This window comes from Silurus aristotelis (genome assembly GCF_946808225.1).
Source record: "Silurus aristotelis genome assembly, chromosome: 2".
Taxonomy (NCBI): Eukaryota; Metazoa; Chordata; class Actinopteri; order Siluriformes; family Siluridae; genus Silurus; species Silurus aristotelis.
Window position 1 is genome coordinate 18,775,019 of NC_139575.1, and position 72,089 is coordinate 18,847,107.

General features: G+C 36.1%; 1 protein-coding gene and 1 long non-coding RNA gene across 2 annotated transcripts; one reads left to right on the plus strand and one right to left on the minus strand.

Moving 5' to 3' along the window:
* Positions 1 to 18,437: 18,437 nt before the first annotated feature.
* LOC310715348 lies at positions 18,438 to 24,551 on the minus strand. The gene is made up of 3 exons (XR_014530303.1): positions 24,405 to 24,551; positions 19,511 to 19,584; positions 18,438 to 18,573 (listed from the first exon to the last, which is right to left on the minus strand). It is a non-coding gene; the product is annotated as an uncharacterized lncRNA (long non-coding RNA).
* A 54-nt stretch (positions 24,552 to 24,605) lies between these two features.
* On the plus strand, positions 24,606 to 40,980 carry vstm2lb (V-set and transmembrane domain containing 2 like b). Its single transcript, XM_083521505.1, has 4 exons — positions 24,606 to 24,987; positions 33,734 to 33,903; positions 36,139 to 36,183; positions 37,763 to 40,980. The coding sequence occupies exons 1-4, from the start codon at positions 24,888 to 24,890 to the stop codon at positions 38,342 to 38,344; spliced, it is 897 nt and encodes a 298-aa protein (XP_083377631.1). The 5' UTR covers positions 24,606 to 24,887; the 3' UTR covers positions 38,345 to 40,980.
* The last annotated feature ends 31,109 nt before the right edge of the window (positions 40,981 to 72,089 follow it).

The following is a 72,089-nucleotide window of genomic DNA, read 5'->3' on the forward strand; positions in this document are numbered from 1 at the left end:
CACACACACACACACACACACACACACACACACACACACACACACACACACACTTTTTGCACTGCACCTGTCTGACCTGCATCACATACGCAATCTCACAGCTCTATTGATCACCTTTCAAACTCACACTCAGGTGCTGAGGCAAGGCGCTGAGCAAGTTCTCTCACTTCCTTTCTCTCTCTCACTATCACTCAGCTAAAGCAAGGAGGAGAGAAAACAACAAAGAGACTGCAGTAGAACAAAACATGCTATTTTGATTTTAATATCACTTAAAAAAAAAAAGCCCTCGAGCTAGATATAAATATTGTAGAACACAGAAAATAGACATAAAATGTTCAGCTTCTGTATGTAAATCAGGTTGCAATCCTCAGATGAGTATCTTACTTTGTTACCATATTTCCATTTGTTCATGGAACAATATAATATAATTTCTTTGTTGTTGCAAATGCTCCTTTATTGCCCATTGTATTGATAATTACATTGGAAACTGCAGTGTTCAATAACGATCCATTTCCAAGGTTGGGTTACAGTGATTTAGCCAGGACTGTAAATCTTAATGATCTGGATCGAACATGCTGCCTTTCTCACTCCACTGCACATTCAAAGTTATTTTGTGCAGACCATCTGTTTAGGATGGAGGGTTACACTATTCTCTTCCAAACTAGACAGCTCATATAATAACACACTGGGCTCTATTTTTGAGACCAATAATAAAGCATAAATTCAGCACACTACATATTTTGGGTATCTTTATGAGCATCAGTGCAGGGTGGCATCAATGTTAAAAGGAGCCAGGTTAGAGCAAATATATATCAGGAGGTGTGATTAAGTGTGCTTCTGGTATATAAAAAAAAATCAGCTCTTTAAAATCTAAAGTGTGCATAAATGTTTAATTCTAATTTTATCAATAGAACTGAATGCTAATAAGTCTCCACCAGGCCTACTTATTACATGTCAATGCACTACAAGCAAACACATGTTGTTTAATGGGTTGGCAATGTGTTTCTTTTCCAAATCTCAGCCAAGTCCCATTAATGCTCTGTGCCCAGGAGCTTTATCTAGATCACTTTCACATCTTTATCAGGGGAAAAACTATTTTACACTGTTTGATAGGCATGCGGTATTTACATGTTACAAATTGCAGTCAGAAACGGTGGCAACTGCAGTTGAGTCAATTTTAGAAATAGACAATTCCAAATTGTAATGCAAAAGTTTAACAAAAAAAAAAAAAAAAAACCCTGGCCAATGCACACAAAATAAAAATTGGATGATGTTGAGATAATCTTTCCAGAAAGGAATCAGGAAAGCATCAAAAGAAGGGCATGTGAGAGGAAAAAGTGCAGAAAAAAAAGTAAAAAATTGATTGATGCTAATGGTACTCTAAGAGCTTTCTGGGTCAGGTGGGGCCCTGGAGCCTATCCCAGTGGACTTGGGAATACCCTGGATGGAGTGCAAATCCATTACACACTACAGACAATTTGCAAATGGCAGTCAGTCTGTAACTCATGTCTTTGGACTAGGAGAGGAAACAAGAGTTACTGAAGAAAACTCCAGATGCACAAGGAAAACATGCAGACTTGGTGCACAAAAAACATAAGCAGGAATAAAACCCCTACCCAGGTGCAGCAAAGCTAATGTACTAACGCCTATGACATTTTGAATAGTTCTTTTGCAGTTTACACTAAACCTACAGTGCATGCATATCAAAACAATTAGCAGATGGTAACACACAGGCATTTTTTTAAACAAACTGGGATCGAAAATCCCATTGTCCCTCCACATTTCAGTGCAGTGCACTAATTTATGACCAGCAACATGATAACCATTACTTACAGGCAGTAATTATAGGAACATGCAATGAACAATGAAACTTGTGTTACATAAATATCATAGTACATAAATACTTTTCTTATATTTTATACAGCGTGATTAACAATTTAATTCCATGTACTGAGCCTACTGTTTTCTCAAGAGCATCAGTGGCAGAATCGGGAGTGCGGACTGAGATGTTCAGGATTTACAATACAACATTTGTGACATACAGCCTGTGATATACAGCATGTGATATGCAGACTTTAATATCTACTCTTGTCCCTATATTAATGTACTGCTGTTGTTTTGGTAAAATCAGTTGATGTTATATGGAAATGTAATCTGCCTTGGTTGTAGCGGGAAATGGTAATTTCCAAATGAGTTACATTTCCATAAAACCCCAGTAGGCATTAGATTTTTGTTTACATAATTTCTTTCAGAAATGTGCTGACTTGAACAGAGCAGATCTTTTTATAAACAATATTCTATAAAAGTTTTAGAGGCTTTAATTAAAATGATTGTCATTAGTTCAAAGTACGTTCAACTGTTAACCAAACTGTTTTGTTAATGTATTCAGTCATCTAGAATAATTATAATAGAGAATCGAGTCTGGGCTTCTCAACAAGTTTTAAATTTGCCAAAAGCTTAATTTGATACATTGGGTTAAATGGGTTAAGAGCCAGCCTGAAATTGGTTAATATATTTTTTTATCATGATTTTTTTCCTAAACATATCTTATGTTTTATTTTGCTACAAACCCAAGTGGACTGATATAATATGATATGCACTGATAATTCAAATGAATATTAAATTTTACACTCAAAATGCTACTTCTGTGATGGTTTTCTGAGGCAGTGAGTATCACATACTTAAATTTCCAATGTCAAAATGTGACACAACTCATTTGCAACAGATAACACTGGCCTACAGCCATCTTTCCCTCAAATTTTTTTAATCAGTGTTGTTAAGGACCACCTGTATGGAGTGGTGTATGAAGATGACTGTATCACTCTTGTTCCTAGAAGAGTGAGGCCCAAGTAGCAGCAACACAATCCTCCTAATAACATGCCTTTAAGTAATACACAGGATGAGATGTTTTCAGTAGGTATGTAATGGTCGGAGCCAGGTGTTCAGCCTGCTTCTACGCTAAAGTGATGACATCCACCACCTAGTGGGTCATTGTCTGCTTAGACAAAGTAGCCTATCACATTTATTTCTCCCTACATTACAGAGTAACAGTTGCTCTGAGGACTGAATTGTCATTGTTCAGCCTGAGTGGCTCTGTAGAATGAACACTGGGTTCATGAAAAATGCTCTCAGGGTCAATTGAAAGGTTGCAAATTAACAGTGGACTCCCAGAGAGACACCATCTATGATTCTGAGACTCGCTGTATGACTGTCATATGCAATTTTAGTGTATATGGGTACTTTCCAATGTCTGTCAGTCCCTAAAGGGAACTCTTCATTTTCACAGTGAGACACAGCACCATCATGTTTGGGGTCATTTTCATGTTAGAAAACTGCCATTCGATCCAGTTTCTGAAAGAAGGGCATCATGTTCTGCATAGTAAATGCTGGAATCCATGTTTCCCTCAATAAACTGCGTGCAGCCCCACACCATGATGCTACCACCACCATGGTTGACTGTAGGCAAGACACAATTTTCTTGGTACTCCTCACCAGTGGTGGACAAAGTACACAAAGCATGTACTTAAATAAAAGTAGAGATACAGTAGGTAAAATATTATACCAGTAAAAGTAAAAGTGCTCCCTTTAGACTTTCACTTGAGTAAAAGTACAAAAGTATTTGCCTTAAAATTTACTTAAGTATCCAAGTACTATGATTTATTATGGCTATAATTGTCCTATTATAATTTTTATTACAAGATTCTTACTTAAATCAACTCAAATTATGTGAAACGCACACCAATCTATTAATAAAATGATATTAATGAGTTAAACACTGATTGATATCTAATACATTATCATGAGCCCAGAACCTACTTTTCAACAACTTTAAAAAAAAAAATTTAAATCACTGGTGCTGTGGCAAGTTAGAGTCAGGAGATTCTTTAATCATTTATTCCTCTCAAAATGTTCTGCTTAATGCTGAACTGATACCACCAACTAGCAATGGCCATTCCAGCTTGAATGGCACCCTGGGTGAACCACACCATGACCCCATGTCTCCACCATTGATTAGTTTCAGCATGGAAAAGCTCCTCTCTGCTTCAGCTTCCATTAACATTTCTGAGAGCTCCCTTTCATGAATAAATATCACCCTAAATCGCTTCGCTAATTGTAGCCATAAGATACATACAGTATCTATATCCTTACAATATAGTTCTTTTAAATTAGCCTTTTAAGCTGCACTGGAGATTCCCCTTACTGATCTCAGTTCAGGACCTTTTCAGTATAATCACAGAAAACCTTTATAATATCACCTCAATTAAATGTAACCAAATTAATAATTTCTAGTTTAACTACAATTCAAATAGACTAGCTAATTTGTCATTTTGTTGCAAGTTACACATATGGTAAACTACATAATATAGATGTTATGCAGGCTAAAATAAATATTTTTGCTCTTTGCATAAAAGTACAGCAGGCAACACAGCGTACCCTAAGTGCTTTACAATTATGAGCTATTTTACTAAATGCATTATCTTATACTATCCTTATAACGAGATGAGTGATAGAGCTGCATACACACCTTCATCTTTTGTATGTTTCCCCCCTACTTCTTTCCTCTTTTTCTGAATTGGGCTCCTGGGGGTTTAGACATTTTTTTGTCATCCATAATTTTAATTTGGATTCAGTTTTCCTTACTGATGTCACCCCGCCTCTCCTTTCTCTTTGTATGAGTGAGGGAACTTCTCCGGCCGTGGGTCCACACACCGAGTCCCGACCAGCTTCATTGACCGTGAAATGAAATAATAATGGACGCGACCTTGCAAATAAGCGGTAAAAAAAGAAATATAAAAATTACAATAGGTTTTTTTTTTTTTTTTGGACGCCCCTTTTTGCCGCTTTGGTCGGCTGCCCATGTCGCCTAAATCCGCCATTGCCAAGCGCCAATCAAAGCAAAGTTTAAAACAGAGCGCGCGCTCTACCCTGATTGGTGGCATACTGCGTGTTTGAACAGTTTTGTTTTTATCCGCTCATAAATAAAAATCAACGACTGGTTTTGCGAAATGTAGTTGAGTGAAAAGTAAATTATTTGACTTTGAAATGTAGTAAAGTGAAAGTAAAATTCTCCCAAAACGGAAATACTTAAGTTAAGTACATATACATATAAATATTAAAAGATTTAAGTACAGTAACGAATTACATTTACTTCGTCACTGTCCACCACTGCTCCTCACTAGGGTGTTGCCACACATGCTGGACACCATCTAAGCCAAACATGTTTATATTAGTCTTACACTAATTACGCTTACACTCACAGTACATGGTTCCAGAATTTCATGCTCTTGGACAGGTTTTCTTCAGCAAACTGTTTGTGGGCTTTTATGTGAATCAGCTTCAAAAGAGGCTTCCTTTTGGAATGAAAGCCATGTAAACTGACTTTTTGCAGTTTACGTCCTATGGTCTGAGCAAAATCTAAAGCAATGATGGCAGCACTTATGCGTCTGTTTTCTGAAGCCAGCTTCTGCACCTCAAGCACAGCGTGAGGGTTCAAATTCTTTGATTGACCCTTGAGAGGCCTGTTCCAAGTAGAATCTGTCTTGTAAAAACCTCTGTATGACCCTGGCCACTGTACTGTAACTGTTTTAGGGTGTTACCGGTCTTCTTATAGCTTGAGCCATCCTTGTGGAGAGCAACAGTTGTAATTGTCAAATTCTCAGAAAGTTCTTTGGCATGAGGCGCCATGTTGAACTTCCACTGGTCAGAAGAATTGTATTTGAAGCACCAAATTTTAACTACTCTAATGTAAGATTCACAAATTTGTAAGTTTCTGTCAAGCAGACAAAAACATGAACATGATGAATAGGACATGTGGCTTTGCATGGTTACATAAAGTACAGCTGTTATCACTTAGAGTGTGCTCACATTTGTTGCCAACTATTTTAACATTAATGGCTGTATGTTAAGTTATTTTTAAAGGACAGAAAATCTATACTGCTATACTAGCTGCACATTGACTACTTTAAAATATATCCCACTTTCATTTCTATATTATTGTCCCATGAGAAGATCTACTAAAATGATTGCTGAAATGTGAGGGGTATACTCATGTTTGTGAAATACTGTACAAGTATCCAGGTGCCTCTGGTGATTAAAATAGAATTCTTGATTTTTATTATTCACTTATTCTTTAATGATATTGTGATTTGTGGTGAAAGTAGGGAGCAGGTTAAAAAGAGTCTGGAGAGGTTGAGGTACACTCTGGAGAGACATGAGGCAGAGCAGGGAGTGACAAAGATCGACAGGATTAGAAATGAGTTTATTAGAGGGACAGCGCATGTAGAAAGTTTTGGAGACATGGTGAGGGAGGCGCGATTAAGATGGTTTGGACATGTGCAGAGGAGGGGCACATGGTATATCTGTAAGAGAATGCTGAGGATGGAGCCACCAGGGAGGAGGAAAAGAGAAAGGCCAAGAAGGAGGTTTATGATTGTGGTGAGGAAAGACATGCAGGTAGTTGGTTTGAAAGAGGCAGATGTAGAGGATAAAGTAGTAGGGAAATGGATGATCCGCTGTGGCGACCCCTAACGGAAGCAGCTGAAAGTAAAACATATCTTATTTAATTGAATATATGAGAATGACAAATTCAAGCAATTATACATTGATATGTACAAAATTTGGGGGACAATTTAGGGACAATTGACCCAAATCTGTTCCAGCATGACAATGACCCTGTGCACAAAGCCATCTCCATGAACATATACTTTACATGGCTTGGAGTGAAAGATCTGGAGTGGACTGCTAGAGAATTAAGACTCAGCCCTAATAAACACTTAAGGGATGAATTGAAATGCTGACTATGTAAGTACCTGACTTTACTAACACCCCAAAATCTCCAAAAAATAGTGTGACATCTTCACAGGAGAGTGGAGGTCACTATGAGAAATGTGAGACTAATGGTGGAATAAATGTTCAAAAACCACAAACAAGTCTCATGCTTACGTGTCATAAACTTTTGTCCATTTAACGACATCATGTATACATGTCTCTGATTTTCCTTCACATTCAGCCCTCACACCTACTTGCTCTTTGACTTCTCCGATGGTTTTATGTGCTAATAGAACTGTCAAATGAGCAACATGCTTTACAGTCGTAGGGCTTGCTCTCAGTAGAAACAGAGAGAGAGAGAGATAAATGGTCATGTCTAATTCTGGGGTGTTTTCATACTGTTCAGATGATGTACAGGCCTATTGAGTCTAAACTAGTCTGGCATGTCAGAAATTAGTTAATTAAATCTGCACTAATAATGACTATTGCTATTTGTTAATCTTGTTACTTAGGGACTGTTCTCTTAGATACTAAAATTTTAGCCCTGCGAAACTGATTTGGCTTCGAATAACCACTGTCTTAGTTGTATTCCAAGCTGTGCCACATGTTGTTCATGGCTTGTACCTGAGTACAATTAGTTATTCTTTTTCAAGCATATAATAAGCATCATATTAGCCAGTCATTTATCTACATAATTGCATAATGTTTTATGTTTGGTCAGACAGGTGCAAAGTAATGTGTGCTGTCTGCAAATAAAACTTAGGTAAAGCTTTTATCGCATCAAGCCCTGGGGCCATTCCTGAATAGTGTAAGGATTGGAATTACTAAAATATTTGAAGGCAAAAAATATCTGTGCAAGTTCTCTATAGGTTTTGGCTAAGTCAAACAAATAAAATCATTGATAATACCTCATTCTGTAAACTGCTTTTAAAACAAATGAAACATTAATCAAAACCTACTGACTGTAAAAGTAACTGCATCAGCTTTTTCCGGCATAAAATAAATAGAAAGGAAGAGACAGCGAGAGAAAAAAAGAGAAAAAGAAAGAGATGAGGTAGCCATTGGAGAATGTCTAAAGAAGACTTGAAGAAAATTGTGAAGAAACAGAGTATAATTGTGAGTATAATACTATATATTAAACGATATTGTCAGAGAGCCACAAGTCACGCCTCCCTCCAACACTTAACACTCTCGCTCAGCCTCTCCCTCTGACTAATCACCTACACCTGTCCTCCATTTACCTGTCCCCTTTATAAGGCCCCTTTTCCCCTTCACTCTTCATCTGATCTACAGTTTATTACCGTAGATCATCTGGACTACTGATCGCTCATACTACCTGAGTTTCCATGCGCCTAGCCACGCTTCAGGTAAAGCATTTAGTTAAGTCTGCCATTTCCTGCAGTCTCGTTTCATATTCTCTTGTGTTTGTATATTTAAGACCATTAAATGACACCCAGTTCTACTCCTGGTTCCTGGCGCCTGGTCTATCCGTGACAAATATACTGTAAATGTTGTATTAATTGATGTGTTCTTAGATATCCCTGCAATTCAATTAATTGATCCTGATAAACCAACATAATATTAAGGGTGATGATTGATCTGACATGTGTTTTTTCTTCACCACATGGCACTATGTTATTTAGGAATTCCAAAACATACTTTTGACCCATTCATTTATACCTAGCACAAAGCAGTATTTGGTGGTAGTAGATATTTTATCTGATGGAACCAGCAATTGCAGTGGGGTTAATTCTCGACTTATGGCATCTACAGCATAATTTCAAACAATCCCAAACAGCCTGTGCTCAGCACTTTCTGCTGCCTCAATCTTCTGCTTCATGGGTTTTCATCCAGCCTTTTTCTACAGTCCTCTGAATTTTATCCCACAAAGTTTTCATAAGGAGGAAATGCTGAGATGTCAGAGTAGTAAACTGATGTGACAGGCAAAGGAATCACAGCCAGGGACAATGGAGGGGTGGGCAGGGGTTAGTGGTAAAGGAAAGTTGGTCAAATATAATGGAAATGAAAAAGGACAGCTTTGGCATTTGGACTCAGCACTGGATTTACAAATATTTTTGAATAAATACGTTATTTTTACATGAATGTCTATTTATTTTTATGTCAGCAAACAAGGATTTGATGTAGCTTTTCGGAGTATATTTCACACAAATCAGTTAATGGTTTATTTACATTGTCTCTCAAAAATGAATTTAAAATAAAGCTTAAAATAAAGTGAATTAAGCTTATAAATTCATTTTAATGTTTTAGAATTGGAAAGTTTGTCCATTATACATAGAAAAATACTCTTAATATTAAAAGTGAGAGAGGACTGACAGTGGGGCTTCTATTCTCTGCCTCATGACTCATGAAGAATAATTACCTTGATAAAAAAAAAATACCAACTGTCATGTTTCTCTCACATACAGATATCTGATGTGGATATACAGAACCAGTTGGATGATGTGTTAGTGTGAAATTGACTGTCCCTGCTGCCAATCCATGCCAGCACCTAGTTTAAAGAGAAGTCCAATTAAATGTAATAAACATTTTAAAGCACCAGAATCTATTTAAACCCAGATATAATATGCAGTTATCTTTAATACAACACAATATTTATTTATTTATTTTTTACTAGCGCTAAAGTTCATTGTAAGGTGTAAATTCTTTTAGTTTTGTTGTGTATAACCAAAGCACACAGCTTGTCAAGAAATAAATGTGGTGCTATTTATAAAGAGTGCAAGCCTAAGATTCTGTATTTTTTTTTATACTCATACTTTATTTTATACTATAGTGTACTGGACTACAGAACCACAATAACTTGAACTGTACAGTTAAGATACCAAATGTTTTGCATTTTCCACTTATTTTCTTATTTAACATGTGAATAATGTTTCCAAAACAACTTCATTCCTCTTGTTTTATTTAGCATTATTAATTGAGCTGCTCTTAGTCATCCCTAAATTGAATTCTGTTTCTGTGTATTTCCCAAGCCTTCCATTGCATGGCATCATGCAGCGAATACTTGTTCTGTGAAAAGACATAGCCACTGGGAGACGAAAAGTCTATGCCAGCTAACTATACCAGCCAGAGCTGGCATTACTGGCATTGAAAGATTGCAACTGTGTGTGTGTGTGTGTGTGTGTGTGTGTGGAAGTTTGGGGTTAATGTGGATGAGACAGAGGGAGTCATTGATGTAACCAAACCCGGAAGGGAACGTCAAGCGCACCAAGCTGCAAGCAGCTCCGTCTCGTGTATTTTTGCTTTCGGAAGAGCGCTTTTATCCCTGTTTGAGAATTTGAAAGCAGTGCGTGGAGGATATTCCCACCAGAACTACGAACACACAGTACATTAACCACATTAAGGGTACGTAATTTCTCTGCTATGGCGAACATCCAGTTCATTCAGTGTGTGAAGTGTGACATGTTTAGTCAGTCTCTCTCCGTTGTTAGCGATAATTTAATCTGTAAGAAGTGTAAGCTAGTTTGCTCTTTGACGGAGAAGATCTTAGCATTAGAGGAGCGCATCCAGAGTCTAGAGAGAAGTAGTGAGTGCGAGAGCAGTCCAGGTTCTGCAGGGGAAAGTCTGGATGCCCTAGGTGAAGTTAATATTCCCCCGACTCCGGCATTAGAGCCCTTGCAGCGGGGCGAATGGGTGACGACTCGGCAGCATATTCGCAAAGCCAAAGCTAACGCTAAGGCTCGCCCACGGGAGCACCATTCCTCTCCGCTTCACGTGTCCAACAGGTTTGCTCTCCTCAGTGAAGCACCCGCTGAGAAACCTGAAAGAGCTCTGGTTTTAGGAGACTCCATTCTGAGGCACGTGAAATTAGCTAGACCTTTAGGGGCACCAGCAGCACAGGTCATGTGTATACCGGGAGCCAGGGCGCCGGACATAGCAGGTCAGCTTAGATTCTTAGGAAAGCATAGGTTCTCTAAGATAGTTTTTCACACAGGAGCTAATGATATACGCCTTCGACAGTCAGAGGTTACTAAGAGTAATATTATAGAGGTGTGTAAATTAGCGAAGGCAATGTCCGATGCTGTAATATGCTCTGGCCCCATCCCAATACGACGTGGCGATGTAGCCTACAGCAGTTTATGGTCGCTGAACTGCTGGATGTCCGAGTGGTGCTCCAAAAATAATGTGGGCTTCATTAATAATTGGAGCATTTTTGAGGGCAAGGCTGGCCTGTTAGGGCGGGACGGTGTCCATCCCACTCGGGAAGGTGCTGCTCTCATTTCTTGTAGTATAGGTCATAGTCTCAGAACAGCACTAGTTAACAAGTGACTGTCTAGAGCCAAGGCCAGGGAGCAGACAGACAGGCTAAACCGACCGTCTGCTAGCTGCACAGAGTCGTTACTCAGGATCCACCAAATTGAGACTGTGTCTGTCCCCCGAGCGAAACCAACATATAGGAATTCTCAGAAAGTCTGTTTTAGTAACCTGATTAACATAAAATTAAATAGGACTGAACGCACAGCCAGCACCTCTGATCTAAAGATAGGATTGCTGAATATTAGATCTCTCACGTCTAAAGCGCTTAATGTAAACGAAATTATTAACGACCAGGAGTTTAAAATAATGTGTTTGACAGAAACATGGATTAAACCAAATGAATATTTAGCATTAAATGAAGCGAGTCCTCCTGGGTATAGTTACATACACCAACCCCGTCTAAATGGCAGAGGAGGCGGAGTTGCAGCTATTTATAATAATAATCTAAGCGTCACACAAAAGACTAAACACAAATGTAAAACATTTGAAGTTCTTTACACCAGCATAAAATATTCAGTGTCTGAAAGCAGGTCCAGTCAGACAATTCCACTCATTATTATTTATAGACCCCCAGGGCCCTACTCTGATTTTCTCATAGAATTTGCAGATTTCATCACAAATTTAGTTACTTCTCTAGACAAAGCATTAATTGTTGGTGATTTTAACATTCATTTTGATCATCAGGAAGACTCCTTAAGAGCAGCTGTTGTGTCCATTCTAGATTCAGTTGGAATTAATCAGAATGTTATAGGACCCACTCATAGTGGTGGACACACTCTCGATTTGTTGTTAACATTTGGATTCAAAATAAAAAACGTAGTCATAATTCCACAGTCTGAAGCTATTTCAGACCATTATCTCATCTCTTTTAAAATTTGCCTCAGTCATTGCATTACTACTTCACCACGTTATCGTGTTAAGCGTACTTTCACGTCAGCTACAACAGCGCGTTTTATTAACAATCTTCCAGAAATTACGATATTAGATAGATCTCCGTCTGACCCTGCAGAGCTCGACTGGGCCACTAAACACCTAGAATCAACATTACGTTATACCCTAGATGATGTAGCTCCCCTTAAGACTAAAATGATCAGGGAGAAAAAATTAGCACAGTGGTATAATGATCATACACGCACCTTAAAACAGACCACTCGAAAATTAGAACGTAAATGGCGTCAAACAAAATTAACAGTATTTCAAATAGCATGGAAGGGGAGCCTCCTAATTTATAGAAAATCTCTTAGTGCTGCTAGATCAGCATATTTCTCCACCCTCATAGAAAATAACAAGCATAATCCTAGATTTTTATTCAGCACGGTAGCAAAATTAACAGGGAATAAAAGCACTGCACTCACATGCACACCATCATTAGGTACTAATGATTTCATGAACTTTTTTAATAATAAAATTGAAAACATCAGGCAAAAAATCCAGACGGTTAATATAAAGCCAAATTATTTTACAAGTAACCCTGTAGACAGCAGTGTAATTATAACAGACAATCAATTACAAAGTTTTACTCCTATTCACGAGAATGACTTAATTTCATCAATTTCCTCATCAAAATCATCAACCTGCATTCTCGATCCCTTGCCTACAAGTTTCTTTAAACAGATCATTCCAGAGGTAATTGAACCTGTTTTAAAAATAATAAACTCTTCCATTAGCACTGGTTTTGTACCAAAATCCTTCAAACTGGCAGTTATCCACCCCCTAATTAAGAAACCTGACCTTGACCCATGTCAGCTGTCCAACTACAGACCAATATCAAATCTCCCCTTCATAGCCAAAATTTTGGAAAAGGTTGTAGCACAGCAGTTATGCTCACACCTACTTATGAATAATATTTTTGAAATGTATCAGTCAGGATTTCGGCCTCATCATAGCACAGAGACGGCGCTAGTTAAGGTGGTAAATGACCTGTTATTGGCCTCTGATCAGGGTTTTGTCTCCTTACTTGTTTTGCTCGACCTTAGTGCAGCTTTTGACACCATTGATCACACTATACTACTTGCTAGACTTGAGAACGTTGTTGGAATAAAGGGAACGGCTCTCTCTTGGCTCAGGTCTTATTTGACTGATCGCTATCAGTTTGTTGATGTTAATGGTGAGTTCTCCACACTCTCTGAGGTAAAGTTTGGTGTTCCTCAAGGATCTGTCTTAGGCCCTCTGCTTTTCTCTTTATATATGCTGCCTCTTGGAGAAATTATTCATAAACATGGTATTAGATTCCATTGCTATGCTGATGATACACAGCTATATATTTCAGCAAAGCCAGATGAGAGAGATCAGCTTAACAATGTTAAAAAATGTGTAAAGGACATTAGACAGTGGATGCTCAATAACTTTCTTCTGCTAAACTCAGATAAGACGGAAGTACTTTTACTAGGACCACATGCAGCTAGAAGCAAACTTTCCGATTACCTAACATCTCTGTATGGTGTTTCTGTTTCAGCGTGTACGGCTGTCAAAGACCTTGGTGTGATTATTGACTCGAGTCTTTCCTTTGAGGCTCACGTGAATAATATTACCAGGATCGCCTTCTTTCACCTTAAAAATATTGCTAAAATTAGAAATATGATGTCGTTACAGGATGCAGAAAAACTAGTTCATGCTTTTGTTACTTCTAGATTAGACTACTGTAACGCTTTACTGTCTGGGTGTGCGAGTAGGTGCATAAATAAGCTTCAGTTAGTTCAGAATGCAGCAGCAAGAGTCCTCACTAGATCTAGGAAATATGACCACATCACCCCTGTATTAATCAGTCTACACTGGCTCCCAATCAAATCTCGCATTGATTATAAAATTTTACTACTGACATATAAAGCACTTAATAGTTTTGCACCACCGTATCTGAGTGAACTTCTGTACCAGTATGATCCTCCACGCCTACTTAGATCAAAAGGTGCAGGCTATCTGTTGGTTCCTCCAATAATGAAGATTACAGCAGGGGGCAGATCTTTCTCTTATAAAGCCCCGCAGTTATGGAACAGCCTTCCTATCAGTGTTCGGGACTCAGACACAGTCTCAGTGTTCAAGTCGAGGTTGAAAACATATTTATTCAGTCAAGCCTTTAATCAGTAGATTTTTTCTCAGTTAAAGGCTCAGATCTGGAGGGAACATTGATATAGAGTGTTTGGTGAACTGGGATATTTGTACGCTGTCGTCCCCTCACATTCACGTGTTCACTCAGGTTTGTTGATGGTGGTGTGGTGGGCCGTCTCTTATCCCAGAGATCCCTCATGTCTGTGTTGCCTTCTGGTTCTCCCTTTTAGTTATGCTGCTATAGCGAGTCTTGCCGGAGTCCAAACTGCACAGTGACTTTAACTCTCATGCAACAATAGGTACACTTAATAATCCATATCCTTCTCTTCCTGTCACCCTCTCTTCTCTCTCTCTCTCTCTCTCTCTCTCTCTCTCTCTCGGTCGAGTTAAACATGCTCCTGAGGCTCCAGTGACCACTGTTCCTGCCCCTCTCCCCCCCCGTGGATCTTCCCACTTCATCCAGGCCTGCCTGGATTGGATGTCAACAGTCTCCTACACTGATGTCAACAGTCTCCTACACTGACTCAGAAATACACTTCGCTTTTGATCATCATCACTGCACCCCGCAACATTGTATACCCGCCACAAATGGACATTCGGTGTAACCCAGATGAGGATGGGTTCCCTCTTGAGTCTGGTTCCTCTCAAGGTTTCTTCCTTATGCCATCTCGGGGAGTTTTTCCTTGCCACAGTCGCCAGTCGCCACCGGCTTGCTCATCAGGGACAAACTTACTCATAAAGAACATATTCATTTTTAATCACCGCATTATCTGTGTAAAGCTGCTTTGAGACAATGTTCATTGTTAAAAGCGCTATACAAATAAAAATGAATTGAATTGAAATTGAATTACTCAACATGAAACACTGTAATGAAGACCCATCTGCTCCAGCTCTGAAGTCATATAAAAATGAATGTGTGCTTGTATTACATGGTGAGTATAAAATGTTTCTAAAAATGTTTTATGTTTATGTACATTAAAGTCAGTAGGTTCAGAATTCAAGGCTTGTAGGGAGTAAAATCCAAGAATATCCATTTATATTAAATATAAATTTATGGTTCATGTTTTCTCTGTACATTTCGTTGTACTTATTAATAATTCATAGTAATTACTAAAGAATATAACAATATAACAAGCTAAAAAATAAAAACATTGTATGCTTAGTTTTGTACTGTATGTACAGTAGCATAAGGTATCTGATGATGAAGCAATCAGAAAGTACTTTAAGAAGCTTTAGATGACAATTACTTTTCTGTCGATATAGCTCTTTCTCAGACTCAGATTTTTCATATTATGGTGCATTTCACTTTATACATTTCCAGCATCCCATTTATGCAGGGTTATTTGAAGGATGATATGCAGACCTTTTTTATTTTTATAAAGTCCCTTGATGCAGACTGAATGTCATTTGAATCCCTTGTTAAGGTAAGAAGCCTGGAAGGACTGAACAGTCCTCAAGGTTTGTGAGTTCACTTTAAACTTTATATATGGAAATATAAAAACTATACAAATATACATTTGTTGCTAGAGAAGATGTAATACTTTATTTGCTCTTTTGATGAGCATGCTGGAAGACATTGAAGCAGTCTTTTGTAGATTAATAACCAAGTGGTTGTCCAAGATGTTCTGGAGGACTGCTCATAACTGCTGAGCATTACATTTATTCAAATAAGGATTAAATTCTAGAAACTCCCAAAAACCAAAAGAATACTAAAAAGACAATACAGTATAACCAAATCTTCACAATGGCCTGATGTTGTTATTCCAGTGCCTGTTTGAGAGCTGTTGTGGCTAGAGGGGAGAATACTAGTATTTACGGTGATGGCAGTTAAATTCCAATTCTGATGTGCAAAATGCCAAATGCTTATTTGGAGAGGCATGGTGTGTTTGGTAAAGTTTCCTCCTCCAAGTGGAGTGCCAGCCAAGACCTTAACAATTAGAGATCCTGAAAGTATTTAACATTTAAATCATATTTCCATCTATATATCTATCCTCTTATCTAACGGGCAGGCAATATCACATCTCCATACACAATTCCAAATCTCCTACTGTCTTACTTAAACAGGGTGACTCACAGGGCTCTGTTCTTGGCCCACTACTATTTATTCTGTACATTCAGCCGCTTGGCAACATCATTCATCGACATGGTTTTAGTTATCATTGTTATGCTGATGATATTCAGTTATATACTGCTTGTCAACCAGATTCTCCTAATGTAAAATCCTCACACTCAAAAACAAATCTGTGGACTTTAGTCTTGATCTGGATGCTACTACGATTTTCCCCTCAGCTATTGTTAGAAACTTGGGTATCATATTCGACCCCTCACTATCCTTTGATGCCCATATTCGCAGCCTCTCTAAAACACCTTTTTTTTCATTTACAACAAATTGTCAAACTGCGACCTTTTATCTGCAGAAATGACGCTGAAACATCAGTGCATGCTCTGATTACGTCCCGTCTCGACTACTGCAATTCACTCTTCTCTGGTCTATCAGCTCACTCAATCTCACGTTTACAGTACATACAAAACTCGGCTGCCAGAATGTTAACCTCCAATAAAAAATCTGCCCACATTACCCCTATATTATTTGATCTTCACTGGCTGCCAGTCTCATCTCGCATAAAATATAAAATCATACTGCTCACTTATAAGGCACTAAACACCCCCCCCCCATCTTTCCGATCTTCTCTCATCCTATGTTCCTTCACGATCACTCCGGTCTTCAAATTCTGAACTTTTATGTATTTCTAGATACCGTCTATCCTCTGCGGGTGGCAGATCCTTTTCTGTCATTGCTCCAACACTATGGAACTCCTTACCAATTGCACTCAGAACCATCACCACTCTGTCTGAATTTAAATCAAGGCTTAAGACCCACCTTTTCAACCTCTACTATCACTCAATGCTTATGTGTTAGGAGTCCTTAATTTTTCTGAAATGGGGTGTATGTTTCATGTACTATGTAGTGTTCATTCTCTTGTCCTGTATGTTTTTGTGTCTGTGTTGTCTCTGTTATTAACTCATGCAGCTGCATGTGATCCTTCGTCCTGGGCAAACGTCTGACGAATATGTTTACGTATGTTCATTTATATTTCATCTGTCTTGAAATATTGAACTATTGTACCTTGTAAAGCATCCTTGAGCTTGGGAAATGCGCTATATAAATTAAACTTATTATTCTTATTCTTATTATAAAGTTACCAGCAGCACTTTAATTAATGATAGCTGAGAAATGGTTTCATTGTTGCACTTTGATATCTTTATTGGTAGGTTTGGGTTTCAATAATTGGTGCAACAATGGGACTGGATGATGGTTAGTCTGGATAGCCAGCTGGATAAAATGCTACCTGAATTTAAAGTGTGTCTTTAAGGCCTTGGCAGAAAACATGGTTTATTTTTTTTTGGCTCATACATTCAGTATGAGTTCAGAAAATGAACATCATTTAGTCTGTATCTTGTTTTTTTTTTTTTTTTTTAACTTAAACACCTTGTGAAGTTCTCTTTTAAACTCAACAGTATTTTGGTTTAAAATCATGTACTCAAATGTTACGATAGCCCAGGTAAGCACTCTTTCAGTTAGTAATGCCAGTACTAGATGGCTCATATCCTCTGTGAAAAAAAATACAATGTGTACTCATAAATAGCATAGCAGCAAGAGTTGGGCTATTCACATTTGACCTCAGATGTGATTGTGGAGAGGCTTTATGTCAGATCCCTCATAAAGACAAAGATCATTTCTGATAAGGTTGAAGGTCTTGGAGGTCATTGCAGATTCTGTACATTTTCTTGATCCAAGGTATAACTTCAAGTGTTCTGTAATGAGAGAGACTTGGGTCTTGGTACTAAGTAAAAGTTATAAACAAAAAAGTAATGTTAGAATTCAAGGAAGAGTGACTTCTGGTGTTGTGGCAGTGAATTGTCCGTGCCTAGTGTGACTCGTCACCCCTTTGGATAGAGGAATTGTGTACCCATACATGTGTTCCCATATACAGTATTAGGCATCTTACTGCGGCCAAAAGGGCAAATACTATTAAATACTACTTAAATACTATTAGTTTCACTGTAGTTACTAACTAATCATAGCTGGCAGATCATTGGATGAAACGTAATCCCAGTAAAACTGAGCTACTGTTTATCCCTGGAAATAAAACTCTGTCAGGATATTGTGATCTCCCTGGACAACTCTTAGATCCCATCGTTTGTCACTGCACACAAATGTGGGTAACCACAGCCAGTCAAAGTCCTTCTTGCCTAAAACTGCTAAACACAAATGGTAATGTTGGTTTCTCATTTGCAATTTTGGAAGAATTTATCCATTTCTGTCCAGGAAGGTCACTGTTTAGTCTCTTTTTCATAATATTTTCCCATGAAGGACTTCCACTACCATTTAACTTTTGCAATTGGTTTAGAATGCAGATACACACCTTCTTTTTAACCTTACCAGCTATAGGACCTCAATGCTCTGCTTTCTGTAGTTGCCTCCTTCAGAATATAAACAATAAAAAAGCATTAGCATACAGGAAAGGCATATATCATGCCTCTTCTCTGGTCTGGTGTCTTGGTGGTGGAATGAGCTGCCTCCAAATTGGTTCTGGATCTGTGCCGACCTTGAACAGGATGAAGTGGATTCTAAAGATGAATTAATGAATGAGCAAATTAATGAATAACATGCTTTGGGGTGAACACTTGAATAACAAGATGATAGTTAAAGTGGTAAAGTAATGACAAATGATATGCCCTCTATGCCTCTTTAGGACCCAACATGGTGTAAAACATTGTGGTTCCTATCTCTCCAGCTCTCACATGACCTGTAACATTGCATTATGTGTCTGGCCCCTCATTACCATTTAATCACTAACTCATTAAGACTGGGAAAATCAGCAAAGCTGTCTCACTGGCAAATCAATTACTTTAATTGATCAATTAAAAGCTGAGGTGCAAAGAAAATCTCCAAACAGCTAGCAGTGCAGCCTTGAGGGGCCAAATCTATGCAACCATGAAATAAATTTCCCTCTGTTAACTCAATGCTATTGAACAGCCTACAGGCTTGCTTGCTAATATAGAGGATACTGACAGCCTTGTGGAACCTGCAGTAATGAATTGCAGTTCAGTCTTTTCATTCTTGTTTAATTTTGCTTTTAATATCCTTAATAGATTTGAATTGGCATTCCATCGTGTTTTCCTTTAAGGAAAGTGTGATAAGTACACCAGTACACTTTGTCCTTAAGTCGTCAAAAAAGGACAAAGGCATTTTTGAATTTTCTGCTTTCTGTCTTTACCTCTGTACATAAGTTGGGCACACAGGGAATGCTTTTTAATGTGGTTAAAATATATGTTGTAAGATTAGTTTTTTTCTGTATGTGCATCTATTTTTGTCTCTTGGAAGACAGAGAGGTATCAAACAAAACCTTACACCTACCTTGAAAGGGGAGTGATTGATGCAGCACACCCTGGATCTCACACATTCCTGGTTTCTCCTTGTATCAGATATTTCTGTAATCAGACATACTTACACTAGATTACTTTCTATCAGAGCTCCAGATATAGTATGTCTAATGCATTGGTTTACTCCTCCTGTCTAATGTAAGACTATGCAGAATTGCTTTGTTCAGTGACTTGCTTAGACATTTATGAATTGGTCTGTTTATTATAGCTCTCTATTTTATCAGAAGTATCTCAGGTTCATGGCTCTTTATTATTTAGGTATCTTTGTGTATGCCACTTTTGAAACAGCTTGTGCCATAATCCTGCAACAAAAATATGCTCAGTAAAACATAGTACTTTGTCTCAGTGAAACCTTAAATCTTTTTTTTTTTTTATCTTATTTTGTGTCTAGAAATCATGAATAATAAATGGTAAATTATTATTTTACTATTTTACTTAAAAAAAAAAAAAAAAAAAAGACTGATCAACAATAAACAATTTAAAACTTTTGGTTCTATCAAGCCACCTTACTGAATTTTGGTTTAGAAAAACATAATCATAGTTGTATAGTTTTTGGAAACATTGTGTAATTAATGAATAGTGCTGACAATTAGACTTTCACTTTACAACAAAGATTATGCACGATGGTTAAAAAAATAAATCTTAAGTATGTTAAATTGCGTTAAATGAAATTACATTTTGCTTTAAAAGGGAGAGGGAAAGAGAAAGGGGTGGTATATGAGTGAAACACTGTGCACCTGGTATCTCAGGCTCTAAGCGCTAAGTTAATTCGACAGCAGTAGCTATCAAACAGGTAGCCTGAAATTGGGCTAGAAATGAGGGCTCCATCTAGTCGCCACAATCACTGACCCACAAAACACCAGCAGGAATTCCTATCACCATATTTCATTTCCTGCTCTGCTCCACTGGGTGACAGGTGCAGAAAATAGAGAGAAAGAGAGAGAGGGAGAGAGAGGGAGAGAGAGGGAAGGAAGTGGTAAAATGTCTGTGTGTGTAATTGGCAGTGCAGCAGAGTGTTGCAGTAGAAAGATATGGATTCTTGGTATGCCCAACTTTATGGATTGATAAACCTTTCATTTCCTCATAAATGTTAAATAGACATATGGATAGACAATCTCTGCTTTTATTGGTTTAGCATTCATACATACTTCTGAATTATAATGTCCATATTGCATACAACCATATTTTAAATGACTGTTTTTCTTGTAGTCAGTGAGAGAATACTGTGTAAAAGTAATCTGAAATAGATTCTTGTGTTAAAATTCATCATAATCTCTTTGTGAGAGGGTGAACGTCTATTAAATCCACCCTTCTACACTTTTTCCTTAAAAATACATATTTTATTCTAATGCTTAACAGTAAGTATTCTTTATGCTTGAACTTAAAATTCTGTTCCTTTTTCCTGCCCCTTTCTATGCATTGGTCTTTGTGTCTATAAAGTTCACATGATGCCCATGGCTCCTTATGTCACTTTGGTTTTCTCTGAGCACAGTGGCCATGAATGTTCCTGAAAACACGCAGCACTCATAAAACCAAAGCAAATGTGAGAAAATTATGTGATGGCTCTTGATGCAAAGGGCAAAAGAAGCCAAGTGATCAATAGTCTGAGAGCAGAAAATAATGCTGTCAATGCTGTATTCAATATCCTATAGTGCATATTATATATACATTTTTAATATTAACATATGGAGTGAACCTATTAAAATTAAATAATATTAAATTTTTTTATTTTAAAGTCTGAACTTTTAAACTAATCCTCATCATCTTTATCATCATTATAATTTTTTCCCAAAGTTTAAACTAATCTACTACCATTTTAATTCCTCAAAGTACAAACATTTGTGTGGTCTTTTAGGTCCAATTAAGCACCTTAATAATGTTCTTAATGATGATGAATTTTGGCATGAATGAATGACAGCAATACAAATCTTGGAAAGAAGCAGCTCAGCAGCTAATTACTTGTAGTGAATTGATGAACACACTCAAAAGCACTTTGTTTTGCATAATTAACCTCATAGTCACTGTGTCCTTTCAGCAAGCTAGAGAGCTGCCATAGTCATGCTGCCACGATGTAGTGAGTGAGTGAAAAGAACACACTGAGCAGTCTGTTTAAGTGCAAAGTTTTTTTCATAAAGACCATAAATGGTAAGAGCTTGAGGTCAGTAATATCCGTAGAGAAGGTCTGAGTCAAGTCAGGGTACAGTTCAGGAACTAGAGTGAGACACTCTCCAAGGTCCAAAAAGTGGTTATGCAGTTTCTCTCGCATCTTGCTGAGTGTAAAACCTGTGGTTGCATTGACTCCAATAATGAGCCCTTGATGTTTTCTCATATTGTGCTGTTGTGGCCAGCACTTCCCATAATATCTTATTGCTGCCAAGTGACATAATTAGCTGCCTGGTTTTCAGTGTGCTTGTAATCTAATTGATGAGTGCACTGTGTCCAATAATCAAAACATTAGGGAAGACAGGAGGTATGCGATGTTAGGTCATAGAGTCCAGTGCTTTCGGGCTACAGGTAAACGTGGTTGGCTATGTTTATTTTTCATCAAGAGGCAACAAGCCCAAATGTGAAACCAATATTTACTACGGTCACTTACCTGCTCCACAGCATTAAGTATGTAAATGCAGAATTTGAATGATTCTAAAACTAGCTAAGGAGGCTGTTGGTTTGCATTTTTGGTGATTTTGCCGTTTGCTCTTTATGTTCAGAAAATAGCAGTTGGGATATTCAGGAATTTTCCTTGTAGTTGCTCCATTTTGGTTAGTTGAATTAGACTATTAAATTAAGTGTTCCATTATATTAGCCTATATTGACAACTGCTTTTATTTACAATCTAATTTACAAAAAATTACTTATTTATGTAAGGACAATATCAACTGGCAAATATCAACTGGCAAGAGATAATGATGGGTAAGAGGGGAGGGGAAGTATGGGTCATCCTGTTTTGTAGTACTAGTTAATATGCTTTTGTTTGTTACTTTAGAGAAAGGTATGGAGCAATTCCAGTCCCCTAGTGTCTTTTGTTCCAGTGTCCTCTCTCTCTCTCTCTCTCTCTCTCTCTCTCTCTCTCTCTCTCTCTCTCTCTCTCTCTCTCTCTCTACCTCTCCAGTACTTCTGTTGCAAATACAGTCCAATAAAGTTTTCTTTATTCGACTACTAATATTCTCTCGACACTGCTAATTGTTTTAGTGGAATTATTTAAATTGACTGGGAAAATTCCCAAACATACCAAACTGCAGGCTGCCTCTGTATATTTGCACACATACACCTTCTTTACAATAGGAATATCTACATAGACTCAATCTACCTCTGCAGGACTTTGCACATGTCTTTTTATGATGTGTGCATTGCACACTGAAAACTTTAAGCATGCACACACTTCTGTTCCTGCATTTGTATTGTAACTGCTTCATAACTTTGTACATTTGTTATGTCTTGTGTCTTTTTTGTTTTTGTTTCTTTTCCTTATGTACCTAATCTGTCAGGCTGCTTGCTGTCCTTCTTCCCAAATGTTGCTAATGTTGCTCGTTCTTGTCGATTTCTTATCAATAACATCCGAAGGATTCGACCATTTCTGTCCACACAGGCTGCCCAGGTGCTTGTTCAGTCTCTTGTTATTTCGAAATTGGACTACTGCAACTCTCTGCTGGCAGGTCTTCCCCTGAATGCTATTCGTCCACTGCAAATGATCCAAAATGCAGCTTCACGACTTGTGTTCAATCAGCCCAAGTTCTCCCACACCACCCCACTGCTGCACTCCCTTCACTGGCTTCCAGTAGCTGCACGTATCAGATTCAAAACACTGATGCTTGCCTACAAGGCCAAAAATGGACCAGCACATCTTACCTCAGTGACCTCATCACATCTTGCACTGCACCACGCTGTCTGAGATCCCCCAGCACTGCTCGACTGGTACCACCTTCTCTCAGAATGAGAGGTAAGTAAACTTCAAGGCTCTTCTCTGTTTTGGCACCGAGGTGGTGGAATGTACTTCACCTAGATGTCCGTACAGCAGAGTCCCTGACTATCTTCAAGCGACGACTGAAGACCCTCTTCCTGAAACACTTAAATTAGCACTTTCCAAGTTTGCTTCGTAGAATTCGAGTTATATTTATATTAAGTTTGTAATCTTGCATACAGTGTAGATTTATTCATTACTAGAGACTCAAAGCACTTTTGTACATCGCTCTGGATAAGGGCGTCTGCTAAATGCCGCAAATGTAAATGTAAATGCTTGAAGGATACATAGAGTAAGAATTTATTTGTGTGCATGGTGTAACAGACTGTCTCCTGTCTCAGGGTGTTGCCAGTCTTCTTATAGCCTAGGCCATCTTTGTGGAGAGCAACAATTCTAATTCTCAAATCTTTAGAGAGTTCTTTGCAATGAGGTGCCATGTTAACCATCCAGGGATCAGTATGCAAGAACTTAAAGCACCAAATATTAAGTGCTCTAATACACACATTTTTATGGTCCTGTGAAGCTGACAAAAAAAAAATGAACATGATAAATATGACATTTGGCTTTGCATGGTTAAATGAGTTATCACTTTTGCACTTATCACTAGCAGGTATTACTTATTTTGGTGATAATGGCTGTATGTTGAATTATTTTTAGAGGACTGAAAATCTACACATTGCCGATTGCACATTGATACAATCGGCAATGTGTAGATTTTCTGTCCTCTAAAAATATAATAAAATAAAAATAAAATACATGCAAGTTTCATTTCTACTATTCTATAGTAGTGTCACTTGTGAAGATGTACTAAAATGGTTGCTGAAATATGAGGGGTGTACTCACTTTTGTGAAATACAAAATATGACAAACTTTTGGATCTTCAATCTTGAATCACTTTATTTGTTCCCACCTTCAGTGAAATGCCTGCTATAAACACACTCCAGCATGTTCATGACGTTAATAAAATCCTGACAGTTCCGCATATGAAATGTAAATCTGTATCTGAGTGCGTCACCATGTTTAATGAATTAATTAGCACCTCGTATCACTCCGCCTAGCTGATTATCCAGCCAAGGTCCTGCCCACACACACCTCCCTCCTCCTGTCCATGATGTTCCTACGCCACACACTCTTGCCGCTTTGTAGTTCGTTTGAGACCTAAGACGAGAAACTGAGTTTCTTTAGTGGACAAGGGGGAAAAAAACGCCAGCTTTTGACATTTTTCAAAAAGGCATCACTTGACATTTCTTCTCTCGCAGGAACTTTGGTTTGTCATTCTGTCTGAGGAGGATATAGTGCTTTTGGCATGAGTGGAGTGTAAATTCTGACACTTTTGTCGCCACATGTGCGCTTGAACGAGCCCAACTCTGGACGAATAGCCGGCTGATAAGAAATGGGTCGGTTCGCGGTGCTGCTGTGGATTTCACATTACGCGGGACTTTTTCTGCAGCTGAACGCGAGTGGGGACGTGGAGAACCATGTATCGGGGAACGGTAAGTACTGTGGCGGGTGCAGTTCGCAGACACGCAGTCGGTGTGAAGGGGCGGTGCTTGATCACAGACCGCTCATGGTATTATTGTCTACTTGGTTATAATAAATGTCCAGAAGCGACACATGACTCGGATTTTCAGCGCCATTCCCCTCCCACGTGTCCAGGAGTGTTGCTGCTTCTCCTGCTAGAGAAAACGGACATTATTTTATTGGCAAAGAAAATACTTTACCCTTTGTTTTACCCTCTCTGTCTCTACGGAATTAATATTTGTTGTTGCAATTTAGTCTACGATTGCTTCCTACATGTTCTCTAGATTAGAAGCATACAATACACAGATACACAAAGAAAGAAGCCCAACCTTTTCACTCACATGGAGATGATCACATTGATATTGTCGCACAATGGTTTCAGACTACACAGAAATAAATCAAAATAACTATAAAACATTCACCTTGATTGACTGACCTTTATTTATTTTTGTATTGGCTCAGCCGGTGTTTAGTGCCTTCCTGTAGTTTCTTATATCCTATCTTATAATTCTATTTACTCAAAATCATCATGATCTGGATAGGTATGTTCCCCTTTATCATTTAGTATTGCCTTATATGAATAACTGTATAAATCTGTTGCAGTGATATTCACATTTTATACTGGAGTTCTAGTTAATCTCATTTACCATAAAGACCAAATCAGCACATTGATCTGTGATCCATTGATTAATATAATAATGAATGGTGAAAAATAGGTGGTAATGCAACGGAGTACCCTCAAAAGCCAGACAAAAAAGAAAACCAGAACAGTTTAAAAGGGTTCAACTGTGGTGCTTTTTACATCATTTACAGTAAAAATTAATTTTTTTTTATTACAACTATGTAAAAACATATACAAAAACATTTCTGTTCAAATTAGCAACTCACTTGTGTATTCTTTACAAATCACTTAAAGAACCCCCTGCTAAAATTGATTTTCTTTTTGTATCTTGCTCAAAGGTCATATATATATATATATATTGCAATTTCAGATGTTTATTTAAGTTTACAAAATTAATACGACAAGTATATTACTGATTTGATTTGATTTATCAAAATAAAAATTGGAAATTAAATTGGCGGCTGTTGGGTATCACATTTGTTATTATTGGCCAAACCTCATCAAATCTAAGTTAATAAGTAAACAAGGCAGAATTAATGTATTACTGGATTCTATTGCTGGATTGGGCTGCAGTAGAAGTGAAACAATTTACTGTGGTTGTAATATGACTGTAGGATTATTTTGATTGATTTTTTATGACTAAATGCTTCTCGTCTAAATGTAATAAAAACTCCAATACATATAGTGACAACAGACTAACTGATAGATTTGTTGAAATAAATAAATTTGATCCTTCTATCTTGAGTCTAATACAAAATATGCTTTGGCTGTTATGTTCATAAAGTATGGGAAAATGCTTTAAAACACTGGTTAATGGTTCTTTACATTTGTACGTAAATTTTGTAATGATGTAATATGAATATGAAATCAGAAAGATTAATAAATCATTGATTATTAGTAGGTAATTGGACAGTCATTAACATTTGCTATTATAACCAATAAGTTGGGCAGAAAAGTTTAACTAAATGTTCCTGTGATGGTACAATATAACTATTTGTACTTTATTGGCAATATAAATATTACCCTTGATCAAATATGTTTTAAATCAACTTTTACTTTTCCACCCTTACAATGAAGCAGAATTAATGACTCATTATGTACTATTTTGGAAGGGATATTGGACCATTTCTAGTCTGATTTCTTGGGTATTTAATTGAGTTTGGCTTTCGGTCATTTTTAATAAAGCTTAACTACATAATGGCCATTAAAAAAACAGATTTTTTTACTCACCTGATCATTTCTAAATTTGAAGCAGCATATTGGGCATATTGAACTTTGTCATAGCCGTTTGTCAGAGAAAAACAGATTTTTTCAGATGCATGCCAGTATTCTTGTAACTCATAATAATATAATCAAAATGTTAATCTGTGATCATATAAAACTTAAGTATTCGTTACCCCATCATGTTGTTCATTATATCTGAGAAGCTCTAATAGAAAAAGGCATAAAACCAACATTTATTTATTTGTTTGTTTGGTTGGTTGGTTGGTTTCCAAATAGAAGTTTGTATCTATGTTCACACAGAGGCTTCATTAGTAACTCTTGCAAAAAACGTGTGTTAAGGTCAAACCTGTAGTCATGTGAAGTAGCAACACTAACCATAATTTTCCCACTTTGCAAGTTTGCACATATTTGTATACATAGGAAAAAAATTGTGTTGGCATATTTTTACTTTGTTTTAAAAACCTATATAAGTAATCTCTCTCAATTTTGGCTTCTGAGTTTGGGAACAGTGTCTTGTGTGTGATATGTGCCATTTTTCATGTTACAGTCCATCACAACCTTGTGAAAGATTCAGAATTTATACCATTTCATTATGTTCTTATTTTGCCGATCTAAAAAATATATATCATAAGATCTAAATAGACACTGATTGCTATGCATGAAGATTTTTCAGGCACACTGTGGATTTCATGTGGAGGTGAAATGTGAAGGTTTTTGTTTTTAATTTAACCTCTTAAACTTAAACTGCTAACACTTCAAAACACGTTATTCATTAAAATAATATAAATGATTAATTAATTATTAATTATTAATTTTTTACATTAGAAGAAAATATATGTAGTTGCAAGATGTAGGAATATAAGGCTTTAGCTGTCAGATGTTTTTATTAACCTTTTGTTTTTAACTACATGTTGAGATTTATTATAGTACTAAAGAAGAAAAATGAACAGCGAATATCAACTAGGAAAATAATATTTGTTTTTCTACCCTTGCAAGAGCAAGAATCAATAAATTGCTCAGACTGAGTCATTTACTTCTGATCTTGTGCAATTCTGTGTTTTTTTTAATCCTCCACGTATTCCTTTTCTACTCAAATTTATTGCTTCTTTCTTAGGCTGTAAGATCGAGTCTGATAAATTGCTTTAGCAGGAGTAGGTCTAACACAGTTTGGTTTCCCTCCTCTAACACTCCCGATTTAATTACCAGCATCCAGTTTCATCAGTCATGGTGTAAACTTTATATTAAAGATGCATACAACGAGGAGTATAACTAGTGTAATTAGCCATGCTTAAAATCATAGACTAAACCATATAGCCTTCCTGCTGCTATAGAATTTTTTTGTCCTTCCCTTTTCCGAGTACCGATAGACATCTCCTGCTGTGCCCGGCCGCTGAGAGTGCTTTCTGACCTTACTTTGTCAGTGTATAGGTCTTACTTCAACAGTGATTGGTCCGTCACCTTGCACTGCAGCTTCCATACCAACGCCACTGCCTCCTGAGGCTTCTCACTGTTTCCCCTTCAATATTATACTAATCAGTCAATGATATGCATAGAGACTCTATTTGTGTCTATTAGTTTTTCTTAAACACACACACACACACACACACAAACTACACAACTGCATTCTTGTATGTCAATCAAGAAGATCTAGATTATGATTTAGTGTCCAAAGAAGCAAGAGAGCCGTGTCAAATTATTTGTACACACCAGAACCCCTGTCATTATATATATGACCCTGTGTCTATATATACAGCATATTGCGCTATATATATATATATATATATATATATATATATATATATATATATATATATATATATATATATATATATATAATTTCCCAGGGACATCTAACAGGACATGTCTTGTGAATTTAAAGTATAATGATAAATAAAATGTCAGCATTATTATTTGCTGTTCTTACTTACTTTTTGATTGCATTTTTGGATTTATTTATGCAAAAATGTGTATATATATATATATATATTTCTCACTTGTTTTATATGTTCTTATTTAACTTTGTAGACGTGTTACACAAGCATGCATTGCTGTTTCATAATTCTACCTGTTTTACAGCAGTCATTACTGATGTTATGACAGACTATATACACATCTTAGAGAGGATATTGTTGTCATGGATTTGCTTACAGATATTACATACTTATATACACACTACACTGGGCAATACTATTATGACACCTGACCTTTCTAGCCATATAAGGTTCTTCCCCAAAATGCTACCACGAAGTTCAAGACACACAATTGTGTAGCAAGAAATATACTTCACTTGGGATCTAGAAGAACTAAGATTAACCCTAAGCCAAAATCTGGTGGAACATCATCCCAGAAGAGTGGAGGTTATTGTAAAAGCTTGTAAAATGGAATGTTTAAAAGCACATATGGATCTTATGCTCAATATCAATATTATTACTGGAATTGGTAAGAAATTTCTTTCACTTGTATGCTGTTGTAATAACATTCTTCTCTTCTGATGTAGGTGCTGATAAAATGTAGAAGTTGGATATTAGTATGAATGGAGAAATTGCTAGACTGGTCAGTATGCCTGTGTGTTTACAGGGCATTAGGCAGTAGAGACAATTGCAGTGCTGCGTCAGTGGTGCCGCCTAATTACTGTAATGTCTGTAGGGTCGAGAAAGGCTGTGCATATTAAAAACCAGTCGAGCCACAGGAGAGAGAGTTTTCTTTTTTGCCTTTCTTCCTCTTTGTTTCCCTAATTAGGATGTGCATCCATGACTGTCGCCTCTGCGTGCAGTGAAAGAGAGAAAGCAGGGGGATGTTGATTTGTTTTTAACTGTATTGAGGCTCACGGATGCTTCGCTCTCTCGTTGAAAGTAACTCTTACACAAATGCAATAATTGTAAAGTAAAGTCAGTCGAATATATTGCCAGACAAAGGAAATAACAGCCAGCTGATGTAATTCCAGTAAGTTTATGGTGTATGTCCTGTAATGAGGATGTCTGGTGTGGCGAGCAGCCTTAAGTAATTCATGGTGAATTACTGTGGTCATTTTAGTGTCTCAAAATTATTATACACTTTCGTAGCATTGCTTTTTTTTTCTCTCGCTCACACTTTTTTTTATACCACTCTCGGGGGTTATAAGCAATTCACTTGCGCGTGTGTGTGTGTGTGTTTTGGGGGGGGGGGGGGGGGTCGCTTTGCCCGAGTTAAGGTCTTATTGCATTAGTCTCTCTGCAGCCTTCATTTCACATTTCACATTTACTAGGCATCTATTATTTCCCGGAGTACACAGCATACACACATAATCGGGAACCTAAACAAATATCAAGACAAAGCATTCTAAATAGCAGCATACTCTCTTAGTAGTGTTTTTCATGAATTGTGAAATTGTGTTTTACTGCTGATCTAAATGTATCTTTTTGGCTTTGAATTGTTTTGAAATTGTGGAGGTCCTAATATGCGAGTCCAGTAACATCTAATTCAAATTAACGTTTTATTGTGGAGTGTTAAACACAGTGTGCTGTATATTTGTGTTTAGACACATTGGGAGAGTTATATGGTGTATTAATGCGCAATAACATGCAGCCTTTTAAGTGGATTTCATTCGTTGCTGTCATTTTGATACATCTGTAAAAAGGCATCTCGCCTTGAAAGAGATTGATGAAACAATACAAAGAAACTGAAAAGATAATAAATAGACAGCTGGCAGTCTGAATAGCTGGTGGAAAATAACAGACCAACTTTAGTGTGCAATATGTATAGCATACGTTTAGATAGCAGTGGCCATCAAATTTTATATTTCAGGAGTGAATCAAATCAAGACAGTAATTATTCATACTGTTTTGTACAGTTCTGGCATATGATTTGCAATTTCCAAAATGATCGTTGCACACTTCTATTTCCCAGTTTCATTCGTCTTCTCTCCAGGTTATTGAAACTGGCATTGCATGATGCTACGTGTTTGAAGTGCTTGTCATTTTGTATATGAGAATAAATCAGAGTGCAGAGACGATTGTCATGAATCATGCATCCACCTTTGGAGGAGTTCTAAGGAAAATTAATTCATGCTTGGGGGTGGAGAAAAGATACATCTAAGTGTGAAATAGCTTTGGCTGCAATGAGAGATGGCAGAATTTACACCTGACTACTCCATCATCTATAGAGAATAGTTCAGTTCTACCCAATCAACTCCTTTGGGAAATGGTAGACTCCCTTTAGGCTATGAATACCAGCTGTACTGTGCTGTGCGCACGTGTGTCAGAATTTAATTGTGAAACTAAGCTCATAGAAATGCAGCTTCTGATTATGTGAACTTCTGACAGTGTGTATAAATGTAACAAAATAGTATTTAAGCAAAAAAAATTGATTTCATACTGGCTCACAAAATAAAACTTCAGGGAAGCTTTCATGAGCCCCAATTAAAACAGTAATTCATTACTTTTCATTACGTTATTTCAAGGCAAAACATTTTTTATAACTGAACCAAGCTGTATAGGCCTTAATAATTCCAAAAACATGTTCTTCATCTATTGTCTGTATTTAGATGTAGTATTATGTTAATATTTTGTATAATATTTTTTTATTCAGTTGAATTTAAATGTAAATGTACTTTATTTTTAAAAGTTTTTTGTTTTCACTCTTGGCAGTTTACTGCTTATCTATAGGTTATTCACTGGACTTGAACTGATTAAGGAAAGCTGGGAAAAATTTGGTTATTTGGTTGTTCCAAAATTTGGACCGGTTTGTGTATATATATGTGTGTGTGTATGTGTATGTATGTATGTGTGTGTGTGTGTATATATGTATGTATATATATATATATATATATATATATATATATAAAATTGTCCGCATTTTTAATTAATTTGCACTTAGAAGGTAAATGTTTGTATGTTAAGTATTACTTTTCTAAATGCACTTAGATATCACTTTGTGAATGGGTCTTAGTACATTTTAAATCGAATTTCACTTGGAAGGTAAATGTTTGTGCTGAGGTGATGAAGCATTTTTCTGGACACAAAGAGTGCAAAAGTGGATGTAGTTATTTGGGATGGTTTTGCTCCATTACCAGTGTCTTAAAACAAAACACAAGCAGGTGCAGCAAACATTGTTTCTCTGTGCAGTGGGAACATGGCGTTTGTGGTACACTTGTGACTAAAGTTATTATAGACTTGTCTAAAATCAATAAAACGTTTGGAAGAATATCAGTGTTAGAGTAATAAGAGCGTGCTGAACCATTGCACATTGGCACTCCAGCTGTGACCTTCTGGTCAGTGTGTATAATAATTATAATCATTTGTATGACCTTCAGTTGGCTTCTCGAAGCATGTTCGCTTGAAACTATGAACTCAACTCCAACAGTCTCTGCTTTGACAGGTATGTTGGCTTAGTCCCATCTGAAAATAAAATTGGTTTGATCAGCTTTTATTCCAAGAATACTGATATTAATGCAGTACTGGCTTAGTTTTACCATTGTATTGTGAGTATAATACATTTAATTGAATCAAATATTTGCAATTATTTAACTGAGTGGAAGAAATCTTGCTAAGGTAAGAAGTGAGCTGCTTCTTCTGGCAGATCAGTTTACAAATATAGTTGAAATAATATGTTCAACTTATGAAGTATGTATATACACCTATAGTATATAGTTAGCACCTTCCTTATGTTATATAAATCATTTGGAATTTTATTTTGTATTTTCTTCCTAGTTTGGGCACCTGCCAGAGTATTTAGGTATGTATGTGGGTGTATGTGTGTATTTATGTATATGGTGCAAAAAATTTCACAATACATTTATGTTTTTGAAATAAAAGTGAAGCACCACTGAATAAGCTCTGTATGATGTCTGTGTGAAGTGATGTTGATACATCTGCTCTCTAGAGCATGAACAGATTCATTCACTAGACTGAGATATTGTATCATTAAGGGTTAAGGGGTTAGAAACATTTTTCTTAACAAAACATGAATGTGTGTGCTTTTCTCTACAACTGGGCCTTGAAGGATTGTACAGTAAAATGAAAATTCTTCAAGGAATAACGTGTTTTAGTGAACTCACCAAAATGTCTATATAAGGGCTGAGATGGAGTGTGTTTTTCCCTGTGCTCCCTCAGTGCAGAGTAAGCTGCTATGTGTTTGAATTTGTAGAATTCTGTCTGAGACCCTGACCAACATTGATAATCCTTTGCAAGTTACTGCATGATGTTAAGGATGTTAGGAGACTGCCACTTCTAACACTTGCTGCTGCTCTTAACAGTCATCTGTTAAGTGTAGTTGTGTCTGCACTGTAATAAATTAAGTGGTACTTCTAGAACTACAGAATCATTTTCATGGTACACCACTTATTACTTTTTAAACCACTTCAACTAATAGATTAACTTAAATGCAGAAATACTTTGGAATTACAGGTTTTTGTGTGAAAAGCACACACGCACATAGCACTTCAATCTTTTAGCACAGCTGTTAAAATAAATACAATTCTTAATTATTGTTCTAAATAATAAGACAAGTGATATATAGTTATTAATTTTACAATGTGTAATCTTTAAGTATAGCAAATTGCTTTTTATCTGTTAATAATAAACAGACAGCAGGGCAGAGATGAGGAATACAGTCTGCCTGACTGTAATTTTGTAATAGCACTATTGATGGTTTTGCAATTTTTTTCATGGTCTGCTTTCTGCTGGGGCAAAAGCTGTGCTTAGAGCATCATTGCCTCTCTAATATTATGATGGCAATACAGTAATATGATACATGGCTGCAAGCATATTATAGTTGACACTAATAATAACAAGACAATGGGCATTTATTGGACAACCTCTCTCTCTCTCTCTCTCTCTCTCTCTCTCTCTCTCTCTCTCTTTTATCTCTCTTTTATCTCTTTCTGGCTTTTTCAGCCCTTTTTACAGAAGTTCCTCATGACATCATTAGTCACATAGGTGAGGATGTGGAGATGGCATGCTCTTTCAGGGGTGCAGGCTCTTCTTCAGTCTCATTGGAGATCCAGTGGTGGTATCTGCGCTACCACAGGGAATGGTCTGAGAAACCTGCCTGGACAACCAACCAGGTCAGCCTTTTTTATTTGTATTTTTTTTGCAGAGTCTACACTTGTGCAGTCGTGCTAATATATTTAAAGGGTTTATCAAAGAGATATGTCTAGGTTAAATCTGATACATACACAGTGATTTTGGTATTTACAGTGAGGAAAATAAGTATTTGAACACCCTGCTATTTTGCAAGTTCTCTCACTTAGAAATCATGGAGGGGTTTGAAATTGTCATCGTAGGTCCATGTCCACTGTGAGAGACATAATCTAAAAAAAAAAATCCATAAATCACAATGTATGATTTTTAAACTATTTATTTGTATGATACAGCTGCAAATAAGTATTTGAACACCTGTCTATCTGCTAAAATTCTGACCCTCAAAGACCTGTTAGTCTGCCTTTAAAATGTCCACCTCCACTACATTTATTATCCTAAATTAGATGCACCTGTTTGAGGTCGTTAGCTGCATAAAGACACCCGTCCACCCCATACAATCAGTAAGAATCCAACTACTAACATGGCCAAGACCAAAGAGCTGTCCAAAGACACTAGAGACAAAATTGTACACCTCCACAAGGCTGGAAAGGGCTACGGGGAAATTGCCAAGCAGCTTGGTGAAAAAAGGTCCACTGTTGGAGCAATCATTAGAAAATGGAAGAAGCTAAACATGACTGTCAATCTCCCTCGGACTGGGGCTCCATGCAAGATCTCACCTCGTGGGGTCTCAATGATCCTAAGGAAGGTGAGAAATCAGCCCATAACTACACGGGAGGAGCTGGTCAATGACCTGAAAAGAGCTGGGACCACCGTTTCCAAGGTTACTGTTGGTAATACACTAAGACGTCATGGTTTGAAATCATGCATGGCACAGAAGGTTCCCCTGCTTAAACCAGCACATGTCCAGGCACGTCTTCAGTTTGCCAATGACCATTTGGATGATCCAGAGGAGTCATGGGAGAAAGTCATGTGGTCAGATGAGACCAAAATAGAACTTTTGGGTCATAATTCCATTAAACGTGTTTGGAGGAAGAAGAATGATGAGTACCATCCCAAGAACACCATCCCTACTGTGAAGCATGGGGGTGGTAGCATCATGCTTTGGGGGTGTTTTTCTGCACATGGGACAGGGCGACTGCACTGTATTAAGGAGAGGATGACCGGGACCATATATTGCGAGATTTTGGGGAACAACCTACTTTCCTCAGTTAGAGCATTGAAGATGGGTTGAGGCTGGGTCTTCCAACATGACAATGACCCGAAGGACACAGCCAGGATAACCAAGGAGTGGCTCTGTAAGAAGCATATCAAGGTTCTGGCGTGGCCTAGCCAGTCTCCAGACCTAAACCCAATAGAGAATCTTTGGAGGGAGCTCAAACTCCGTGTTTCTCAGCGACAGGCCAGAAACCTGACTGATCTAGAGAAGATCTGTGTGGAGGAGTGGGCCAAAATCCCTCCTGCAGTGTGTGCAAACCTGGTGAAAAACTACAGGAAACGTTTGACCTCTGTAATTGCAAACAAAGGCTACTGTACCAAATATTAACATTGACTTTCTCAGGTGTTCAAATACTTATTTGCAGCTGTATCATACAAATAAATAGTTAAAAAATCATACATTGTGATTTCTGGATTTTTTTTTTAGATTATGTCTCTCACAGTGGACATGCACCTACGATGACAATTTCAGACCCCTTCATGATTTCTAAGTGGGAGAACTTGCAAAATAGCAGGGTGTTCAAATACTTATTTTCCTCACTGTATATCATATTTGAGAAAATTACTTTCTTTCTTTATCCTACTTATAAAAAATATTGTGCAGTATCATTTACAGAACCATTAAAATCTGACTGTTTTGGTACTTGATAAAAGATTCATTTAAAAAAAAAAAAGAAAGGGCAGTGTTCTTTTACCTGCTGGGCCACCATTTTCCTGACATAGAGAGTAATAAACCATGAAGCCTAGCAGGAGCCACTCTGTTCCCCAATTACTGATTATTGCACAGAATTTGGGATCATAGCATGCTGCTTGCTTCCCCCTAAATGAGTGAACAGCAGCCAGCTGGTGTCCTGCTGAACTAACACAAAGTAATTAGTACATTCAGCAAAGAGGAAACCGCTTTAGAAGACCCCCCTCAGCCTGAAATAGTTGTCATGCATTGTTTCCCTGATGTGCTGCCTTCTGTGCTGTGTTTATCTGGTACACTAACTTTCTCATTCTTATTTAAAAGATTTTTTCCAATTCATTGCTTTTAATTACAGGTTGTTCCCAGTGAGGAATTGACAAGCGATGCTACTAAAATAAGTGTGAGTGCCAAGTGTTAATATCTCTATTTTGGGGAGATCATCATCCATACTTGTTTTTTAAAAGTAGCCATAAAATGTTAAATCCTATTAATCGCCTGAATTGTTTTATTGTGTAAAAGTAGCTGATGTCTTACACACTGCATCTGAGGGGCTGATATGAAGCCTAAAGCTGCATCTGGTGCTGACATTGTATAATTCTGTATTGTACAAAAATTATTTGGTATTATTTAGTATTAGTTAAATGTATATAAAAAAAATTTAAAACCACATGTAAAGTGATACTCTAACCTTAATATGAAATATATGTGAAAATTCCTTAGATCTGTACTAATACTAGCTTTAAAAATTATTTAAAAAACAATATTTATTCTGCAAAACACTGCTACACACAATACGATTGAATGATAACCTTACACATAATTAAAAACATGCACCCACATTTAATCCGCTCCTGATGACAATAACAGCACTAAGCCCCTACTTGTCTAATGCAAATTTAACAAGGCTTCACTTGTAAAAGAATCTAGCTGACGCTTTCATTTGCACTGCTTCAATGCATATGCATGTTAACTGTCCAATTCTGTCCATAGGTTTTCAAAGGGTTTAAATTCTAAGACTGAAGTAGAATGTGCTGGCTACTGAATTTGACTTTCATTTCAGTGCTGAATTTGATGTGTCAATTTGTCAGTTTATGTTCTTCAAATTTTAACCTCTTAGCAAAAGAAACCAGGTTTTGCTTTTCACTGAATTAGTAATGCAATCAATCTTTGTATGAAATTAACCCTCTTGCCACAAATCAGTTCAAGATAATCAGTTATCATAATATTTTACAGAAGGGATTTTGGGACCTCTCCTTATGTAAAATCCCCACATTATCACTTACAACATGTAAGATTTCCACGTGTTTTTTATCTTTATTTGTACAAATCTCCCAAACAGTGTATCATTGTTGAGAATTGTCTATATATTCAGGTTAACACCTTTTTTATTGAAAGTTCTTTAGTTTTTGCAGTGGTGATGAATAAAATAAGGACGTATTTGAGTTAAACATTTTAAACATAAAACAGAATTAAACATAAATATTTTTTATATATTCATAAAGGGTCCCAATATCCTAGTTACACTATATAGTTTGTGACCGTCAACTGCCTTTGTAATCTGTTGCAGTACAGTTTTGGTATAAACTGGAGCACCAACTCTACACCAGGCCTCTTTGCTGGTCTCACTAATGCTTCAGTGGCTAAATGAGCAACTTCCCACAACCATGTTTCTGAATTTGGTGAAAATCCTTAGCAGAAGAGTGGAGATTATTAATTCATCAAATGTAAAAACATTTTTAAGTGGTAGATTTATGTGGTAGAAATATAAATATATGCACGTGCTTTTGCCCAATCTGGTAGACTTTATCTTAATAGTGACAGCTGACTAAATTGAAGTGGATAATACATTTACAAAATTCATCTGTTGTTTGGTTTTAGGTTTTGTTTATCCTTAGGGGTGATTATAAAAGCCTTATTTTCAAATTTGCTATAACGTTGGTGTTAAGGTGTTAAAAATCTTGTTTTATATTTCTGTTAAGGTGGTGAAAGTGGCTGGCAGCAACATCTCTCACCGACTTCGCCTGTCAAATGTTAAACCTTCAGACGAAGGTGTGTATGAGTGTAGAGTGATCGACTTCAGCAACAACCACGTTCAGCAGCACAGAGTGCGAGCTTACTTGCAAGTACAGACACCAGGCTCTGGCTCACAGCTCCACCTAGAGGAAAACCTGCACAGTGAAGAGCAGAGCCTTCACCATGGGAAACATCATTCGCACAAGGGAGACAGCCAGGTCAGAGTGAGAGATAAGCACAATAACAAAAACCAAGAGCTGCATCACGGTGACTATACATTTCATCAGATGAATCATCACAAGGGTCATCATGGGCTTCAGGCAAATGAAGGCGTGAAGAAGGACTCACCCTCTGCTCCACATAACCAAGAACATAACCAAAGGGAGCATCACCAACTCCACGAAGGGAAAAACCATCAAGTGATCAAACACACTCAGGCAAGCAAGAAGAAGGAAATAAAAGGTCACCAATCAGATGTGAAAGGGCATAAAGAATATGCTACAGATTTACATTCCAATGACTGTTCAACTAACGACTGTGTGATGTAGAGCAAAGAAGAGAAAAACAATCATACAAAAAGAAAAAATAGGAAATAAAGACTTTTCTAAATGGTGCAAAAAGACAGAGCAAAGTCATAGAGGATGAAGGGAAACTCAATTATAAGTGTGCATGTAAAATCATCATTATAAGAATTTTCCTTAATTTTACAGAAATGTTGTAGTTTTTTTATACCAAATGTGTAAAAAAGCATTGAAATGATCTGCAAGAAAAACATCTCAAAATCTCAAATTTGAGAGATGCTGCAAATACAAACAACAAAAATCGAAGGCTAGATTAAAAATAATATAAAATACAGTTAGTGTTTCAAAAGAAAAAAAAAATATTTTGACATTTTCTACATGTGCATCTGATTGACAAACAAAAAATTTACCATACTGATCTGGTAAAATATCTAAGGAAAGGCAATTAGTCATTACCAATTGATACCATTTATATATGCAATGGCCTGTAAGGAAAATAACACATAAATCCAAATGTGGTATTATCCAGCTGCTCATTACCACATGCTAAAGTTTTTAGTCATCTTCTATTATACCATAGCAGTTTTAAATCCTTTAATATGATTGGTCAGAAGGTGCTCAGAAATAATTTGTTGAAAAATTTACAATGTAATAATAATACTTGCTGTGATGGTGCAACCCAACCTGATGCAAAAATCTTACATCTTAAATCCTGTGTGTGTGTTTTATTCTGTTATATATAGCAATTAATACATTATTTTATTAATGAATGCTTTTTATTAATTAACAATTCATTGCATGATTTAAAGTTAGACTAATGTTAAGAAAAATTTATGAAACAAAATAATTCCTAGCCCATCATTCATGTTACAGCCTAAATTAAACATAAATTATGCACGCGTGCCTTCTGACCAGTCAGTTTTTTTTTCTATTTGTCCATTGTTCCACATTAGTAAATTTAACTATGAACCAGTAAGAGCATGACGTCATTCATTAATTTATTGAACAATAATAAAATTGTACTAAATTGTAGAGGTATAAAGCGCCTTCTTATGGCATTTTTAGCATGAAACCCCTAAAACAGCATGCTATGCTGTTTTATTTTATACAAACTATCCTCAAAGATGTGAATTTTGCATCAGAGCGAGAATAAACATTCATGCAATTGTTAAAACAATCAATTATGTTGCAGCAGTACAGTGCATGAAATCACAGATACAAGCCAGCAGCTTTGGGTCATGTTTACAGGAACCATTAGAATGGAGGCGAATGTGAGCTTAGTGACTTAAAAAGTGAAATGGTGACACTGTTGATCTCAACAGGACAGAGAGAATAGGATTGACGAGTGCTGATCTCCTCTTAAATTCACATACAGCGGTCTCTAGAACTAGATTTTGCTTGGTGCAATGGTGTGAAAAACAAAAAACAAATTAAATTACAGCTGTGCAGGTGGAAACACGTTATTGATGAGAGAGATCATAAAAAATTGACACATTTGTCCAGGAAAAAGTAACTCAAATAATCAAATCAGTGGTGAGCAAAAAGATTACAAAACATCAATCCTTGATGTGGATGAGCTACAGCAGAAGAACACATCGGGTTTCAATACTGCCAGCCAAAACAATAATCCACCGCTACAGTGAGCACAGATTTACCAAAATGAGACGGATTGGGGAAAAAAATGCCTTTTCATCTTCTTTTCATTATATTTCATCTGACCAATACTAGTGTTCCTGTGTTCTTGGCTGGCAGGAGCTCTTAATCTAGATAGGCTTGATTGTATACATTGTACTGCTGCCATATGATTGATTAGCTAATTGCATGAATAAACATGTGTACATGTATTTCTAATAAAGTGAGTGTATATAACTATATTACACTAACTGTCTGCCAAACATTGGTGCTTTGGTTTACAGTGTCTAGTTAAATATTGGTAAAGTATTTATTGCTGAAAAACTATTAGAAAACAAGTTGTAATGATATAATTTAATTACAGCCAATAATTAGAATTCTTTTTCCTAATTTTATTGTTATATGCACATACCTGGGCCTCATTTGATCAGGTGATTCACAGGATTCAAATTACTAAATGGTGCAAACAAGTCCAGCTACGAACTTATTATTTGTATTTGCTACATCTAAAGATGAATGAATGAATAAATCTTGTGGCACATAATCAAACAGAACTAGAAATGCTTTATTGATGTTTTTTTTTAATGATGTCCTAGCTGATTTTATCTTTCTCCTGCACATGCTCTGCTTCCTGTTTAGAATTATTTTTGTCAGGTGATTGTGTGTGTGTGTGTGCGTGCGTGCGTGCGTGTGTGCGTGCCCGTGTGTGCATGCATGCGTGTACTGTATGTTTACACTACATACAGTCCAGTTTTGGATACAGACTGTTTATCCCTTGAAATAAACCACATTTTCAAGCTTTTGTGTAAAGGCTGACGGTTCACCTGAAGTAGCTACAGCAGTGTGTCAGTGTTTTCTGCTTTCATGTTGGAGGAAAGAAAAAAAATAATTCTTTGCTGTGTCTTAAGTTGAATTTGTTCTGCCTTGATGTTTTGTATTATATGAACATACATAAATAATACATTTCAAAATTTGTGTGTTGATGTAGAAGGATAAGAAACTGTATAATATTAAAGTCAACTTACAAAGAATCATTGCAAAGATAATTTTTCTATTTTGGGATAGCTTAATAGTTTTAGCAGCTATGAAGAAAGGAAGAAAGTGTGTGTGTGTGTGTGTGTGTGTGTGTGTGTGTGTGTGTGTGTGTGTGTGTGTGTGTGTGTGTGTGTGTGTGTGTGTTGGTGTCTGTGTGTGTGTGTTTGTGTGTTGTTCTCCTATCCCGGTGGGGACTTTGACCTGAATGCACACTGACTCATGGGGATCCATGGCAAAGCCATACAAGCACCTCCCAAACAGTGTCTAGACACGCCCAGTGATGTTTTCTCTGAACACCCCATTGGGTCCATTTTCAAGACAAAATGTGTGTGACTGTGTAATCTATGTGCCTAGAGGACTAGAGGTCACACACGGTATTGCTGACCCCACTGTTACATTGTTCTGGAAGTGTGTCACGTTCTTCCCACTCTCTATTGCCATCTATCGGTCAATAATAAAATATAAATGCAATGTATATTACACAATAGATTATTATACTATTTACTTATAAACGTATACTTATTTACACTACAAAACTAAGTACATTTACTGTTGATGCACCAGAATGAAACTTCAGGGTACACTGAACCACACATTATGTTATTACTAAGCAAATTATTTGTGTTAGATTACATGAGAATGCATTAAATAATTAGAACTTAATAGATCTGTTAAAACTGAAACCCTAAATGTAATTTATTGTGGATCTGTCTATATTCAAACACTCATTATTAATGGCAATAGGAAATAAATCAAAAAGAGGTTGGCCAACTCCAGGTCTTTCAATCCTTATTTCGCATGGACTGTTGTATGCCAGGGGAATCTACAATCATTTTTTGTCAATTTAGTTTCAAAAATACTTTGTGATTTGGTTAATGGAATATATTATTATTATTATTAGTAGTAGTAATTTATTATAATTTTATTAAATCATGATAATTAAATGATAATACACTTTTTTCACTTTCTGGCTGAGCCTTTCAGCATAGATAAAACAGAGTTCACAAAGAGTTCACTTTCAACAGATCACTAATAAACTTCCAAAAAAAAAATGTTTAACAAACCACCAGGTCCTGGTAATATACATCATTGTACCTAAAATTGGCAGCTGCTATTTTACTGGATTATCTTTTTGATATTTTACTACAATATTTACAAATGATGTTAAGTCCCCCACTTACGATGGAAATATGCTAACGACGACTCCATTGTAAGTAAAAAAATATCGTAAGTTGAAGATGGTACTGTGACTATGACAACCTTTTCGGCTTCATGCTGATTTATAATTTTCATTTTCTGCTCTAAACTGATGGCTTTCCTCTTCTTTTTTTTTCACTACCAGCACTAGACATACTTGTGCATTTGGAAGACATGCTTTTATCACTTAAATTGCTGTTTGAAACCGTTTGAAACAGATAGAAATTCACACTGAGACAACTTTACTCCGTCGAGCGCTAGCAGTTCATCCCAGCTGCACATCCAATGTATCATACATCGTACATGGATGCCTGTGCCTGTTGTGCCAAATTTGACATATTTTTACAATTTTGTCGTATTGCTATCGGCATCGCAACATCAAAAAATTTTAAGTCAAACCATTGTAACTTGGGATTATCTGTATTAGATAACTACAGACATTTGGCAAAGCTCTGTGCCCTTTCAATGCCTAAAAAGTGAACTACTAACACACTATTTTCATATTAATGTTTCATGACTTTATTTGGATGTATACATTTATTGTAATTGCTAACCACTTAAATAACAGCGCTACTTGTTATACCCTCGGTCCATATCTGACAGTCTCTGGCTAGTGGTAATGCCATGATATAGCTTTGGCATGTCCTTATAGAGAAAGGAAGAATTGGGCCAGATACATATCTTTTAATAAAGCTAAATAGGTGAATAGTACAGATATAATCCAATCTGGATTCAAATTTTTAAAATCTACTTATCCAGCATCAAGATGTTAGTGCAGCTCATGAAGTAGTGCTGAATGATTGGGCAACTACTGCAGAAGTGATAAGTGAGACAGCTAGAAAGGTACTTGGTTTAACATCTGGAAATAGAAAGGAAGATAAAGAGACGTGGTGGTGGAATGAGGAAGTGCAGGAGAGCATAAGGAGAAAGAGGTTGGCAAAACAGAATTGGGATCGACAGAGTGATGAGAAAAGTAGACAGGAGTACAAGGAGATGCGGCAGCAGGTAAAGAGGGATGTGGCAAAAGCCAAGGAAAAGGCATATGAGGAGCTGTATGAGAAGTTGGAAACTAAGGAAGGAGAAAAGGATTTGTACCGATTGGCCAGGCAGAGGGACCGAGCTGGGAAGGATGTGCTGCAAGTTAGAGCAATAAAGGATGGAAATGGAAATGTGTTGACTAGTGAGGAGAATGTGTTGAGACGATGGAGGAAGTATTTTGAGCAGCTGATTAATTAGGAAAATGAGAGCGAGAGAAGATTGGGTGGTGTGGAGTTGGTGAAGAAGGAAGTGGATAGGATTAGTAAGGAGGAAGTGAGTGCAGCAATTAGGAGGATAAAGAGTGAAAAGTCAGTTGGACCAAAGGACAAACCGGTAGAAGCATGGAGATGTTTAGGTGATATGGCAGTGGAGTTTTTAACAAGATCATATAACAGGATTTTGGAAGGTGATTGGATGCCTGAGGAATTGAAAAGGAGTGTGCTGGTACCGATCTTTAAGAATAAGTGGGATGTGCAGACCTGCAGTAACTACAGGGGAATTAAGTTGATCAGTCACAAGTTATGGGAAAGAGTAGTGGAAGCCAGGCTGAGGGAAGAGGTGACCATCTGTGAGCAGCAGTATGGTTTAATGCCTAGGAAGAGCTTTGGTGACCCTTAATGGGAGAAGCCGAAAGAAGAAAAAGATGGTGTTGAAGTATGGAAAAGAAGCCATGTACGTTCATTAGGCTTATTGAATGCTTGCATACGTAGGAACTGGTCGCTCAGTGGGTAAGGTGTTGGTTTACCGATTAGCAAGTCCCCACAAGGTTGTGGGTTCAAACACTGGTTTTGCCAAGATCGTTTTTTTTTTTTTTTTTATCTAAAAGTTTGTTTACTTTGTTGCATTAAACTGTAAATCTATTTGTTAATTAAACAGACCTGTTTAAAAGATTTCTTTTTTTTTTTTTTTTTGAAGACTTCTTTGGCCTACTTTTAATGAGTTACATGGTGTTTAAGGATGGAAAAGAAGCCATATTGGTTCATTAGGCTTATTGACTCTTTGAAATAGAAGAGAGGGATAGCTCAGTAGATCAGGTGTTGGTTTATCGATCAGCAGATCCCCACAAGGTTGTTGGTTCGAAGCCCGGTGTTACCAACGTAAAGTTTTTATTTAGCTTTTGTTTATCTAATAGTTTGTTTACATTGTTACATAAAACTGGACATCTATTTGAGAATTAAAGAGATGTGTTTAAAAGATTGCTTTTTTCTTTGTCTTGCTTGAAAGACTTTTTTGGCCTACTTTTAATGAGTTACATGGTGTTTAAGTATGGAAATGAAGCCATATTGGTTCATTAGGCTTATTGACTGCATGCAATAGTACATAGAGATAGCTCAGTGGGTAAGGTGTTGGTTTACCCGTGAGCAGGTCCCACACAAGGTTGTGGGTTCAAACCCCGGTGTCGCCAAGGTAAAGTTTTAATTTCACTTTTTTAATCAAATAGTTTGTTTACATTGTTACATAAAACTGTACATCTATTAGATCATTAAAGAGATGTGTTTAAAATATTGTTTTTTTTTCTTTGTCTTGCTTGAAAGACTTGTTTGGCCTACTTTTAATACGAGTTACATGGTGTTGATGTATGGAAAAGAAGCCATATTGGTTCATTAGGCTTATTGACTGCTTAGACTAGTACCTAGAGATAGCTCAGAGGGTAAGGTGTTGGTTACTGATCAGCAGGTCCCCACAAGGCTGTGGGTTCAAACACCATCGTCGCCAAAGTTAATTTTTTATTTTGCTTTTTTTAATCTAATAGTTTGTTTACTTTGTTACATAAAACTGTACATCTATTTGCTAATTAAAGAAATGTGTTTAAAAGATTGTTTTCTTTTTTCTTTGTCTTGCCTGAAAGACTTGTTTGGCCTACTTTTATTGAGTTACATGGTGTTAAAGTATGGAAAAGAAGCCATATTGGTTCATTAGGCTTATTGACTGCTTGAGCTAGTAACTATAGATAGCTCAGTGGGTAAGGTGTTGGTTTGCAGATCACCCCAACATTGTGGGTTCAAACCCCGTTGTTGCCAAGGTTAATTTTTATTTCGCTTTTTTTATCTAATAGTTTGTTTACTTTGTTACATAAAACTATACATCTATTTGATAACTAAAGAGATGTGTTTAAAAGATTGCTTTTTTCTTTGTCTTGCATGAAAGACTTGTTTGTCCCACTTTAAATATGAGTAACATGGTGTTGAAGTATGGAAAAGAAGCCATATTGGTTCATTAGGCTTATTGACTGCTTGAGCTAGTAACTATAGATAGCTCAGTGGGTAAGGTGTTGGTTTGCAAAACACCACAACATTGTGGGTTCAAACCCCGTTGTTGCCCAGGTAAAGTTTTTATTTCGCTTTTTTTATCTAATAGTTTGTTTACTTTGTTACATAAAACTATACATCTATTTGATAACTAAAGAGATGTGTTTAAAAGATTGCTTTTTTCTTTGTCTTGCTTGAAAGACTTGTTTGTCCCACTTTAAATATGGGTTACATGGTGTTCAAGTATGGAAAAGAAGCAATATTGTTACATTAGGCTTATTGACTGCACGCACTATTACATAGAGATAGCACAGTGGATAATGTTTTGGTTTATCGATCAGAAGGTCCCCACAAGGTTGTGAGTTCAAACCGCGGTATTGCCAAGGTACGGTTTTTATTTAACTTTTTTAATCAAATAGTTTGTTTTCATTGTTACATAAAACTGTAAATCTATTTGATAATTAAAGAGATGTGTTTAAAAGATTGTTTTTTTCTTTGTCTTGCTTAAAAGACTTGTTTGGCCTACTTTTAATGAGTTACATGGTGTTAAAGTATGGAAAAGAAGCCATATTGGTTCATTAGGCTTATTGACTGCTCCCACTAGTACGTAGAGATAGCTCAGTTGGTAAGGTGTTGATTTACCAATCTTCAGATCCCCACTAGGTTGTGGGTTCAAACCCTGGTGTCGCCAAGGTAAATTTTTTATTTTGCTTTTTTTATCTAATAGTTTGTTTACTTTGTTACAAAGAACTGTACATTTATTTGATAATTAAAGAGATCTGTTTAAAAGATTGCTTTTTTCTATGGCTTGCTTGAAAGACTTGTTTGGCCTACTTTAAATATGAGTTACATGGTGTTGAAGTATGGAAAGAATCCATATTGGTTCATAAGGCTTATTGACTGCATGCAATTGTACATAGAGATAGTTCAGTGGGTAAGGTGTTGGTTTATCGATCAGCAGGTCCCCACATGGTTGTGGGGTCAAACCCCGGTGTCGCCAAGGTAAAGTTTTTATTTTGCTTTTTTAATCAAATAGTTTGTTTACATTGTTACATAAAACTGGACATCTATTTGATAATTAAAGAGATGTGTTTAAAAGATTGCTTTTTTTTTTGTCTTGCTTGAAATACTTTTTTGGCCTACTTTTAATGAGTTACATGGTGTTGAAGTATGGAAAAGAAGCCATATTAGTTCATTAGGCTTATTAACTGCTTGCACTAGTACCTTGAGATAGCTTAGTGGGTAAGGTGTTGGTTTACGGATCAGCAGCTCCCCCGCAACGTTGTGGGGTCAAACCCCAGTGTTGCCAAGATTAATTTTTATTTCGCTTTTTTTATCTAATAGTTTGTTTACTTTGTTACATAAAACTGTACATCTATTTGATAATTAAAGAGATGTGTTTAAAAGATTGCTTTTTTCTTTGTCTTGCTTAAAAGACTTGTTTGGCCTACTTTAAATATGAGTAACATGGTGTTGAAGTATGGAAAAGAAGCCATATTGGTTCATTAGGCTTATTGACTGCTTGTACTAGTACCTGGAGATAGCTCAGTGGGTAAGGTGTTGGTTTACCGAACCCCAGTGTCACCAAGGTAAAGTTTTTATTTTGCTTTTTTAATCAAATAGTTTGTTTACATTGTTACATAAAACTGGACATCTATTTGATCATTAAAGAGATGTGTTTAAAAGATTGTTTTCTTTTTTCTTTGTCTTGCTTGAAATACTTTTTTGGCCTACTTTTAATGAGTTACATCTTGTATAAGTTTGGAAAAGAAGCCATTTTGGTTCATTAGGCTTATTGACTGCTTGCACTAGTACCTAGAGATAGCTCAGTGGGTAAGGCGTTGGTTTACCGATCAGGAGGTCCCCACAAGATTGTGGGTTCAAACCCCATTTTTGCCAAAGTTAATTTTTTATTTTGCTTATTTTATCTAATAGTTTGTTTACTTTGTTACATAAAACTGTACATCTATTTGATAAATTAAGAGATGTGTTTAAAAGATTGTTTTTTCTTTGTCTTGCTTGAAAGACTTGTTTGGCCTACTTTAAATATGAGTAACATGGTGTTAAAATATGGAAAAGAAGCCATATTGGTTCATAAGGCTTATTGACTGCATGCAATAGTAAGTAGAGATAGCTCAGTGGGTAAGGTGTTGGTTTACCGATCAGCAGGTCCCCGCAATGTTGTGGGTTCAAACCCCAGTGTTGCCAAGATTAATTTTTATTTCGCTTTTTTTATCTAATAGTTTGTTTACTTTGTTACATAAAACTGTAAATCTATTTGATAATTAAAGAGATGTGTTTAAAAGATTGCTTTTTTCTTTGTCTTGCTTGAAAGACTTGTTTGGCCTACTTTAAATATGAGTAACATGGTGTTGAAGTATGGAAAAGAAGCCATATTGGTTCATTAGGCTTATTGACTGCTTGTACTAGTACCTGGAGATAGCTCAGTGGGTAAGGTGTTGGTTTATCGATCAGAAGGTCCCCACAAGGTTGTGAGATCAAACCCCGGTATTGCCAAGGTACGGTTTTTATTTAACTTTTTTAATCAAATAGTTTGTTTTCATTGTTACATAAAACTGGACATCTATTTGATAATTAAAGAGATGTGTTTATAAGATTGTTTTCTTTTTTCTTTGTCTTGCTTGAAATACTTTTTTGGCCTACTTTTAATGAGTTACATCGTGTTTAAGTATGGAAAAGAAGCCATATTGGTTCATTAGGCTTATTGACTGCTTGCACTAGTACCTAGAGATAGCTCAGTGGGTAAGGCGTTGGTTTACCGATCAGGAGGTCCCCACAAGATTGTGGGTTCAAACCCCATTTTCGCCAAAGTTAATTTTTTATTTTGCTTATTTTATCTAATAGTTTGTTTACTTTGTTACATAAAACTGTACATCTATTTGATAAATTAAGAGATGTGTTTAAAAGATTGTTTTTTCTTTGTCTTGCTTGAAAGACTTGTTTGGCCTACTTTAAATATGAGTAACATGGTGTTAAAATATGGAAAAGAAGCCATATTGGTTCATAAGGCTTATTGACTGCATGCAATAGTAAGTAGAGATAGCTCAGTGGGTAAGGTGTTGCTTTACCGATCAGCAGGACCCCACAAGGTTATGGGTTCAAACCCCGGTGTCACCAAGGTAAAGTTTTTATTTCGCTTTTTTAATCAAATAGTTTGTTTACATTGTTCCATAAAACAGGACATCTATTTGATAATTAAAGAGATGTGTTTAAAAGATTGCTTTTTTCTTTGTCTTGCTTGTAATTCTTTTTTGGCCTACTTTTAATGAGTTACATGGTGTTGAAGTATGGAAAAGAAGCCATATTAGTTCATAAGTCTTATTCACTGCTTGCACTAGTACCTTGAGATAGCTCAGTTGGCAAGGCGTTGGTTTACCGATCAGGAGGTCCCCACAAGATTGTGGGTTCAAACCCCATTTTCGCCAAAGTTAATTTTTTATTTTGCTTTTTTTATCTAATAGTTTGTTTACTTTGTTACAAAGAACTGTACATTTATTTGATAATTAAAGAAATCTGTTTAAAAGATTGCTTTTTTCTATGGCTTGCTTGAAAGACTTGTTTGGCCTACTTTAAATATGAGTTACATGGTGTTGAAGTATGGAAAGAATCCATATTGGTTCATAAGGCTTATTGACTGCATGCAATAGTACATAGAGATAGTTCAGTGGGTAAGGTTTTGGTTTACCGATCAGCAGGTCCCCACATGGTTGTGGGTTCAAACCCGGTGTCACCAAGGTAAAGTTTTTATTTTGCTTTTTTAATCAAACAGTTTGTTTACATTGTTACATAAAACTGGACATCTATTTGATAATTAAAGAGATGTGTTTAAAAGATTGTTTTCTTTTTTCTTTGTCTTGCTTGAAATACTTTTTTGACCTACTTTTAATGAGTTACATCGTGTTTAAGTATGGAAAAGAAGCCATATTGGTTCATTAGGCTTATTGACTGCTTGCACTAGTACCTAGAGATAGCTCAGTGGGCAAGGTTAATTTTTTATTTTGCTTTTATTATCTAATAGTTTGTTTACTTTGTTACATTAAACTGTACATCTATTTGATAATTAAAGAGATGTGTTTAAAAATCTCTTTTTCTCTTTATCTTGCTTGAAAGACTTGTTTGGCCTACTTTAAATATGAGTTACATGGTGTTGAAGTATGGAAAAGAAGCCATATTGGTTCATTAGGCTTATTGACTGCTTGCACTAGTACCTAGAGATAGCTTAGTGGGTTAAGGTGTTGGTTTACCGGTCAGGAGGTCCCCACAAGATTGTGTGTTCAAACCCCGGTGTCGCCAAGGTTAATTTTTTATTTTGCTTTTTTATCTAATAGTTTGTTTACGTTTTTACATAAAACTGTACATCTTTTTGATAATTAAAGAGATGTCTTTAAAAGATTGATTTTTTCTTTGTCTTGCTTAAAAGACTTGTTTGGCCTACTTTTAATATGAGTTACATGGTGTTGAAGTATGGAAAAGAAGCCATATTGGTTCATTAGGCTTATTGACTGCTTCCGCTAGTACGTAGAGATAGCTCAGTGGGTAAGGTGTTTGTTTACCGATCAGCAGGTCCCAACAAGGTTGTGGGTTCAAACCCCATTTTCGCCAAAGTTAATTTTTTATTTTGCTTTTTCTATCTAATAGTTTGTTTACTTTGTTACATAAAACTGTACATCTATTTGATAAATTAAGAGATGTGTTTAAAAGATAGTTTTTTCTTTGTCTTGCTTGAAAGACTTGTTTGGCCTACTTTAAATATGAGTAACATGGTGTTGAAGTATGGAAAAGAAGCCATATTGGTTCATTAGGCTTATTGACTGCTTGTGCTAGGACCTAGAGATAGCTTAGTGGGTTAAGGTGTTGGTTTACCGATCAGCAGGTCCCCACAAGGTTGTGGGTTCAAACCCCGGTGTCGCCAAGGTTAATTTTTTATTTTGCTTTTATTATCTAATAGTTTGTTTACTTTGTTACATTAAACTGTACATCTATTTGAGTTACATGGTGTTGAAGTATGGAAAAGAAGCCATATTGGTTCATTAGGCTTATTGACTGCTTACGCTAGTACGTAGAGATAGCTCAGTGGGTAAGGTGTTTGTTTACCGATCAGCAGGTCCCCACAAGGTTGTGGGTTCAAACCCCAGTATCACCAAGGTAAAGTTTTTATTTCGCTTTTTTTATCTTATAGTTTGTTTACTTTGTTACATAAAACTGTACATCTATTTGATAATTAAAGAGGTGTTTTTTGTCTTGTTTGGCCTACTTTTAATATGAGTTACATGGTGTTGAAGTATGGAAAAGAGGCCATATTGGTTCATTAGGCTTATTGACTGCTTGCACTAGTACCTAGAGATAGCACAGTGGGTAAGGCGTTGGTTTTCCGATCAGGAGGTCCCCACAAGGTTGTGGGTTCAAACCCCATTTTCGCCAAAGTATATTTTTTATTTTGCTTTTTTTATCTAATAGTTAGTTTACTTTGTTACATCAAACTGTATATCTATTTGATAAATTAAGAGATGTGTTTAAAAGATAGTTTTTTCTTTGTCTTGCTTGAAAGACTTGTTTGGCCTACTTTAAATATGAGTAACATGGTGTTGAAGTATGGAAATGAAGCCATATTGGTTCATTAGGCTTATTGACTGCTTTCGCTAGTACGTAGAGATAGCTCAGTGGGTAAGGTGTTTGTTTACCGATCAGCAGGTCCCCACAAGGTTGTGGGTTCAAACCCCAGTATCACCAAGGTAAAGTTTTTATTTCGCTTTTTTTATCTTATAGTTTGTTTACTTTGTTAAATAAAACTGTACATCTATTTGATAATTAAAGAGGTGTTTTTTGTCTTGTTTGGCCTACTTTTAATATGAGTTACATGGTGTTGAAGTATGGAAAAGAGGCCATATTGGTTCATTAGGCTTATTGACTGCTTGCCCTAGTACCTAGAGATAGCACAGTGGGTAAGGCGTTGGTTTACGGATCAGGAGGTCCCCACAAGGTTGTGGGTTCAAACCCCATTTTTGCCAAAGTATATTTTTTATTTTGCTTTTTTTATCTAATAGTTAGTTTACTTTGTTACATCAAACTGTACATCTATTTGATAAATTAGGAGATGTGTTTAAAAGATTGTTTTTTCTTTGTCTTGCTTAAAAGACTTGTTTGGCCTACTTTAAATATGAGTAACATGGTGTTGAAGTATGGCAAAGAAGCCATATTGGTTCATTAGGCTTATTGACTGCTTGAGCCTGGACCTAGAGATAGCTCAGTGGGTAAGGTATTGGATTACCGATCAGGAGGTCCTCACAAGGTTGTGGGTTTGAACCCCGGTGTCACCAAGGTAAAGTTTTTATTTCGCTTTTTTAATCAAATAGTTTGTTTACTTTGTTACATAAAACTGTACATCTATTTGATAATTAAAGAGGTGTTTTTTGTCTTGTTTGGCCTACTTTTAATATGAGTTACATGGTGTTGAAGTATGGAAAAGAGGCCATATTGGTTCATTAGGCTTATTGACTGCTTGCACTAGTACCTAGAGATAGCACAGTGGGTAAGGCGTTGGTTTACTGATCAGGAGGTCCCCACAAGGTTGTGGGTTCAAACCCCATTTTCGCCAAAGTATATTTTTTATTTTGCTTTTTTTATCTAATAGTTAGTTTACTTTGTTACATCAAACTGTACATCTATTTGATAAATTAGGAGATGTGTTTAAAAGATTGTTTTTTCTTTGTCTTGCTTGAAAGACTTGTTTGGCCTACTTTAAATATGAGTAACATGGTGTTGAAGTATGGCAAAGAAGCCATATTGGTTCATTAGGCTTATTGACTGCTTGCACTAGTACTTAGAGATAGCTTAGTGGGTTAAGGTGTTGGTTTACGGGTCAGGAGGTCCCCACAAGGTTGTGGGTTCAAACCCCGGTGTCGCCAAGGTTAATTTTTTATTTTGCTTTTTTATCTAATAGTTTGTTTACTTTGTTACATAAAACTGTACATCTATTTGATAATTAAAGAGATGTCTTTAAAAGATTGATTTTTTCTTTGTCTTGCTTGAAAGACTTGTTTGGCCTACTTTTAATATGAGTTACATGGTGTTGAAGTATGGAAAAGAAGCCATATTGGTTCATTAGGCTTATTGACTGCTTACGCTAGTACGTAGAGATAGCTCAGTGGGTAAGGCATTGGTTTACCGATCAGGAGGTCCCCACAAGGTTGTGGGTTCAAACCCCATTTTCGCCAAAGTATATTTTTTATTTTGCTTTTTTTATCTAATAGTTAGTTTACTTTGTTACATTAAACTGTACATCTATTTGATAATTAAAGAGATGTCTTTAAAAGATTGATTTTTTCTTTGTCTTGCTTGAAAGACTTGTTTGGCCTACTTTTAATATGAGTTACATGGTGTTGAAGTATGGCAAAGAAGCCATATTGGTTCATTAGGCTTATTGACTGCTTGAGCTTGGACCTAGAGATAGCTCAGTGGGTAAGGTGTTGGATTACCGATCAGGAGGTCCCCACAAGGTTGTGGGTTTGAACCCCAGTGTCACCAAGGTAATGTTTTTATTTCGCTTTTTTAATCAAATAGTTTGTTTACTTTGTTACATAAAACTGTACATCTATTTGATAATTAAAGAGGTGTTTTTTGTCTTGTTTGGCCTACTTTTAATATGAGTTACATGGTGTTGAAGTATGGAAAAGAAGCCATATTGTTTCATAAGGCTTATTGACTGCATGCACTAGTACGTAGAGATAGCTCAGTAGGTAAGGTGTTGGTTTACCGATTAGCAGGTCCCCACAAGGTTGTGGGTTCAAACCCCGGTGTTGCAAAGGTAAATTTTTATTTCTCATTTTTAATCACATAGTTTGTTTACATTGTTACATAAAACTTTACATCTATTTGATAATTAAAGAGATGTGTTTAAAAATTTTTTTTTTTTTCTTTGTCTTGCTTGAAAGACTTGTTTGGCCTACTTTTAATATGAGTTACATGGTGTTGAAGTATGGAAAAGAAGCCATATTGGTTCATTAGGCTTATTGACTGCTGACGCTAGTACGTAGAAATAGCTTAGTGGGTAAGGCATTGGTTTACCGATCAGGAGGTCCCCACAAGGTTGTGGGTTCAAACCCCATTTTCGCCAAAGTATATTTTTTTTATTTTGCTTTTTTATCTAATAGTTTGTTTACTTTGTTACATAAAACTGTACATCTATTTGATAATTAAAGAGATGTCTTTAAAAGATTGATTTTTTCTTTGTCTTGCTTGAAAGACTTGTTTGGCCTACTTTTAATATGAGTTACATGGTGTTGAAGTATGGAAAAGAAGCCATATTGGTTCATTAGGCTTATTGACTGCTTACGCTAGTACGTAGAGATAGCTCAGTGGGTAAGGCATTGGTTTACCGATCAGGAGGTCCCCACAAGGTTGTGGGTTCAAACCCCATTTTCGCCAAAGTATATTTTTTATTTTGCTTTTTTTATCTAATAGTTAGTTTACTTTGTTACATCAAACTGTACATCTATTTGATAAATTAGGAGATGTGTTTAAAAGATTGTTTTTTCTTTGTCTTGCTTGAAAGACTTGTTTGGCCTACTTTAAATATGAGTAACATGGTGTTGAAGTATGGCAAAGAAGCCATATTGGTTCATTAGGCTTATTGACTGCTTGAGCTTGGACCTAGAGATAGCTCAGTGGGTAAGGTGTTGGATTACCGATCAGGAGGTCCCCACAAGGTTGTGCGTTTGAACCCCGGTGTCACCAAGGTAAAGTTTTTATTTCGCTTTTTTAATCAAATAGTTTGTTTACATTGTTACATAAAACTGCACATATATTTAATAATTAAAGAGATGTGTTTAAAAGATTGATTTTTTCTTTGTCTTGCTTGAAAGACTTGTTTGGCCTACTTTTAATATGAGTTACATGGTGTTGAAGTATGGAAAAGAAGCCATATTGGTTCATAAGGCTTATTGACTGCATGCACTAGTACGTAGAGATAGCTCAGTAGGTAAGGTGTTGGTTTACCGATTAGCAGGTCCCCACAAGGTTGTGGGTTCAAACCCAGGTTTCGCCAAGGTAAATTTTTATTTCTCATTTTTAATCACATAGTTTGTTTACATTGTTACATAAAACTTTACATCTATTTGATAATTAAAGAGATGTGTTTAAAAAATAATTTTTTTTCTTTGTCTTGCTTGAAAGACTTGTTTGGCCTACTTTTAATATGAGTTACATGGTGTTGAAGTATGGAAAAGAAGCCATATTGGTTCATTAGGCTTATTGACTGCTTACGCTAGTACGAATAGATAGCTCAGTGAGTAAGGCATTGGTTTACAGATCAGGAGGTCCCCACAAGGTTGTGGGTTCAAACCCCATTTTCACCAAAGTATATTTTTTATTTTGCTTTTTTTATCTAATAGTTTGTTTACTTTGTTACATAAAACTGTACATCTATTTGATAAATTAGGAGATGTGTTTAAAAGATTGTTTTTTCTTTGTCTTGCTTGAAAGACTTGTTTGGCCTACTTTAAATATGAGTAACATGGTGTTGAAGTTTGGCAATGAAGCCATATTGGTTCATTATGCTTATTGACTGCTTACGCTAGGACCTAGAGATAGCTCAGTGGGTAAGGTGTTGGTTTACCGATCAGGAGGTCCCCACAAGGTTGTGGGTTCAAACCCCATTTTCGCCAAAGTATATTTTTTATTTTGCTTTTTTTATCTAATAGTTAGTTTACTTTGTTACATCAAACTGTACATCTATTTGATAATTAAAGAGATGTCTTTAAAAGATTGTTTTTTCTTTGTTTTGCTTGAAAGACTTGTTTGGCCTACTTTAAATATGAGTAACATGGTGTTGAAGTATGGAAAAGAGGCCATATTGGTTCATTAGGCTTATTGACTGCTTGCACTAGTACCTAGAGATAGCACAGTGGGTAAGGCGTTGGTTTACCGATCAGGAGGTCCCCACAAGGTTGTGGGTTCAAACCCCATTTTCGCCAAAGTATATTTTTTATTTTGCTTTTTTTATCTAATAGTTAGTTTACTTTGTTACATCAAACTGTACATCTATTTGATAATTAAAGAGATGTCTTTAAAAGATTGTTTTTTCTTTGTTTTGCTTGAAAGACTTGTTTGGCCTACTTTAAATATGAGTAACATGGTGTTGAAGTATGGCAAAGAAGCCATATTGGTTCATTAGGCTTATTGACTGCTTGCACTAGTACTTAGAGATAGCTTAGTGGGTTAAGGTGTTGGTTTACGGGTCAGGAGGTCCCCACAAGGTTGTGGGTTCAAACCCCGGTGTCGCCAAGGTTAATTTTTTATTTTGCTTTTTTATCTAATAGTTTGTTTACTTTGTTACATAAAACTGTACATCTATTTGATAATTAAAGAGATGTCTTTAAAAGATTGATTTTTTCTTTGTCTTGCTTGAAAGACTTGTTTGGCCTACTTTTAATATGAGTTACATGGTGTTGAAGTATGGAAAAGAAGCCATATTGGTTCATTAGGCTTATTGACTGCTTACGCTAGTACGTAGAGATAGCTCAGTGGGTAAGGCATTGGTTTACCGATCAGGAGGTCCCCACAAGGTTGTGGGTTCAAACCCCATTTTCGCCAAAGTATATTTTTTATTTTGCTTTTTTTATCTAATAGTTAGTTTACTTTGTTACATCAAACTGTACATCTATTTGATAATTGAAGAGATGTCTTTAAAAGATTGATTTTTTCTTTGTCTTGCTTGAAAGACTTGTTTGGCCTACTTTTAATATGAGTTACATGGTGTTGAAGTATGGCAAAGAAGCCATATTGGTTCATTAGGCTTATTGACTGCTTGAGCTTGGACCTAGAGATAGCTCAGTGGGTAAGGTGTTGGATTACCGATCAGGAGGTCCCCACAAAGTTGTGGGTTTGAACCCCGGTGTCACCAAGGTAATGTTTTTATTTCGCTTTTTTAATCAAATAGTTTGTTTACTTTATTACATAAAACTGTACATCTATTTGATAATTAAAGAGGTGTTTTTTGTCTTGTTTGGCCTACTTTTAATATGAGTTACATGGTGTTGAAGTATGGAAAAGAGGCCATATTGGTTCATTAGGCTTATTGACTGCATGCACTAGTACGTAGAGATAGCTCAGTAGGTAAGGTGTTGGTTTACCGATTAGCAGGTCCCCACAAGGTTGTGGGTTCAAACCCCGGTGTTGCCAAGGTAAATTTTTATTTCTCATTTTTAATCAGATAGTTTGTTTACATTGTTACATAAAACTTTACATCTATTTGATAATTAAAGAGATGTGTTTAAAAATTTTTTTTTTTTTCTTTGTCTTGCTTGAAAGACTTGTTTGGCCTACTTTTAATATGAGTTACATGGTGTTGAAGTATGGAAAAGAAGCCATATTGGTTCATTAGGCTTATTGACTGCTTGCACTAGTACCTAGAGATAGCTCAGTGGGTAAAGCGTTGGTTTACCGATCAGGAGGTCCCCACAAGGTTCTGGGTTCAAACCCCATTTTCGCCAAAGTTAATTTTTTATTTTGCTTTTTCTATCTAATAGTTTGTTTACTTTGTTACATAAAACTGTACATCTATTTGATAAATTAAGAGATGTGTTTAAAAGATAGTTTTTTCTTTGTCTTGCTTGAAAGACTTGTTTGGCCTACTTTAAATATGAGTAACATGGTGTTGAAGTATGGAAAAGAAGCCATATTGGTTCATTAGGCTTATTGACTGCTTTCGCTAGTATGTAGAGATAGCTCAGTGGGTAAGGTGTTTGTTTACCGATCAGCAGGTCCCCACAAGGTTGTGGGTTCAAACCCCAGTATCACCAAGGTAAAGTTTTTATTTCGCTTTTTTTATCTTATAGTTTGTTTACTTTGTTAAATAAAACTGTACATCTATTTGATAATTAAAGAGGTGTTTTTTGTCTTGTTTGGCCTACTTTTAATATGAGTTACATGGTGTTGAAGTATGGCAAAGAGGCCATATTGGTTCATTAGGCTTATTGACTGCTTGCACTAGTACCTAGAGATAGCACAGTGGGTAAGGCGTTGGTTTACGGATCAGGAGGTCCCCACAAGGTTGTGGGTTCAAACCCCATTTTTGCCAAAGTATATTTTTTATTTTGCTTTTTTTATCTAATAGTTAGTTTACTTTGTTACATCAAACTGTACATCTATTTGATAAATTAGGAGATGTGTTTAAAAGATTGTTTTTTCTTTGTCTTGCTTAAAAGACTTGTTTGGCCTACTTTAAATATGAGTAACATGGTGTTGAAGTATGGCAAAGAAGCCATATTGGTTCATTAGGCTTATTGACTGCTTGAGCCTGGACCTAGAGATAGCTCAGTGGGTAAGGCGTTGGATTACCGATCAGGAGGTCCTCACAAGGTTGTGGGTTTGAACCCCGGTGTCACCAAGGTAAAGTTTTTATTTCGCTTTTTTAATCAAATAGTTTGTTTACTTTGTTACATAAAACTGTACATCTATTTGATAATTAAAGAGGTGTTTTTTGTCTTGTTTGGCCTACTTTTAATATGAGTTACATGGTGTTGAAGTATGGAAAAGAGGCCATATTGGTTCATTAGGCTTATTGACTGCTTGCACTAGTACCTAGAGATAGCACAGTGGGTAAGGCGTTGGTTTACTGATCAGGAGGTCCCCACAAGGTTGTGGGTTCAAACCCCATTTTCGCCAAAGTATATTTTTTATTTTGCTTTTTTTTATCTAATAGTTAGTTTACTTTGTTACATCAAACTGTACATCTATTTGATAAATTAGGAGATGTGTTTAAAAGATTGTTTTTTCTTTGTCTTGCTTGAAAGACTTGTTTGGCCTACTTTAAATATGAGTAACATGGTGTTGAAGTATGGCAAAGAAGCCATATTGGTTCATTAGGCTTATTGACTGCTTGCACTAGTACTTAGAGATAGCTTAGTGGGTTAAGGTGTTGGTTTACGGGTCAGGAGGTCCCCACAAGGTTGTGGGTTCAAACCCCGGTGTCGCCAAGGTTAATTTTTTATTTTGCTTTTTTATCTAATAGTTTGTTTACTTTGTTACATAAAACTGTACATCTATTTGATAATTAAAGAGATGTCTTTAAAAGATTGATTTTTTCTTTGTCTTGCTTGAAAGACTTGTTTGGCCTAATTTTAATATGAGTTACATGGTGTTGAAGTATGGAAAAGAAGCCATATTGGTTCATTAGGCTTATTGACTGCTTACGCTAGTACGTAGAGATAGCTCAGTGGGTAAGGCATTGGTTTACCGATCAGGAGGTCCCCACAAGGTTGTGGGTTCAAACCCCATTTTCGCCAAAGTATATTTTTTATTTTGCTTTTTTTATCTAATAGTTAGTTTACTTTGTTACATTAAACTGTACATCTATTTGATAATTAAAGAGATGTCTTTAAAAGATTGATTTTTTCTTTGTCTTGCTTGAAAGACTTGTTTGGCCTACTTTTAATATGAGTTACATGGTGTTGAAGTATGGCAAAGAAGCCATATTGGTTCATTAGGCTTATTGACTGCTTGCACTAGTACTTAGAGATAGCTTAGTTGGTTAAGGTGTTGGTTTACGGGTCAGGAGGTCCCCACAAGGTTGTGGGTTCAAACCCTGGTGTCGCCAAGGTTAATTTTTTATTTTGCTTTTTTATCTAATAGTTTGTTTACTTTGTTACATAAAACTGTACATCTATTTGATAATTAAAGAGATGTCTTTAAAAGATTGATTTTTTCTTTGTCTTGCTTGAAAGACTTGTTTGGCCTACTTTTAATATGAGTTACATGGTGTTGAAGTATGGAAAAGAAGCCATATTGGTTCATTAGGCTTATTGACTGCTTTCGCTAGTACGTAGAGATAGCTCAGTGGGTAAGGTGTTTGTTTACCGATCAGCAGGTCCCCACAAGGTTGTGGGTTCAAACCCCAGTATCACCAAGGTAAAGTTTTTATTTCGCTTTTTTTATCTTATAGTTTGTTTACTTTGTTACATAAAACTGTACATCTATTTGATAATTAAGGAGGTGTTTTTTGTCTTGTTTGGCCTACTTTTAATATGAGTTACATGGTTTTGAAGTATGGAAAAGAGGCCATATTGGTTCATTAGGCTTATTGACTGCTTGCACTAGTACCTAGAGATAGCACAGTGGGTAAGGCGTTGGTTTACCGATCAGGAGGTCCCCACAAGGTTGTGGGTTCAAACCCCATTTTTGCCAAAGTATATTTTTTATTTTGCTTTTTTTATCTAATAGTTAGTTTACTTTGTTACATCAAACTGTACATCTATTTGATAAATTAGGAGATGTGTTTAAAATATTGTTTTTTCTTTGTCTTGCTTGAAATACTTGTTTGGCCTACTTTAAATATGAGTAACATGGTGTTGAAGTATGGCAAAGAAGCCATATTGGTTCATTAGGCTTATTGACTGCTTGAGCTTGGACCTAGAGATAGCTCAGTGGGTAAGGTGTTGGATTCCCGATTAGGAGGTCCCCGCAAGGTTGTGGGTTTGAACCCGGTGTCACCAAGGTAAAGTTTTTATTTCGCTTTTTTAATCAAATAGTTTGTTTACTTTGTTACATAAAACTGTACATCTATTTGATAATTTAAGAGGTGTTTTTTGTCTTGTTTGGCCTACTTTTAATATGAGTTACATGGTGTTGAAGTATGGAAAAGAGGCCATATTGGTTCATTAGGCTTATTGACTGCTTGCACTAGTACCTAGAGATAGCACAGTGGGTAAGGCGTTGGTTTACCGATCAGGAGGTCCCCACAAGGTTGTGGGTTCAAACCCCATTTTCGCCAAAGTATATTTTTTATTTTGCTTTTTTTATCTAATAGTTAGTTTACTTTGTTACATCAAAGTGTACATCTATTTGATAAATTAGGAGATGTGTTTAAAAGATTGTTTTTTCTTTGTCTTGCTTGAAAGACTTGTTTGGCCTACTTTAAATATGAGTAACATGGTGTTGAAGTATGGCAAAGAAGCCATATTGGTTCATTAGGCTTATTGACTGCTTGAGCTTGGACCTAGAGATAGCTCAGTGGGTAAGGTGTTGGATTACCGATCAGGAGGTCCCCACAAGGTTGTGGGTTTGAACCCCGGTGTCACCAAGGTAAAGTTTTTATTTCGCTTTTTTAATCAAATAGTTTGTTTACATTGTTACATAAAACTGCACATATATTTAATAATTAAAGAGATGTGTTTAAAAGATTGCTTTTTTCTTTGTCTTGCTTGAAAGACTTGTTTGGCCTACTTTTAATATGAGTTACATGGTGTTGAAGTATGGAAAAGAAGCCATATTGTTTCATAAGGCTTATTGACTGCATGCACTAGTACGTAGAGATAGCTCAGTAGGTAAGGTGTTGGTTTACCGATTAGCAGGTCCCCACAAGGTTGTGGGTTCAAACCCCGGTGTTGCAAAGGTAAATTTTTATTTCTCATTTTTAATCCCATAGTTTGTTTACATTGTTACATAAAACTTTACATCTATTTGATAATTAAAGAGATGTGTTTAAAAAATTTTTTTTTTTTCTTTGTCTTGCTTGAAAGACTTGTTTGGCCTACTTTTAATATGAGTTACATGGTGTTGAAGTATGGAAAAGAAGCCATATTGGTTCATTAGGCTTATTGACTGCTGACGCTAGTACGTAGAAATAGCTTAGTGGGTAAGGCATTGGTTTACCGATCAGGAGGTCCCCACAAGGTTGTGCGTTCAAACCCCATTTTCGCCAAAGTATATTTTTTTTATTTTGCTTTTTTATCTAATAGTTTGTTTACTTTGTTACATAAAACTGTACATCTATTTGATAATTAAAGAGATGTCTTTAAAAGATTGATTTTTTCTTTGTCTTGCTTGAAAGACTTGTTTGGCCTACTTTTAATATGAGTTACATGGTGTTGAAGTATGGAAAAGAAGCCATATTGGTTCATTAGGCTTATTGACTGCTTACGCTAGTACGTAGAGATAGCTCAGTGGGTAAGGCATTGGTTTACCGATCAGGAGGTCCCCACAAGGTTGTGGGTTCAAACCCCATTTTCGCCAAAGTATATTTTTTATTTTGCTTTTTTTATCTAATAGTTAGTTTACTTTGTTACATCAAACTGTACATCTATTTGATAATTACAGAGATGTCTTTAAAAGATTGATTTTTTCTTTGTCTTGCTTGAAAGACTTGTTTGGCCTACTTTTAATATGAGTTACATGGTGTTGAAGTATGGAAAAGAAGCCATATTGGTTCATTAGGCTTATTGACTGCTTGCACTAGTACCTAGAGATAGCTCAGTGGGTAAAGCGTTGGTTTACCGATCAGGAGGTCCCCACAAGGTTGTGGGTTCAAACCCCATTTTCGCCAAAGTTAATTTTTTATTTTTTATTTTTCTATCTAATAGTTTGTTTACTTTGTTACATTAAACTGTACATCTATTTGATAATTAAAGAGATGTGTTTAAAAATCTATTTTTCTCTTTATCTTGCTTGAAAGACTTGTTTGGCCTACTTTTGATATGAGTAACATGGTGTTGAAGTATGGAAAAGAATCCATATTGGTTCATTAGGCTTATTGACTGCTTGCACTAGTACTTAGAGATAGCTTAGTGGGTTAAGGTGTTGGTTTACCGATCAGGAGGTCCCCACAAGGTTGTGGGTTCAAACCCCATTTTCGCCAAAGTATATTTTTTATTTTGCTTTTTTTATCTAATAGTTAGTTTACTTTGTTACATCAAACTGTACATCTATTTGATAAATTAAGAGATGTGTTTAAAAGATTGTTTTTTCTTTGTATTGCTTGAAAGACTTGTTTGGCCTACTTTAAATATGAGTAACATGGTGTTGAAGTATGGCAAAGAAGCCATATTGGTTCATTAGGCTTATTGACTGCTTGAGCTTGGACCTAGAGATAGCTCAGTGGGTAAGGTGTTGGATTACCGATCAGCAGGCCCCCACAAGGTTGTGGGTTCAAACCCCGGTGTCGCCAAGGTTAATTTTTTATTTTGCTTTTATTATCTAATAGTTTGTTTACTTTGTTACATAAAACTGTACATCTATTTGATAATTAAAGAGATGTCTTTAAAAGATTGATTTTTTCTTTGTCTTGCTTGAAAGACTTGTTTGGCCTACTTTTAATATGAGTTACATGGTGTTGAAGTATGGAAAAGAAGCCATATTGGTTCATTAGGCTTATTGACTGCTTACGCTAGTACGTAGAGATAGCTCAGTGGGTAAGGCATTGGTTTACCGATCAGGAGGTCCCCACAAGGTTGTGTGTTCAAACCCCATTTTCGCCAAAGTATATTTTTTATTTTGCTTTTTTTATCTAATAGTTAGTTTACTTTGTTACATCAAACTGTACATCTATTTGATAATTAAAGAGATGTCTTTAAAAGATTGATTTTTTCTTTGTCTTGCTTGAAAGACTTGTTTGGCCTACTTTTAATATGAGTTACATGGTGTTGAAGTATGGAAAAGAAGCCATATTGGTTCATTAGGCTTATTGACTGCTTGCACTAGTACCTAGAGATAGCTCAGTGGGTAAAGTGTTGGTTTACCGATCAGGAGGTCCCCACAAGGTTGTGGGTTCAAACCCTGGTGTCGCCAAGGTAAATTTTGATTTCACTTTTTTAATCAAATAGTTTGTTTACATTGTTACATAAAACTGTACATCTATTTGATAATTAAAGAGATGTCTTTAAAAGATTGATTTTTTCTTTGTCTTGCTTGAAAGACTTGTTTGGCCTACTTTTAATATGAGTTACATGGTGTTGAAGTATGGAAAAGAAGCCATATTGGTTCATTAGGCTTATTGACTGCTTACGCTAGTGCGTAGAGATAGCTCAGTGGGTAAGGTGTTGGATTACCGATCAGCAGGTCCCCACAAGGTTGTGGGTTCAAACCCCGGTGTCGCCAAGGTTAATTTTTTATTTTGCTTTTATTATCTAATAGTTTGTTTACTTTGTTACATTAAACTGTACATCTATTTGATAATTAAAGAGATGTGTTTAAAAATCTCTTTTTCTCTTTATCTTGCTTGAAAGACTTGTTTGGCCTACTTTTGATATGAGTAACATGGTGTTGAAGTATGGAAAAGAATCCATATTGGTTCATTAGGCTTATTGACTGCTTGCACTAGTACTTAGAGATAGCTTAGTGGGTTACGGTGTTGGTTTACAGGTCAGGAGGTCCCCACAAGGTTGTGGGTTCAAACCCCGGTGTCGCCAAGGTTAATTTTTTATTTTGCTTTTTTATCTAATAGTTTGTTTACTTTGTTACATAAAACTGTACATCTATTTGATAATTAAAGAGATGTGTTTAAAAATCTCTTTTTCTCTTTATCTTGCTTGAAAGACTTGTTTGGCCTACTTTAAATATGAGTAACATGGTGTTGAAGTATGGCAAAGAAGCCATATTGGTTCATTAGGCTTATTGATTGCTTGAGCTTGGACCTAGAGATAGCTCAGTGGGTAAGGTGTTGGATTACCGATCAGGAGGTCCCCACAAGGTTGTGGGTTTGAACCCCGGTGTCACCAAGGTAAAGTTTTTATTTCGCTTTTTTAATCAAATAGTTTGTTTACATTGTTACATAAAACTGCACATATATTTCATAATTAAAGAGATGTGTTTAAAAGATTGCTTTTTTCTTTGTCTTGCTTGAAAGACTTGTTTGGCCTACTTTTAATATGAGTTACATGGTGTTGAAGTATGGAAAAGAAGCCATATTGGTTCATAAGGCTTATTGACTGCATGCACTAGTACGTAGAGATAGCTCAGTAGGTAAGGTGTTGGTTTACCGATTTGCAGGTCCCCACAAGGTTGTGGGTTCAAACCCCGGTGTCGCCAAGTTAAATTTTTATTTCTCATTTTTAATCACATAGTTTGTTTACATTGTTACATAAAACTTTACATCTATTTGATAATTAAAGAGATGTGTTTAAATTATTTTTTTTTTTTCTGTGTCTTGCTTGAAAGACTTGTTTGGCCTACTTTTATTATGAGTTACATGGTGTTGAAGTATGGAAAAGAAGCCATATTGGTTCATTAGGCTTATTGACTGCTTGCACTAGTACCTAGAGATAGCTCAGTGGGTAAAGCGTTGGTTTACTGATCAGGAGGTCCCCACAAGGTTGTGGGTTCAAACCCCATTTTCGCCAAAGTTAATTTTTTATTTTGCTTTTTCTATCTAATAGTTTGTTTACTTTGTTACATAAAACTGTACATCTATTTGATAAATTAAGAGATGTGTTTAAAAGATAGTTTTTTCTTTGTCTTGCTTGAAAGACTTGTTTGGCCTACTTTAAATATGAGTAACATGGTGATGAAGTATGGAAAAGAAGCCATATTGGTTCATTAGGCTTATTGACTGCTTGTGCTAGGACCTAGAGATAGCTCAGTGGGTAAAGCGTTGGTTTACCGATCAGGAGATCCCCACAAGGTTGTGGGTTCAAACCCATTTTCGCCAAAGTTAATTTTTTATTTTTCCTTTTTCTATCTAATAGTTTGTTTACTTTGTTACATAAAACTGTACATCTATTTGATAAATTAAGAGATGTGTTTAAAAGATTGTTTTTTCTTTGTCTTGCTTGAAAGACTTGTTTGGCCTACTTTAAATATGAGTAACATGGTGATGAAGTATGGAAAAGAAGCCATATTGGTTCATTAGGCTTATTGACTGCTTGTGCTAGGACCTAGAGATAGCTTAGTGGGTTAAGGTGTTGGTTTACCGATCAGCAGGTCCCCACAAGGTTGTGGGTTCAAACCCCGGTGTCGCCAAGGTTAATTTTTTATTTTGCTTTTATTATCTAATAGTTTGTTTACTTTGTTACATTAAACTGTACATCTATTTGATAATTAAAGAGATGTGTTTAAAAATCTCTTTTTCTCTTTATCTTGCTTGAAAGACTTGTTTGGCCTACTTTTGATATGAGTAACATGGTGTTGAAGTATGGAAAAGAATCCATATTGGTTCATTAGGCTTATTGACTGCTTGCACTAGTACTTAGAGATAGCTTAGTGGGTTAAGGTGTTGGTTTACGGGTCAGGAGGTCCCCACAAGGTTGTGGGTTCAAACCCCGTTGTTGCCAAGGGTAATTTTTTATTTTGCTTTTTTATCTAATAGTTTGTTTACTTTGTTACATAAAACTGTACATCTATTTGATAATTAAAGAGATGTCTTTAAAAGATTGATTTTTTCTTTGTCTTGCTTGAAAGACTTGTTTGGCCTACTTTTAATATGAGTTACATGGTGTTGAAGTATGGAAAAGAAGCCATATTGGTTCATTAGGCTTATTGACTGCTTACGCTAGTACGTAGAGATAGCTCAGTGGGTAAGGCATTTGTTTACCGATCAGCAGGTCCCCACAAGGTTGTGGGTTCAAACCCCAGTATCAACAAGGTAAAGTTTTTATTTCGCTTTTTTTATCTAATAGTTTGTTTACTTTGTTACATAAAACTGTACATCTATTTGATAATTAAAGAGGTGTTTTTTGTCTTGTTTGGCCTACTTTTAATATGAGTTACATGGTGTTGAAGTATGGAAAAGAGGCCATATTGGTTCATTAGGCTTATTGACTGCTTGCACTAGTACCTAGAGATAGCACAGTGGGTAAGGCGTTGGTTTACCGATCAGGAGGTCCCCACAAGGTTGTGTGTTCAAACCCCATTTTCGCCAAAGTATATTTTTTATTTTGCTTTTTTTATCTTATAGTTTGTTTACTTTGTTACATCAAACTGTACATCTATTTGATAAATTAGGAGATGTGTTTAAAAGATTGTTTTTTCTTTGTCTTGCTTGAAAGACTTGTTTGGCCTACTTTAAATATGAGTAACATGGTGTTGAAGTATGGCAAAGAAGCCATATTGGTTCATTAGGCTCATTGACTGCTTGAGCTTGGACCTAGAGATAGCTCAGTGGGTAAGGTGTTGGATTACCGATCAGGAGGTCCCCACAAGGTTGTGGGTTTGAACCCCGGTGTCACCAAGGTAAAGTTTTTATTTCGCTTTTTTAATCAAATAGTTTGTTTACATTGTTACATAAAACTGCACATATATTTAATAATTAAAGAGATGTGTTTAAAAGATTGCTTTTTTCTTTGTCTTGCTTGAAAGACTTGTTTGGCCTACTTTTAATGAGTTACATGGTGTTGAAGTATGGAAAAGAAGCCATATTGGTTCATAAGGTTTATTGACTGCATGCACTAGTACGTAGAGATAGCTCAGTAGGTAAGGTGTTGGTTTACCGATTAGCAGGTCCCCACAAGGTTGTGGGTTCAAGCCCCGGTGTCGCCAAGGTAAATTTTTATTTCTCATTTTTAATCACATAGTTTGTTTACATTGTTACATAAAACTTTACATCTATTTGATAATTCAAGAGATGTGTTTAAAAATGTTTTTTTTTTTCTTTGTCTTGCTTGAAAGACTTGTTTGGCCTACTTTTAATATGAGTTACATGGTGTTGAAGTATGGAAAAGAAGCCATATTGGTTCATTGGGCTTATTGACTGCTTGCACTAGTACCTAGAGATAGCTCAATGGGTAAAGCGTTGGTTTACTGATCAGGAGGTCCCCATAAGGTTGTGGGTTCAAACCCCATTTTCGCCAAAGTTAATTTTTTATTTTGCTTTTTCTATCTAATAGTTAGTTTACTTTGTTACATCAAACTGTACATCTATTTGATAATTAAAGAGATGTCTTTAAAAGATTGATTTTTTCTTTGTCTTGCTTGAAAGACTTGTTTGGCCTACTTTTAATATGAGTTACATGGTGTTGAAGTATGGAAAAGAAGCCATATTGGTTCATTAGGCTTATTGACTGCTTGCACTAGTACCTAGAGATAGTTCAGTGGGTAAAGCGTTGGTTTACCGATCAGGAGGTCCCCACAAGGTTGTGGGTTCAAACCCATTTTTGCCAAAGTTAATTTTTTATTTTTCCTTTTTCTATCTAATAGTTTGTTTACTTTGTTACATAAAACTGTACATCTATTTGATAAATTAAGAGATGTGTTTAAAAGATTGTTTTTTCTTTCTCTTGCTTGAAAGACTTGTTTGGCCTACTTTAAATATGAGTAACATGGTGATGAAGTATGGAAAAGAAGCCATATTGGTTCATTAGGCTTATTGACTGCTTGTGCTAGGACCTAGAGATAGCTTAGTTGGTTAAGGTGTTGGTTTACCGATCAGCAGGTCCCCACAAGGTTGTGGGTTCAAACCCCGGTGTCGCCAAGGTTAATTTTTTATTTTGCTTTTATTATCTAATAGTTTGTTTACTTTGTTACATTAAACTGTACATCTATTTGATAATTAAAGAGATGTGTTTAAAAATCTCTTTTTCTCTTTATCTTGCTTGAAAGACTTGTTTGGCCTACTTTTGATATGAGTAACATGGTGTTGAAGTATGGAAAAGAATCCATATTGGTTCATTAGGCTTATTGACTGCTTGCACTAGTACTTAGAGATAGCTTAGTGGGTTAAGGTGTTGGTTTACGGGTCAGGAGGTCCCCACAAGGTTGTGGGTTCAAACCCCGGTTTCGCCAAGGTTAATTTTTTATTTTGCTTTTTTATCTAATAGTTTGTTTACTTTGTTACATAAAACTGTACATCTATTTGATAATTAAAGAGATGTCTTTAAAAGATTGATTTTTTCTTTGTCTTGCTTGAAAGACTTGTTTGGCCTACTTTTAATATGAGTTACATAGTGTTGAAGTATGGAAAAGAAGCCATATTGGTTCATTAGGCTTATTGACTGCTTACGCTAGTGCGTAGAGATAGCTCAGTGGGTAAGGTGTTTGTTTACCGATCAGCAGGTCCCCACAAGGTTGTGGGTTCAAACCCCAGTATCAACAAGGTAAAGTTTTTATTTCGCTTTTTTTATCTAATAGTTTGTTTACTTTGTTACATAAAACTGTACATCTATTTGATAATTAAAGAGGTGTTTTTTGTCTTGTTTGGCCTACTTTTAATATGAGTTACATGGTGTTGAAGTATGGAAAAGAGGCCATATTGGTTCATTAGGCTTATAGACTGCTTGCACTAGTACCTAGAGATAGCACAGTGGGTAAGGCGTTGGTTTACCGATCAAGAGGTCCCCACAAGGTTGTGGGTTCAAACCCCATTTTTGCCAAAGTATATTTTTTATTTTGCATTTTTTATCTAATAGTTTGTTTACTTTGTTACATCAAACTGTACATCTATTTGATAAATTAGGAGATGTGTTTAAAAGATTGTTTTTTCTTTGTATTGCTTGAAAGACTTGTTTGGCCTACTTTAAATATGAGTAACATGGTGTTGAAGTATGGCAAATAAGCCATATTGGTTCATTAGGCTTATTGACGGCTTGCGCTTGGACCTAGAGATAGCTCAGTGGGTAAAGCATTGGTTTACCGATCAGGAGGTCCTCACAAGGTTGTGGGTTCAAACCCCATTTTTGCCAAAGTTAATTTTTTATTTTGCTTTTTCTATCTAATAGTTTGTTTACTTTGTTACATAAAACTGTACATCTATTTGATAAATTAAGAGATGTGTTTAAAAGATTGTTTTTTCTTTGTCTTGCTTGAAAGACTTGTTTGGCCTACTTTAAATATGAGTAACATGGTGTTGAAGTATGGAAAAGAAGCCATATTGGTTCATTAGACCTATTGACTGCTTGTGCTAGGACCTAGAGATAGCTTAGTGGGTTAAGTTGTTGGTTTACCGATCAGCAGGTCCCCACAAGGTTGTGGGTTCAAACCCCGGTGTCGCCAAGGTTAATTTTTTATTTTGCTTTTATTATCTAATAGTTTGTTTACTTTGTTACATTAAACTGTACATCTATTTGATAATTAAAGAGATGTGTTTAAAAATCTCTTTTTCTCTTTATCTTGCTTGAAAGACTTGTTTGGCCTACTTTTAATATGAGTTACATGGTGTTGAAGTATGGAAAAGAATCCATATTGGTTCATTTTGCTTATTGACTCCTTGCACTAGTACCTAGAGATAGCTCAGTGGGTAAGGCGTTGGTTTACCGATCAGGAGGTCCCCACAAGGTTGTGGGTTCAAACCCCGGTGTTGCCAAGGTAAATTTTTTATTTTGCTTTTTTTATCTAATAGTTTGTTTACTTTGCTACATAAAACTGTACATCTATTTGATAATTAAAGAGATTTTTTTTAAAAAATTGATTTTTTCTTTGTCTTGCTTGAAAGACTTGTTTGGCCTACTTTTAATATGAGTTAAATGGTGTTGAAGTATGTAAAAGAAGCCATATTGGTTCATAAGGCTTATTGACTGCATGCACTAGTACGTAGAGATAGCTCAGTGGGTAAGGCGTTGGTTTACCGATCAGGAGGTCCCCACAAGGTTGTGGGTTCAAACCCCGGTGTCGCCAAGGTTAATTTTTTATTTTGCTTTTTTTATCTAATAGTTTGTTTACTTTGTTACATAAAACTGTACATCTATTTGATAATTAAAGAGATTTTTTTTTAAAAATTGATTTTTTCTTTGTCTTGCTTGAAAGACTTGTTTGGCCTACTTTTATTATGAGTTACATGGTGTTGAAGTATGGAAAAGAAGCCATATTGGTTCATAAGGCTTATTGACTGCATGCACTAGTACGTAGAGATAGCTCAGTAGGTAAGGTGTTGGTTTACCGATTAGCAGGTCCCCACAAGGTTGTGGGTTCAATCCCTGGTGTCGCCAAGGTAAAGTTTTTATTTTGCTTTTTTAATCAAATAGTTTGTTTACATTGTTACATAAAACTATACATCTATTTAATAATTAAAAAGATGTGTTTAAAAGATTGTTTTTTTTCTTTGTCTTGCTTGAAAGACTTGTTTGGCCTACTTTTATTATGAGTTACATGGTGTTGAAGTATGGAAAAGAAGCCATATTGGTTCATTAGGCTTATTGACTGCTTGCACTAGTACCTAGAGATAGCTCAGTGGGTAAGGCGTTGGTTTAACGATCAGGAGGTCCCCACAAGGTTGTGGGTTCAATCCCCGGTTTCGCCAAGGTTAATTTTTTATTTCGCTTTTTTTATCTAATAGTTTGTTTACTTTGTTACATAAAACTGTACATCTATTTGATAATTAAAGAGATTTTTTTTTTTAAATTGATTTTTTCTTTGTCTTGCTTGAAAGTCTTGTTTGGCCTACTTTTAATATGAGTTACATGGTGTTGAAGTATGGAAAAGAAGCCATATTGGTTCATAAGGCTTGTTGACTGCATGCACTAGTACGTAGAGATAGCTCAGTAGGTAAGGTGGTGGTTTACCGATTAACAGGTCCCCACAAGGTTGTGGGTTCAATCCCTGGTGTCGCCAAGGTAAAGTTTTTATTTTGCTTTTTTAATCAAATAGTTTGTTTACATTGTTACATAAAACTATACATCTATTTAATAATTAAAGAGATGTGTTTAAAAGATTGTTTTTTTTCTTTGTCTTGCTTGAAAGACTTGTTTGGCCTACTTTTAATATGAGTTACATGGTGTTGAAGTATGGAAAAGAAGCCATATTGTTTCATTTTGCTTATTGACTGCTTGCACCAGTACCTAGAGATAGCTTAGTGGGTAAGGCGTTGGTTTAACAATCAAGAGGTCCCCACAAGGTTGTGGGTTCAAACCCCATTTTCACCAAAGTTAATTTTTTATTTTGCTTTTTTAATCAAATAGTTTGTTTACATTGTTACATAAAACTGGACATCTATTAGATAATTAAAGAGATGTGTTTAAAAGATTGCTTTTTTCTTTGTCTTGCTTGAAAGACTTGTTTGGCCTACTTTCAATATGAGTAACATGGTGTTAAAGTATGGAAAAGAAGCCATATTGGTTCATAAGGCTTATTGACTGCGTGCAATAGTACGTAGAGATAGCTCAGTGGGTAAGGTGTTGGTTTACCAATCAGCAGGTCCCCACAAGGTTGTGGGTTCAAATCCCATTTTTGCCAAAGTTAATTTTTTATTTTGCTTTTTTTATCTAATAGTTTGTTTACTTTGTTACATAAAACTGTACATCTATTTGATAAATTAGGAGATGTGTTTAAAAGATTGTTTTTTCTTTGTCTTGCTTGAAAGACTTGTTTGGCCTACTTTAAATATGAGTAACATGGTGTTGAAGTATGGAAAAGAAGCCATATTGGTTCATCATTAGGCTTATTGACTGCTTGCACTGCGACCTAGAGATAGCTCAGTGGGTAAGGTGTTGTTTTACTCTTCAGCAGGTCCCCACAAGGTTGTGGGTTCAAATCCCATTTTTGCCAAAGTTAATTTTTTATTTTGCTTTTTTTATCTAATAGTTTGTTTACTTTGTTACATAAAACTGTACATCTATTTGATGAATTAGGAGATGTGTTTAAAAGATTGTTTTTTCTTTGTCTTGCTTGAAAGACTTGTTTGGCCTACTTTAAATATGAGTAACATGGTGTTGAAGTATGGAAAAGAAGCCATATTGGTTCATCATTAGGCTTATTGACTGCTTGCACTGCGACCTAGAGATAGCTCAGTGGGTAAGGCGTTGTTTTACTCTTCAGCAGGTCCCCACAAGGTTGTGGGTTCAAACCCCGGTGTCGCCAAGGTAAGTTTTTTATTTTGCTTTTTTATCTAATAGTTTGTTTACTTTGTTACATAAAACTGTACATCTATTTGATAATTAAAGAGATGTCTTTAAAAGATTGATTTTTTC

Excerpts from the sequence above, each read along its gene's own strand:
- vstm2lb (XM_083521505.1), top strand. The coding sequence starts at position 24,888 with ATGGGTCGGTTCGCGGTGCTGCTGTGGATTTCACATTACGCGGGACTT. Across the intron at positions 33,904-36,138 it reads CTGCCTGGACAACCAACCAG|GTTGTTCCCAGTGAGGAATT; the intron begins GTCAGCCTTTTT and ends TTTTAATTACAG. Across the intron at positions 36,184-37,762 it reads GCGATGCTACTAAAATAAGT|GTGGTGAAAGTGGCTGGCAG; the intron begins GTGAGTGCCAAG and ends ATTTCTGTTAAG.